The following is a 72,089-nucleotide window of genomic DNA, read 5'->3' on the forward strand; positions in this document are numbered from 1 at the left end:
TGTCGAACTGCGGATCTATTAAGTGAATTTTGCGTTTATAAAGGCTCAGATTTAGAATCCCCATTAGCCGAGATGAGTTCATAGCAGTTGACAGTTAGATTGCCTTCAATCGCAATCGTTGAGTCACTTGATAAGTGCAGAGCTAGGGAATTAACTATAAACTTGCTACATTAGAATGGGTCATTAGGCAAACTGGTAAGGAAATATTTCATAGGATAAGCACTGCCAAAAGGCAAGAATCAAAATTCCTGTAGAGTGAAAAATTAATACCTGTGATGCCATCTATTGAAAGAATCTGAACATATTCTTTGAAATTAAAAATTCAGAGTTGAGAGCTGACATTGTAGAAGATGGTTTTAGGTCTTATATTTTTAACCCAGTGTTGTAGCATAGTTGGCGAGGAAATTTGATTATCCGCACTCCCACTAAAAGTCACCAAGTTACTGGAGACTTTGTTTGGTGGTCTTTATGAATCACGAGTATTTTCTTTTCATAAGCAATAATTAAAGGAAGCATTAAAGGAAGCAAGAAACAGAAAATTTTGTGACGGGAAACAAAAACAAAGTTCTATATGGCCAACTTTTACAATTTACAGCCAGTTGAACAACAGTTAAATATAAATCCACGTGTACTTAAACAGGTGCCTGTTAACGCACGCATGATTTAACTATTGCGTGTATACTCGAAAATAAACCAAAAACGCAAATTTACCGAATTTTGAAAGTATGGATGCGGACTATCAGAAAGTAGCGTTTGTGAAAGAGCTAATTTTTTTTATAAAAAAAGGCAGCTAATCTTTTACAGAAGTCGTCCAAATTTTCAATTGTTTTAGAGCCAAGAGAAACAAATTTTGTATAATGGAGGATTTGTACTAAGTCATGTACAACGGAGCATTAAGAGTAGATCTGGAATATCTTTTAGAAACAATACTCATCTTCTTTCTGTATACAAAAGCTGCATGAGAATCGTGTAGAAGAAAACGGAGAATCATTATTTGATAATGTTTTTTATAATTCCAATTATTAAGTTAAATTTCTTTCTAAGTGTGGTATACCTGCTCGCAAAATGCACTTGCTGCGTTACGTATTCTATATGGCTTCAAGTATTCTTATAAAATAGAAGAGTTTTTAGTTTAGAAAAGTTTTTAGTTTTTAGTTTTTAGATTTTATCCATCCTTTCTACAGGCCTTCGTGATGTAATAGCACATTCGGCGCGTATAACGAGAGGTCCAGATTGAAGTCCCAGCAAGATCATTGCACATTTTTCATGTTTCCTGCTTCCAAAAAAACTTAATATCTCTAGAGGGGCGCCCAAACTAAAAAGTGATAGATGATGACTCTTCACCATCAGGATTTGGTGATTGGATCCCATAATCCCTAATCTCCCTTTAAAAGAAGGTTAATATAAAGTATTTTCTCTTTCCTTTCTGCATGCCTTCCTAGTGAAAGGTAGCACACTCGGCGCGTATTCCAAAAGTCCTGGTTCGAGTCCCAGCGAGGGCAGTGCTTATTTTTCCCGTTTCCTGTTATCGTAAATCTTAATGACTCTATATGGCTTTAAATGTTAATTTACTGTCGAGAATTTCCTCTTAAATGAATAAATTCCTTTCGTAGTGGAATGTCTTTATTGCTAATTTTAATTTGATTTTTGCTGTTTGAAATGTATTTGTCTCTTTTTTAAATGACTACATTGCATTTAGACATACTGATTTTTATTTTTACCTTGTACATAATTTATGTGCAATGTTAACAGAAAGTTTAAGTTTATTTATTGTGTATTATACTTTAAATGAATCAGAATCGTCGTATGATCTGCATATTTAGCAGTTTATTGTTTAGTGTAAAACATTGATGAAAGGTATCTAAGATCATTGATGAAAGTACTGATCTAAACTAGAGCCCTGAGGTGTTCCTACAAAGGCTATGCCATCTACGAATGCAGTCGCTGCTGTGTCGGTTGGTCATATGCGGGATGTAATAGAATTAAAAGTTAAATTCCAAAGGTATGAACTCATGCATGAGCCTTGAGGGCATCCACTTTGTTGCTGTCTTTTGACGAAGCAACTCTTATTGCAATGGATAAGTTCGCTTTAGTTTTCAAATAATCTTTAACTAGACGGAATACGTTAGATGGGCATTTGACTTTTCTGAGTGCGACTTCTAGAACACCCAACTACCATAGAGTCGGATGCATTCCACAGTTCTAAGCAGAGAACTTCGGAGTGGAGTTTATTATCTTTGTCCCTTTTAACAGAATCTTTAAGAAGACGAATTGCGGCTGAATAGGCTGGAGTACTTTGGAAAAAATCTAATGTAGGTCGAGCTAATAGTTTTAGCCTTGTGAATATGATATTTTTTTCTTGCTATGATAACTTTGTAGAATATCTCCCTTCTAGACAGCAAAGACTAATTCAGTCTCTAATATAATATCGCTGTGTCTAGATAAACAATAGAAACATAAGAAGGGTGTAAAAGGCCTTTAATTCAGAACTCAAATAATTGAATAGAAGGGGCACTTCTTGTGATTACAAAATCAACTAACATTTATGGCGCAATTCAAAAGATAGAATTTCAAATTAAAGCTAAGTCTTAATTTAGCCTTATTCTACGCAGAAATAATTAACGCGCACATTGGCTCAAGCCTACATCGGTGTGACAAGCACTATTTGGAAGAATAAAGTAAAACCAAAGATAGAATGCTAACTAGTAATGCGGCTTTCAGTAGGCTCTACACCCTTTATCTAAACAATCTAAAACATTTCTTTAAACTATTATCTCTTTCCACCTCATTTGAACACGCTCAAATTAAAATTAGCATTCTGTCAAAAAAACGGAAATGGAGAAGTGATAATAAAGATGCATAACATAAAATAAATATTTAGATAAAATAATTAAATACTTTATATTTTGTCCTGTCAGAATTTAAGTACTAATCGCAACGAAGGCTTTTAACAACCTTGTTAAGTTCTTAAATTTTAACTAACAATGAACCATCTTCTTACAATAAAATAGACTTACAACTATCTTAAAGCTAATCTTGCAGCATGAACTGTTGCACATATACTTCTTTAAATGACAATGCCTAATAGCAGCTGATCTCTTTCCAGTCATCTGAAAGGAAAAATGTTTTAGCAGAAAAATTCAGCACATATTACATTATTTCAATTCGATTCAACACTTCTGAACCTTTTCTTACGTACGATTTTAGCAAAGTGTTTTTCATACAATTTTATCAGAACTTTCATTCATTTTCATTTATTCTAATCACATTTCTCTTCCCAACTGCTCTCCAGTCACACTGAGATGTATGAGCAAATGACATTTGTGTAAGTGGAATAACGCTACCATCTAATCCATAACCTACATGTTAGAAACACTGGATTCAATAGACCTCAAAAACAAATTAATATCAAATCTGCAGCTAATGTGCTGATAACATACGTAATTAAACTTTTGTGTTGGCTGAAGAGCCTAACCTTTAATTTCATGCATACCTCTAGCTTTTGCTTTAACTTAATTTTCTCTTATTTTGCTGTCTTACATTTAAACATTTTATTCACACTGCAAGATATTAACGCTTACAACTATGCAAAAATTTACTTTTGCACATATTTGATGCACATATTTTAGCAGAACTTTTAAAGTTTGCTGTACGAAAATATACTACATGAAATATTTGCAATACGTTTATAATAAATTTCAGTTTAAACTTTACATCATATGCACATAAATTGCTTAAAGTTATGTAACAATTTCCCCAAGTTTTCCTCAGCAATTAAGACTAAAATAGAATTCCTATTTCTAGACTAACTTAAAATCAATGCGATAAATGCATATTTAAATTCGGAGCTTCTGAATTTCTGAAATTCAGAACTTCAGAAAAGCTGAAATGTACTCACTTGAGGCAAAATATAAAATAAATGGCAACTGAAGGAAAAGGAATTTCATTTATCCTTTGGTTCTTCGGAAGTCTTCCACTCTCTTGGAAACGAAATCCTCCCATGAAGGACAGAAATTTGCTTACCGCAAAACTTCTCAGGGACTGCGTTTTACCATGTGGTTGAACTTCCCGTTTTCTCTCTGGGCTCCTTCTCGGAATTTTCCAATTTTTTGCCGCTCTCTGTGAGTCTCTGACTCCGTTCACCGTTTCTTCGATTGAGGATATTGTCTCGGACTTCCGCTGGACATCTCAGCTGGAACTTAAGCAAACCGGATCGCTTAAACATTCGCGGCCTCCTCTGCGGTGCTGGAATTTCGTCCGCTCGGCGCTTCCTCCTTAGATCCATCAGTGCGGGTCTGTCGTTGCATTTGGGAAGATGCATTTAAATTTCTTTGAGCACTTTGAGCGTGTGTTGGTTGTCCGTAAGTCGTTCGCAGGAACTCCTGGATCCTTATACTTTTGTTTGCTTCCTTTGAGTAAAGATCAAGGGTCAAGGATGCTGATTAAGAATTTTGGCAATAAACATAGTGCATTTTATCATATTTCCCTCTTCAACTAATTTTATTCTTGATAACGCATCGGCCACCACATTTTCCTTCCCAAGCGTATGCTTAATGAATAAGTTCAATTATTGAAGTTTAAGGGCGCATGTAATCAGTCTTGGCGATAAATTCTTTCCTGAGCACCAACGATCCACAGTCCCATGACCGGAATAAATTGTAAGGGAAGCTCTTCTGAAATATACACTAATTTTTTTGCATTGCTAACAAAACTGCTAATGTTTCTCTTTCGGTAGCTGTATAAGTTTCCTGCGTAGAACTTAGGGTTTTATTAAAGTATGCAAAATGTTAATTCTTTGGAGTTAAAATGTCATCCACTACATAATCGTTGGCATCCGCAGCGATTTCCAAGTTTTCATGTCTTCAGGAAACTTGAATACTGGTGCTTTAATTAATGGTTGTTTGAGTTGTTCGAATGGATTATTTGTTTCTGTTGACCAAGTAAATTTGGCTTGGTCAATATTTAATTTTTAAAAGGGTCAGTTACTTTAGCAAAATCGTTAATAAAAGTTCTATAATATGAAAACATGCCTAAAAATGAAGATAACTTTTTTCCAGTATTAGGTGGAGGGTAATTTTTATAGCTATTATTTTTTAATCTTTTGTTTCAGTTCCTTTTTTCGATATTTTATATCCTAAATAACGAAATTCTGTAGCTGCGTACTCGCACTTTGAGGCATTTACTTTCAGTCCTGGTTCCTTTAGAAGCGAAAATACTCCGTGTAAGTCTTTAATGTGTTCGTCAATGGTTTCACTAATAATTATTATATCTACGTAAATAAACGTGTTTTTACCTCTGAAAATTATGTCCATTGTCCTTTTAAAAGTTGCTGGAGCTCCACATAAGAAGAACGGCATTCTTAGAAAGGCATAAATGCTTGACTTTGTGATAAATGCGGTTTTCGGAACTTCTTTTAGCTTTACGCCAATTTGAATGTATCCCTATGTCAGATCTAAAGTAGTAATTTACTGACTAGATTTAACTTTGCAAATAATGTATTCATTTATGAGAATGGTTAAACATGATACTTAGTTACACTGTTTTAAGTTTTCTACAGTCAACTACCAATTTCCACGTTTTAAAATATGTAGGTAGGAGATTATTTTCTTCCGCCATAGAGCCACTGGCATATTCACAAAGTCTACAGACCGTTTCTGCTACTATTTGCTCCGATTGGTTAAAACAGGAAACGTTGGGTTACAGAATTTTGTGCTTGGCTACTTTTGCTTCATCGCCTTTACTATTTGTATATGAGCGTGCCGTACCGAAAAGTATGCGAAAGTCACTGGAGAAACCACAGCTCAGCGGTAACGAACACGAAAAAAATTCTTTGACTTCTTGATCTCCGGTTCTATCCCCGTTCGTGACTTTTAGAAACTCTGCCCTGCACGGATTTATTTTTACCCTAGCTTTATTGAATGACTTTGTCATTATTTGTCGTTTCGTCTTCGGGTGCGCTGTTAAAATTTTAACACCTTTATTTTCTCTATTCTTGTTAATGCTAATTGTTCTTGTTTTTATTTACTGGTTTGTACTCTTTGTAGTAGATACCAGTAGCAAGATTACGAAAAGCGTTTCAATTGAAATAGCGCATGATGGAATAAAATATAATTTTAGTTATACTTAATTCATAATTTAAGTGAAACGAATAAATATTCGACGCCGTTAAATGTTTTCGTTTGGTTTATTTTTTAATATTCCTTTATTTATATAAATAAATGCGCTATGGAAATTTACACAGCAGACTCTTTCTAAAAATGACGAAAAAGTACATATGTCATTTCCATGCAAACACTTTTCCTTGCAAAACAATTATCGTACTTTTAATAGTTTAAATTCAAATACAAATAAATTATTAATAAGATCAGTAGGTTATTTAAAATATATTCCGTACAATTCCCCTTAGCTTTCTTTCAAAAAATAAAAGATTATCGAATGAAATAAACGCTGTTTCTCGCTTTACTGAAAGCCCAAAAGGTTTGTTTGTCGTTAATTAGCACGCCTACAGAGCGATAACTCGCCATGCCAAATATGACCGCCAAGCAGATGTTTCATCCAATGAGAGCAGACCTTAAAAGAATGGTCTGTAGGCTTTGTGAATATACTAGCCACTGTGCCAGAGTAAGGACTACTTATTGGAATTATAAATTTATTTCACATCTCTTGTGTGTCTCTTGCATGTCTTTGACTTTACTGTATGGATAGGGCTTTGCTCTTAATAGTGGTCGCGTTTCCGCTGTCAGTACAGCTTCCCATAATCTGCGTCTGACCTAGTTTGTCGTCCAAAAAGGTAGGAAATTAGTAATTTCACCAGTTTCTTTTTTTTTCCTTCCGCCAGTAAATATTTCACGTCGATCTGCGGTGACTGTACGTTTTCGTCCTAAATCTTCTTCATCACCAACTGCAGTGCGAATTCCTGAAAATTTAATTTCGCACCTGCCGCTGTTAAGAAATTCATATCAAGATTATGGACTGTTGGAGATTTTTTGAGAGAAAGAATACGACCTTTTGTTGGTCATTTTTGACTTGAACGTGCAATGCTGTTTTACTGATGCACGTGCACTACTTGCTTTGAGCGGTAATAACTTTTGCTTCCGCCACTTCAAATAATCTATACCTTCTAAAATGTTTACAGATAAAATTTTCTGCTAGAAAACTGAAGTCAATCTATGTGTCTAGCAATGTATCAGCATGGACATTATTTAGCAAAATACCTGCACTACTGGCAGTGACAAATTATAAATAATCGCAGTATTTAACTGAATTTCGTTTCCTCGAAGTAACTATACCTTCTTATCTTCACTAACTTTACCTAGTTTATATTTTGCTAATTATCTTTCCCCTGTTTTCTCTTCTACCCTTCATTTTCACGGCCGCGACTTGCGGTTAAATCTTTCTGCCTATTTCCAAAATGCTTTTTCTTGTCAAACTGTAGCCTTTGCCTATAAATTTCCCCATTTGGACCTGCGGCCATATCCTACGGTATGTGTCTTTTCCACACTTCGCTTGCTTTCGAGTTGTATAGCGAGTTCAAACAGATTCCCAAAAGTCGTTGGATTTCAAAATTTGAGGCAGCAACCCAAATAAAATGACTTGTGTTATTTTCCTTGCCTGGCGTTTCTGCCGTACAACAAATTAAAAATTTGGATTTTCGGCAAGATAAAATCAGTCAGTTCTTAGACATTAAACTGATATTTATTGAAAGTTCTTGTCTCAAACCTTGCCCTATCTTTTACAATGCGGAACGCTTTGATGAGCACATTTTTAAATATTTCGAACTTGTAGGTGTCATTCTCTGGATCATCCAACACAAATTTGCCCATGTATTTATACCAAACTAAAGCCTGTCTTCTTAAAGTGGCATCTGATTTTCCGTACATGTGTTACTGGATATAGTACAAAATGAGAATTTAACTGTTCAAGAAATTTAGTAACCTAGGTTTTTCCATAGAAAGTCACTGCGGGTTTCATGGCTGTCCACATAATGTCCACAATGAATTCAAATCCCTCCTTGTGTTATGACGCTACTACACCAATGTTCTGTTTCTATACTTTGCCGTAAAAATCATGGGCACCAATGCAGTGTTACTACTTCCTCTTAGGGAGGAAACTAATGCAGAAACAGACAGGTGAAACCGCAACTAACTAAAAAAAAACAATTGAGAAACTAAACTCTTAAGAGTTTGCTAATTACCAAACTTTTAGTGATCGTATAGGTAAAACGGTAATGTATTGCGTTGTGAAAATGCATCCGGGACCGCGCCGTGAGAGGATCGAATAAATAACATGTAAAATCAATACATACAAGTAAAACACATAACAGATATAAAGAAAACATAAGTATCAGTTTATTCAAATTCCTCACAATAAAAATAAAATCTTATCCTCATCAGAGAGTCTAAGGGGAATTCTTCAATTTGTCATTTACTTTTTGTTACATTTAAATTCATGATTTGCAAATCTATTAAATGACTCTTTTAATTTAACGGGTACCCGATCTATAATTTCTAAGAGGTTAAGGAAAACATATTATTTGCAATTCACATCTGTTCTAAGGAAGATTACACAAACAACTTAAATTATTACATCCTAATTCATATAAAAACCTTAAGGTTTGTCTCGGTAATTTAGAAGGGGAAAGGGAAACAATTGAAAGCCTGAGAATTAAATTAAGATTCGACGTTGTTATTTTACATTCCAAGGAAATCGTTGAAACCTTACCTAAAGTTCAAACACAAAAAATAGACTTATGTGGTAAGGACGTCTTGAAGTGGAGGACTCGTATCCTAATAAGCGTTGACGTCGGCGGGGCTCATTTTTACGGTTACAAATGGAAGTTTCAGAAGACATCGTCCTGTCCTGGCACTATTGGCGAAACACACACGCAGGTAACTGGTTTTCATAACTACGAAGCTATTTTAACTCTGGAAAACAGAAACAGGAGCACTGCTGCCCAGTACGGCTATCCGCCTGGTCTTGAAAGTCTTAAGTCACTCGCCCGGTTCAATTTCGCCTTTTAACCAGAACGCGGCAGGGGAGCATCTCTCTTCGTAAAGTACATCGTTTAGAACACTCAGTCCCAGAGCAAGTTTCAAGAGTAACGTCCAAAGTAAGTTCCGCAAGCAAGTCTTGCCAAGTCTCGCACGAAAAATGTGTCACACGAAAAAGTCTTTCCAAGAGTAAGTGAGTAAAGTCTTTAAATCTTTCAGCAAATATTCATACCTCTTCAATCTCGCCTCTTAACCAAAACGCGGCCGGGGAGCAGATTTGCCGCTTCCCGCCGGGAAACATCTCTCTTCGTAAGTTACATCTTTTCTATCGCTTTCAAACAAGTTTCAAGAGTAACGTCCAAAAGTAAGTTCAGCAAGCCAGTAAGTGATTCAAACTCGAATTTTCTTCGTCTCCTTCACAAACGCGGGCTCCCACTATGGCTTCAATTATCGCCCCCTTAATTTTGGCAAAATTTGCGTTTTCAACCCCAGAATGCGGAAATAAGGGTGAACGTGCATGCGCGCCCTTCTTCACTTAGCCAACAACCGGACCCTCAATCGTCAAAAACCTGAATGACTTACATCGAAAGTCAAGTAGCAACCTTTGACCCTTTTGTCACGTACTTCCTGTCTTAAGGTCAACTACACAATAAAATTCCTTCTAGAACATTCTAAAGGACAAAGTGCGCGAAATCATGACTTAGCAAAAATTGCCTCCCTTTCCCTGCTTCTTTTCACAGTGAATCAAAGCTTGTACAAAAATTGCAAATAAAAGAAAAATAAATAATATTCTTTTAAACTAAATAATATTCCCAGAAGCATCTGTTTTTCCCAAAAATTAAAGCCTTAAAATAAATAATTCAGAATCAAATAAAATTAAGATTTCCATAAATCAGAAAATCATTCACCTAGTTTTTATAACGCTATCAGACAAATTCACTAACCGGTGTCAGTAGAGATTGCGGCTTGAGTCTTGTGTTTCTTGAGTCATGATCCTTATTGTAGTTCGGGCACCAGTGTAGAGTCTCATTCATTTCGATGACATACACTAAGTCAAGACAGTAAGTATAACAAAGCGACTTATCACTATGACTATTGAATCAAACTGAAATGTAGGAAAGTTGTAAAAGATCCTTTTATTAAGAACTCAAATATGTTAAAGAGAAGACACACCCAGTGCTTATTAGACAGCTATCATTTATGGCTTGAATTCAAAAGGAATTTTAAACTAAAACTAGGTCTAAATAGAAAATTAGCCAAAGACTATGCAAATATAATTAACGCACAAATTGGCTCAAGCCTACACAGGGGAGAAAGCGATAACTTCAAAATTAAAGCAGCGCCGTAGACAGAATGTTAACGTAGAATATCTATTACTTATGTTGCCTCCAGCAGGCAGAACACGCTCTGGCTAGAGCAATCTCAAACTCTTACTTAAATGCGTGCGAGCTAAGATTTGCATTCTGGCAATTAAACGGAAAGGGAGAAGTGACAGTTAAAATGAGTAACATAAAATAATTCTATATTTAAATTAATAAATAACTTACAAGACGACTCGGAACTTGTCAATAAGCGATATGAACAGCCAAAGCAAAGCAACATGAAACCATGCTAACTTTAACCAATTACATGTAAGTTCTGTTGGTCATTCACCATTGCTCTTGAACTGATCTTCCAGGTGGTAATTTGTTTCCTTTATGTTTTGCACTTACTAATTGCAATAAGTTAGATTGCACAAGTGGTATTGCACAGCACTATGATACAACGCTACCTTTCTGCTATCATTGTTTACCGCTCAGCCGGCAAGTGTATAGCGTCTGTGTGGCAAGGAAGCCTTCAAAATGCATGGTACGTGGAAAATCATTTTGAAAGCTTGGGGATAGGGAAAGAGAGGCGAGAAATCCATAGAACGCCCTTGGGGTGTTTTTCCTCAAAACTGGTGAGCAAGTATAGCACTTAGCAAAATCCTGCTATACCTAACATATACCTACGAGAATGAATATATGCCGGCCGTGCTTCAAATTGTACATGCTCTGATTGTTCGCATCACAACTCAATAAGCACTCAGCAATAAGTATTGGCCATCCGTTCATCTTGTTGTTTGAAATCATGCACACGCCCTTGTTTGGCCACGTCAATACCACATATTCTCCATTAATATATTTCCGATGCAGCCCTTTCAGGAAGTCGCCAGGGTTGTGTTGTTCTAAATAGGTGCGGGTACCGGACGACACCCGATTTGTCATATTAAGCCGTCCGGGTGTCCGGGCCCTGCATTCACCTGTCACCTGTTGTTTGAAATCTGTGAAGTTGTCATATACATGTTGGCATTTCCGTCATATTTCTGTTATTGTTTCTCTTCTTTATAGCTTCTACTCTCATCCGTCGGACGAAATATGAGATCTGTTTTGAAATATATTGTTTCGGAAAATGAGTACTGCTTATAGATTCATGAGTCCTATACACGTGAAAGTACTCTATAAGGTATTTTCTCCCTCCTTTCTGCATGCCTTCGTGCTGTAATTGGAAGCACACTCGACACGTATTCAAAATGTCCAGGGGTCGAGTCCAGGCGAGGAAACTGTACATTTTTTACGTTTCCAGCATTAAAGAAAAACCTAACGATTCTACAAGTGACCCCCTAAACTAAAAGATGGTGGTCGATAATTTGTCGCTACCAAGATTTAGCGATTGTGTCCCCTAATTTCCAGTCGCTCTTTATAAAGGGGAGCATAAAAAGTATTTTCTCCCTCCTTTCCGTATGCCTTCGTGGTGTGTATTTGGAAGCATACTTGACGTGTATTCGAAAGGTCCAGGGTTTGAGTCCTGGGGAAGGGACTGCACATTTTTCACGTCTCCATCATAAAAAAAAAACTAATAACTACAATTTAATCCCCAAAAACAACATACAATCTATTCTATCTGCTGCTAAACATATTTCAAAAACAATATGCGGTCGACATCGATCGTTAAAAAACGCTGAGAGAAATGAGAATTTCTTAAATAATGAATGCTTGAAAACATTCACTTGTTGTAAGGAAAGATGTACATCTTGTACACACAAAAAAAGAATTCTATACCTCCCGTTTTACTGAGCGGATTGTCGAAACTGAACTTGCGTTTTCCATGTCTAGAAAGCGCGACTTAGGATTGGATTGGATTGGATTATTTAATTATGGCAAAGCACACGAGGGCTATCTGCCTAAAGGGAGGGATGCCTACGTGGAGGACTTTCTAGGGGAAACTGGCTCCTATACACGTTACACATGGGGAAAACCGCGAAAACGCCCATGCAGCCATGCCCGTTCGCGGGATTCGAACCTCGGACCGAACTACCAGTGTTCAGCATCTTTACCGCTCTGCCGCTGGTGGGCTGCGCGACTTAGGATATACATTAGATTTATATATAGCATTGTTCTAACGTAGGTATTTTGACACAAAATCGGACCCTTTCTGAAATACCATGCCAATTGTTTTCCATATTCCGATTCTAGGAATTATGCTTGGATATTAAATTTTGCAATTTTTGGTTAGATATTTATACAAAAATTTAAGGATTTATCTTGATGAATTTTCTTCGTTTGCGCCAAAAATAATTCACTTGGCAAACTTCTTAATCCATGGCAACCTATTTTCCTTTCCTTCTTTTCATTGTCCACGAGCGGAAAAAAAGTTCATCGTTCCTACTTTCAAATAATTTAAATTGTCTAAACCACATTTGACTTTATTATCGCTTATAATAAATACGGCAAATTTCAAACGCGCTAGTATGTAAATTCACGTATATCTTAGGAAATTTCGAATAAAAAACTGGAATAAAAATATTTTTGCAGGTATGCTTAGAAATACATCTACTTCAGGATAATGGTAAAGCTTTTATAGGTTATAATTCAAAATGTTCTTCGAAAAATTAAAAAAATATTAGTTAAAAATACAAATTTAAAAATAAATCATAAAAAAGGGTCGAATTGTTTTGGCATTAACCTAAATTTCGAAATGGGAAAGAAGGAATGAAATAAGTTTAATAAAAACGCTGTATTAATAGATATATACCAAATGCAATTAACGTCGAGGAGCTAAAATTTGTATAAAATGTTTTTTAAAAACTACTCCTGCGATTTTTATTAAACTTTGCACTTTGGCATAATTTGAGACGTAGAATCGAAATATGGAAAATAAACTGGTATGTTAGTTCAGAAAAGTTCCAATTTTGTGTCAAAATACCAATGTAGAGCAATGCAATATATATTTCTAATATATATAAGTCGCGCTTTCGAGACGAAAACACAAGTTAAATTTCGACAATCGGTCCAGTAGAACAAGAGATATAGAACTGTTCCATTTTTTTTGTGCAAGGATTACTTTAACACACTTGCTAATAAATACAATTTTAGCTACATTTAATTTAAATTTATTTTAGTTGTCAGTCAAATAACGGTAAAATTGAGGTGTTAATACTTTACGTGCGCTCACTTTATCAATCTTATTTCTATAGCCAGAATGGAAATGCATTTCTCTGTTTTAGGATACTATTTACGAAAACCTTCGTTCTAACTGATGAGGAAGATTAAAACTTGCTTTGGTTTCATTATTTTACATTTATGAAAGGTTTCCTAATTTCCAATGTCCGACTTTTGTGTGTGTGTGATTATGGCAAAGCCTCGAGGGCTATCTGCCTAAGATGAGGGATGCCTTCGTGGAGGACTTTCTAAGGGAAACTGGCCCGTATACACGTTACACATGGGGAAAACCACGAAAACGCCCATGCAGCCAGCCTGTTCGCGGGATTCGAACCTCGGACCGAACTACCAGTGTTTAGCGACTTTACCGCTCGGCCGCTGGTGGGCCCTAATGTCCGACTTTTAGTTTATGAACTGCAATTAACGTGAATTCACTGAACATATTATTTACGTAGATAGATCCAAATTTTAGCCCTGCTAATATATTTCTAGAGGAATTCGAAAATGTTTAATAGTTTATTTTTCAACATTATCCTTTTTCTTAACCTCAAAACATTTTTCACATCATTTCAAGATCAGCTCTGTGTTCTTGAAAAGTAATTTGAATCTTTGTTCCTCAAAATTTTCCATACCTGCTCTTTTTCACGCCATCATCATTAAATCTCTTTCACACAGAGGTCACGTTTCAGTTTAGAGAAAAGATCATCATCATTTGGAGCTAAATGTGGGCTGTAAGATCTAATGAAGCTCCTTAAACCTAACACATTTCTTCATAGCTTCTTTAGCAACAACAACTGAACACACACGAGCATAATCATGGAGAGGATGAATGCCTCTCCATGGCGCAGTTTATACAAAAGATTTGCATAATATTCCCCATTAATGCTCGTGATTTTTTCTTTAAAACCTATCAGACGTGTCCCTTGACAGTTCCAAAAAATAGTTCTCCTTGTCATTTTCGTTGGTTACAGCACTTCTGCTTCTCTAGTCGGTGCTTCTCCGGGTTTTTTCCCGGCCAATACGGCTTTTGATGCAGACTCTGTTGTTTATCACCGGTTACAGTCGACTGTTAAAAATTTCTTTATTCTTCACTGTAAAGCTGAAACAACTGCTCACAGCAAATGATATGCTGCCATTTTTGAATTCTTGAAAGTATTCTTTCAGATACTTTGTTCAGATGAATGTATTTAGGGAAAATGCGAAAAATCTACTGATTTACTGATTCATTCTAGCTGCTTTCTCTTTTGATTCTTAATCTGCTGTCACTGAATATTTTCTTCTGGTCGCAAGAAATATTTCTGATATTATTTTATTCAACCGTCAAATTCCACAAAAGGTATCAGGCCCCTTCTAGTTCTAATCAAGTGGGCTGTGTGGTTAAAATCGTTGAATGCTAATAGTTCGACCTATTTTGTGTTCGAACCCAGGAAGAAGGAATGGCTGCATGGTTGGTTTTTGAAGTTTCCACTATGTGTAATATAAATATCAACTATGAAGGCATTCCTTCTCTTAAGCACATAGCCTTCGTGGCTTTCCTAGGTTCAAATATCCTAACCTAACCCAAAGCAAATTATCATAGAGTTTCGCCTCATGCGAAATTGTTTTACCTATTCCTTCACTACAAAATAAAAAAGATACGATTCAGCATACACATTGTTCAAGCATTGAGTTATATCTTTGGTGCTAAGACCTTCTTTAATCGTCAAAATTTTATTTACAGAACATATAATTTTGAGCATTTCAGAACAACACAGCATATTACTTCCTTCGGTATACAGTCAAAAAAGAACCTAGGTGGGGTTTTTTAAGAAAATTTAAAGTTTATTCATTTATAACTGGCACTACATCTCTGCAACAGAAATTGATTGACATAGAATTTTATGTGTGTAAGGTCGGAAATTTTTGTACATCTTTTGAACATTTGAAATGTGCTTATGTACATCAGAGTAAAAAAAATCCCAAACTTCTATTACCTTTTATATGCGTTTACTTAAAGCGAGATAATTTATTCATTATTTTGGGTATTATTGAGCCATCGCATTCAAAGCTTTTGAATGAACCACACGTTTAGTCATCTGCATTCTGCTGACAGTTAACCCAAAAATCTTTCTGATTCATGAAAGGGCAATCTTAATTATTTTGTACTTAGCAATCAATTTTTCTCTATATTTATCATGAATTTAACACTTATTTAATCTTTACATCTTTATAAAATAGAGTCTTTTGTAAAACGATTCTATTTTTTAGTTTTTAAACAATAATTTTGATTATTGAAAACAAATCTTAAAAAATAATTACTAATAATTTTTAAACGTTGTCACATTTTTAGAAACTTATTACATTTTTACTCGAAGGAGGTTTGATGGAGAATTGGATGAGAGACTGACTATTTTCTTTCTCAACCTTCTCTTCAAGAAAGGAGTTTTATTGCTGAATTCGCACTATTATGTCTGCAGGTGCATTAGAACTCAAGCCACACTTTTGATGGTGGGCAATAAATCTAAAGACATCCAAAGAAAGTAGTAGGTAATGCTGGGTATAAACGTTATACGAGAAGTGAAACGTAATAAAAAATTTCCTGCGACGTGATAGATATAAGAATGCAGAAGACAGGGAATTTCATCATTACATCCGACAGACTGGTAGATAAAAGAATTCGAAGTTCTTACTGAGGAAATAAAAGTGAATATATCTCTAGTAAGAATAGAGAACTGCCTGCTTGGTGTAACTGAAAGGCATTTATTCACAGCAATGCGACTTTAAAAATACCTTTAGTTTTTTCTAATTCTTGGCTTACTCTACTAATCAGCTGCCTAAATTTAAGTTTCGATATAGGCTACAAATAAGGGTATCTTGACATTATTTTCTAATAAAACTTAATATTATTATTGATAGCATTTACTCTCTCAGAAATTTATATTAGATTTAGTTTTACAAAAATGCTTAAATAAACTTTGTACTAAACGAAATATATGTTTTCCTACAAAACTGCATTTATACATGCCTTTCTTTTCTTTTCCTATCTTTTAACTTCTAATAATTTTCAAACTCTATTTGAAAGCAATAAATGAGCAATCACTTAATACAAAATTTCGGAGGAAAACGTGTTTCACTCTTCTTTTCTTTTACAAAAATAGAGCTTCAAAAATTTAATGGCATAAAGTTGTTGCTAATGAAACTTTCATGCTAATTATACGCTAAAATAAAGCTAATGGTTTCCCTATTTGGAGCCAGTTTTGATTGTGAGAAACTTCTGAATACCTTTTCGGCTTTTTTTGCATCAAAATTAATTGCACGCAATTTTAGCTGATATCAATATAACTTATCAGAAGTTATTCAGTATGTGATATAAATCTGCTAGAATGAAAGTTTTTAAGTTAAAACAATAAAGAACTTTGTAAATTCTTCATTATTTTGAATCATGTAAAGCACACATTTCTTCTTGCTTTGAATTTTAGTATGCTTTTGATTTACGTCAGTATTCTAGATTTTTCTCTGCACACAGATCTAATTTAGTATGTGAATTTTTACACGGTTTTCCTTTTGAAAACATTCTCTTAGCCCTCAAAATAAATTGCTGGAAATCGTATGTTTATTTGTTTGATTAGCTGAATACCATAAATTCCGAAATGACTATCTATCTGAAAGAAAGGATGGCTTCGTGGAGAAATTATTAATCTATTAAATATCAAATTAATGCGTTTCTGACGAATGTCGTTTCTGTACTAAACATTTCTGTTTTACCCGATCTTTGGTTTCAATATGGTTTCTCTATTCAACATATTTCCGTAATTATGAACTGGATCTCATACTGTGTAGGCGAATGTCTAGTTTCAAATTAACAGTCTTTAATGTCTGAACTTCTAGTTAATTCGCCACCTGCCTTGCGATGAAACACTTTATAAATTTTAATTATGTATTTTCTTCTTCAAAACTCATGGATAATTCATTTCTTGTAATACTGTGCGTCAACTCTTAGATATACTAACACCACATGACTTCCTAGTACGGCCTATTAAATTATACACATTTTTTGCTGAACTTCTTAAACTTTAGAGATATATTTCTCTCATACTCTAAAGTATAAAATCAGTTCAGTTCTCATTTTGTGGGGATTTATTTAATTTACTTAACAGTTAATTTTATTTTGAAGCAAACTTTCCTATTGTTCTTGCTTTCAAACCACGTTTTCTTGCCAGAATGATATTTCAGTTTCGCTTGTTATGCAAAGTAGGACAGAAAGATACTATTTAAGCTGGTGTCTGAGTTACATTAAACAGAGCGTGTTCCGCCTTGTTTTGCTGATATGTGGTATTCTGTGGTAAGGGCAAGAGCGAGCTCATTCTAATTATCTGTGCACCGTCGGCTGACTATTTAACATAGGCTTAGTTTTAATTCTACATTTCCATTTTGAGTTACAGCCATAAGTGTATTGGCTTATTTTGTAAGCACTAGGAGTGCCGACCGTAAATTCTTTCTTGAATTGAAACAAAGGGTCTTTTCTCCCTTCGTACGTATTGTTATTGGTGCAGTTTGAACTTAGCGAATAGTCACTTCACAGTTCAAGTAAAGATGTAGATAACAAAGTAACTTTAATTTAGCTAGAATCTTACAACATAAAATCTCAAATTATCTCCATTAAAAACTGTAAAGTATAAAAAAAACTTTAAACACCAAATACAGTTAAAAACGGTTAATTTTTACAAATAAAATTAAAGTTTCTACGGAAAAACTTTTAATTAACTTTAAAAACCTTCGTTAAAACATAATTTATAGACGTACGTTCGAATTATTGGCTGCATATGATAAATGTTTTACGGAAATTCGAAACGGAGGAGCTAAGATTTATGCTCAGAAGTCGAGGCAATTTATTCTTCGTTACATGCTTTGTGCATGTAACGGAATTTATGTAAAGAGTCATTATTTCACAGCAGAATAATGAATGCGCCCTCTGTTATTTGGCTAAGGGCTTTTAATAGAGACAGATGTATTCAAATTCTATGCATTTTTGAAATGTCTTAAAACTGCGCAAGTCTTTTTAAGGAATAAATTAAAAATGCCTGCATGTGATGCAATTAGAAGCCGCTTGTTTATTTTTATTTTTCAGTGGCTGTATTTAAGTTTAATTGATGAGACTATTTCAAACTATTACGCTGATACTATACCACTCTTGAATAATTCCAGGCTTTTGCACGAAGGATGCTTATCGTTCATTATTAAAATTTCGTTTCCAATCAAGCGAGGTCCACTTGTCACCGAGACACTAAAGCCGCGGAACGCTGGTTATTTGTCTTGTCATCGATTTATACAGCTTGGTAGGGTTAGTTTCTTAGATATTTCTCCATTAACAAAATACGAAACACTTTCGTTTAAAATGCTCTCCATAACCCCGTATCTTGCATGTAAATTATTCGCGATTCTCTACCATCATTCATTAATCAATACTGCGTTCGAATCAAATCAGACGAGAAAATGTAATCCAGGAAACTCACTTGGAGTAAGAACAATTTACAAGATTAAAGGCTAACAATTATCAAAATATTTTATAACTAGTACTTGAAAAAATAGTAATTGGAAAGAAGCATAATATAAGCTCTGCAATATACAGCGAATGCGGGCATCTTAAGTTACTTAAGTCATAAAATATTTATTTAAAATAATTTTATTACCTCATGTTCTGTTCCCTTATAAAGTTACTTTCTAATATATAGGTGAGAGACAAAATGCACTCATATAAGAGAAATGTAAATATAAGCATTTAAATTATTAAAATAGTTTATGAGAAGGAAAAAAGGGATGGAGAGAACCATCTATTTTATCCAAATAATTCCTCAAAAGCAATGAGAATATTCTGTAACATGTTTTCTTTGTTATTTAAAAGGTGATGCATAAATATTGTTATACATCATTAATTCGAGTATATCATAGAATTCCTATTTGTTGACTGAAGATTTTCGTTCCTTTTATTATTATTACGGAACTACAATTATAATGCATAAGTTGCATCAGAACCAGTAGCTTATTAATAAACTTACTGTATGACCAAATAAGTGCTCATTATTTATTATAGGAAACAGCATCGCAGGCTTCTTAATTGAAGAATCGGGAATAAGGGATGGGTCGGGAAACCTATATGTTGCTTTTGCTTTGACTTATTTTAATGCAGGCTGAGGCTGAATTCATACGTTATACCGTAAGTTAGAAACTATTTTTATTTATTATTAAGCGAACAGCTATTTTTATTTATTATTTTCTAAGTCAAACAGCAAAAATAGGAATGCCACTTTTTATTCAATGTTTGAATTTTATCAAATGAGAACTCTATTGCCCCAAGCATTCTACCAAACGGCGGTGAGAGCTGTCTATTGCTTGTCGGGGATGACAGGATAACACCTCTGATGCAGTTTTCAATTCAAATTGAAAGGCTACAAAAGTTTCGGTATACTTCTTGTTTTTTTCTGCAACAAAAGTCCTTTGAATATTATATAGTATTTAATATATAGTATAAAGTATTCAAATCTAAATTCCATGTATAATGATCTTGTAAAAGCAAAACAGAATTGAATTATATAGGTTCTGTCCTATGATGCTACTGATCCAGTGAAGAATCCTACAGCGGCTCTATGTTTAATTTGTTTTCATATAGTTATTATTTTGAAGGGGGCGATAAGGTAAAGACCTATTTCGTGGACGTTATTGTCATAAACGAATCGTACTTAATACTACATGATGTTATATAATACTACATATACACTGAAGTGACAAAAGTCATGGGATACCTCGTAATATTTTGTCGGTCCTCCTTTTGCCCGGCTAAATGCAGCAACTCGACGTGGCATGGACTCAACAAGTCGTTGGAAGTCCACTGCAGAAATATTGAGCCATGCTGCCTCTATAGACGTCCATAATTGTGAAAGTGTTGACAGTGCAGGGTTTTGGGCACAAACTGACTTCTCGATGATGTCCCATAAATGTTCGATGGGATTCATGTCGGGCGATCTAGGTGGCCAGATCATTCGCTGGAATTATCCAGAATGTTCTTCTAACCAATCGCGAACAATTGTGGCCCGGTGACATGGCGCATTGTCATCCATAAAAACCCCATCGTTGTTTGAGTACGTGAAGTCCATGAATGGCTGTAAGTGATCTCCAAGTAGCTGAAGGTATCCATTTCTAGTCAATGATCGGTTCCGTTGCACCAGAGGACCGTGTCCATGCCATGTAAAAACAGCCCAGACCATTATGGAACCACCACCAGCTTGAACAGTGCCTTGTTGACAACTTGGGTCCATGGCTTCGTGGGGTCTGCGCCACACTCAAACGGTACCATCAGCTCTTACCAACTGAAATCGTGACTCATCTGACTAAGCCACGGTTTTCCATTCGTTTAGGGACCAACCGATATGCTCACGAGCCCACGAGAGTCGCTGCAGGCGATGTCGTGCTGTCAGTAAAGGCACTATAGTCGGTCTTCTGCTGGCATAGCCCAAGGAAGACAAATTTCGCCGCACTGTCCTATCGGACACGTCCCTCGTACGTCCCACATTGATTTCTGCGGTTATTTGACGCAGTGTTGCTTGTCTGTGAACATTGACAACTCTACGCAGACGTCTCTCGGTCGTTGAGTGCAGGTGGTCGGCCATTGCGCTATCCATGGTGGGATGTTATGTCTGAAATTAGATACTCTCGGCACACTCTTGACACTGTAGATCTCGGAATGTTGAATTCCCTAACGATATCCGAAATGGAATGACCCATGCGTCTAGCTCCAACTACCATTCCGCGTTCAAAGTCTGTTAATTCTCGTCGTGCGGCCATAATCACGTCAAAGTCTCTTCACATGAATAACTTGAACACAAATGAAAGCTCTGCCAAAGCACTTCGCATTTATACATTTTCTACGCGATACTACTGCCATCTGTATATTTGCATATTGCTATCCCATGACTTTTGTCACTTCAGTGTAAACTTGGATATTGCAAAAATCTAGCTTTTTAAAAGCTTCATTAGCTTTCCAAGAGAAAAGAATACGGCGGAAAACAAATGAATTATATAAAAGACTGAGAGCGATATACCTAAAGAACATAAAATTATTTTCTGGAAATTGAGCTTTTCTTCGAGGAAAACTCAAAAGTCAGTGTCTTCAAAAGCAAAGTCAGTGGAAAAAAACTTTATTTGTTCGAACTGCGATTAGCAGAAATCCAGTCTGTGACTTTTGCACTTCTTCTTAGATCAAGGAAAACTGCACATATTTTAAATTTATTTTCGTATTTTTCTTTTTTTCTGCTGATTTAAATAACACCTAAAAGATAATATCATACAGATCTTTTTTCTTTAGTAACTATAAAAATAAATTTAAATAAATAAGTATCACATGTAGACTGACCTAAAATAATTGATAACTGTGTATCCTACATACCAATGTTCCTCAAAAGTGTTTCCGTCGTTACCCATTTCTACATCAGTGTTCTGCTGTCATCTGTATATTTGCATATTGCTATCCCATGACTGTATGTGTATGTTTACAGTGATACAACATTATTTTTCCCTTTGTTCTTTGGTTTCTGTTTTTTTTTTTTTTTTTTTTTTTTTCTCTCTCTCTTGTAGCCATATTTCTTTAGGAAAATTGTGGTTGTATAATATTTTAAGAAGGATTTACAAAGAAATTCTGAAAGAAAAAATTAAACTGCTTGTTCAAATAAACTTAAAATTATTCAAAAAATTTTATTTTTTAAATTTTCCAATAAATATTTAAACACTGGTAATTTGCTGACTTTTTGTTTACTTTACTTGAGCTATACTACATAAAAATGTGCATGAAGCTTTGGATACTTCCCTCATTAGATTTAATAAATTTTTGCCCTCATTCCTAAAGAAGGAAACAAGGAAATCTAATTAACTCCTCATTTCAATATTTTTAAAACGTAACTATAGATGCCAAATATAATCCTTTTTACACTTTTCTTGAATATATAATAATAAACCTACCCAAAAAATCTGAATTTGTAATGAATGTGATTATTTGATATTATGAAAGTTGTGCCTTGTTCTTACGGCGATGGCTGTTTCTAGAACTTTATCAGTTGTCGGCAGGAGGCTGATGGGTCTGTAAAATAGTTTATATTGATTCTTTTAGTTGAATTGGATGAAAAGAAATTCAGAAATTGACCACAAGCTTAGAAGCTCAAGGAAGGACGAAAGGAACTCATTTCTAAGTTAAACTCTGTGAATATTTCATTTCCTCCCCCTCTTCATGTTTTTGTTCAACATAAAATGGCTTTCTCTTTTTTCTGTAAATTTATCTCTTACGTATCATCTGTGAATTTGTAAGTTTATTTTATTTTGTGTTGTGTTGTTGTATTTGTTTGTTTGTTTTTTTTACGTACCTCTGTAAGCCTTGTGTAATACTATGTGGTGCACAAGGACTTAAAATTTTCAATAAAAAAAAAAAAAAAAAAAGCTTAGAAATTCTAGAACGAATATATCTTGCTAATTATTGGAGTATACTAATTACTGAGATGGAACTGAAAAGCTGAAAAAATTGGGATCAGCTGAAAAATTGGGAAATTCTTGAATTTTTATTCCAATAGCTTTTTATAGTTAATCCGATAAATAAAAAATTGACTAAAAAATCTTGAGAAAATTCTGTGATTAAGTACTTTAGTAAAAAAAACCGATAAAATCCTCACATTCAATTCTTTAATTTTGCAGGTAAATTTCTCAGACATGATCAATGAAAACAACTACGAAATAATTTTTCAGAGTTGCTTTATTTTTCATAAATACAGGGCGCCAGTAGCTTGACTTCTTTTCGCTCATTCCTGTTGCTTTATCTTATCACTGGCTTCTCTTTCGTCATTCGCACTTCTGCAGCTGAAGTAGAGGGTTCTATATTTAAACAAGGTATTTCTCCCACTTTCCTAGCATGCCTTCGTGGTGTAGTGGTTCTGCACGCTGGGCCGGTATTTCAGAGGTCCGTGGTTCGATTCCCGGCGAAGGCGCTTGCGCATTTTTCATCTCTCCGGCTTTTCCAATTAACCTAATGTCTCTACAGTGGCGCCCGAACTGAAAGGGTGTTGGATGAAGATTCTCCACAATCAGGATTTGGCGATTGGGTCCTCTAAAACCCCAGTCGCCCTTTAAAAAAGGAGGTAGATATGGTATTTCTCCCACTTTCCTAGCTTGCTTTTGTGGTATAGTGGTTCTGCTCGCTGGGCCGGTATTCCAGAGGTCCGTGGTTCGATTCCCGTCGAAGGCGGTTGCTAATTTTTCAATCTCTCTTCCAAAAAATCCTAATGACTCTACAAACTTTTGAAATAAGTTTTGCAAATTTATGAATATTATACTTGTTTTTGTTTCTTTAACTCCTCCAATAGTTCATGAGAACATAAATAAACATCTCTATTGAACATGACTCTTTTAAACGACCACCTCCATAGAAGACCGAAATCATCAAGAGGAATTCATTGTATTTGCCATTCCTTTATGCCCAAGAAAAGGAAATATCTCTTTTATTATTGTTTATATACTCAATTTTCGTTTCATTTTATTTAACTCACATTATTTCTTTTAGTTTTCGAAAGTTCGAATTTTTTATTTATCTGCTTAATTAAGTAGTTTATTAATATTTTTAATCATCTTTGCACATTTTACTTTTTTAATTATTATCGTTTTATTTATTGATAGTTTATTTATCTATTTCTGTTCACTGTTTTTGACAGCTATCTATAAGGACCGGTATTTTTAATTTTAAGAATCAAGTCTTGCTGCAAGCAATTATTTGCATTACATTTACATGAATCTGTACCATGTTCTCTGTAAAACAAGAAGAGTGTTAGAAACTGATATTCTATTTAGAACTAATGTAACTATGTGGTATTTCCAATAAATAACAATATTTTCTAATATTGCTTTAAATTGGTAAATATTTTTTATTTATTTTCACCATTGTCTTACCATCACTTACATTACAGAAGATATCAAACATTTTATTAAAATTGCAGTATTTAAACTTATATATTGCTATTGAATATTGTATGAATAGAAATGCAATCAGTTCTCAATTTTCCTGTATAATATCGGAGACGATATCCAGGATTAATTGGAAATCTTATTTAATCTGAGAACAAATAATAATATGAAAAAAGAAGTATAATATGGCATATTATATTTAAAATTAAAATACTTTTTTTAAGAACTGACCAACATAAACAGCAAGCAATTTAATCTTGAGGAAAATTTCATTTTGTTATGTAAATTAAACCAGTATTCAAAACCTAAAAACGCACTGAAAATAGCAGAAGAAAAAACGTCATTAGAAATGAAGAAATTAAGTTATAAATGTCCAATATTTCCAATTTATAAAATACAGCGTTTAGAGGAAAACCTGAAAATGTATTAAGTTCAAACTTGCGTAAAGCAGATTAGAACTTTTTGTTCTTTGTTGTATAATGTTTATAAATTCCAGATTAAGTACAATTAAATTTAATTTTTAGTGTAAAATCAGCTTTCATATGCTGTGATATCTTCAATCATTATCTTATGCATTATCTTTATTTTTCGCAGACAGTTTGTTTTATGCTGATTGGTTTATGACGCTAAGTTTTCCATCGTTCCGCAATAAACTAACGTCTTTTAGATAGCATCTGGTTCATAACGAATTGACTATATAAGTCAATATTGTACTTCCTTATAGTAATTAAATACAATCGACAATTACAATGTATAAAAGCTCAGGTAGAAATTTAATTGTTTTACATGCTCTTAAGTATTTAAATTTGGAAATAGAATGCGAAACGTTGCCCGTATGCCATTTCACCCATATGTCTGAAAGTATGATATGAGGAGTATAATTTTAAATTGTTACAAATAGGTATCAGACAGCAGCTTTCATAGAAGTATATTGTGATTTCAACGTCTTCTTGCTCCTGCTCTTTTTTTCCGCTGGATTGCTTTTTCTGGTTAATATTATTGTCAACGAGGAGACGCGACACATCTTGCACTATGACGTAACACATCTAAGCTCGGAATTTAGGACAAATTTAATTATAAATGCAACGTCACCAATTTTATCAGTGACGTGTCAAGTTTTACTACTTCGAATCTTCATATCAATTGTTTTAGATCGAGAGCTTTGCAGAAAGACAGATGCTGCTGAGTCATCGAAATATACTGAGGGTTATGGAAATTTGATGGACATTAATTATAAAACTTAAAGGCTAGAACTGGCTTTCCATAGATAACGTATAGCGAAAGACTCCCAGCTTTAACATTTTCTGAACTCTTTTTCCTACATGAAATCTATTACGATATTTCGACATACAATTATTTGAAATGAATAACGCGAATTACTTTTTTTTCTCTAACGATTATTGCTACTGAAAATTTTCTGAGATGAAAAATTCAGTCCCGTAGCTTATAATAGGAAATAAATTTTCTTATCCACAATCGAATCCTGATATAATACTATATATTCAGATATAGTATATCCTGATATATACTGTATACTATATATTAATAAGCCTCGTACGTAAATAGGTTTTCGGTCGTATTATTAGTAAAAAGATTTTGATGACTTAGGAAGATTTTAAAGACCAGTAAAAAACTTCTTAGGCATAGATAAATCTACATAAAATGCAAGTTTTTATGTCACATGCTTACGAAAAGTGACAATGGAACACTTTAACAAAGTACATTCCTTCTATCCCCCATATGTGGAAAACAATACTTTTGTCTAAGTTTTTTTTTTTTTTTTTCATTCTAAAATGTATCTATTTCATTCTAAATGTTTTCTAAATGTGGTATGTCTTATTTTTGATATGCAGGCTTTATCATCACTAAGATTAAGATTTCTAAACTTAACTCCGCTCTTTTAAAACTGCTGTATTAGTAGTACTTAAACAGAAAATGCACATGTCATTAGGAGTAGTTACTAAACTAAACTATTTTTATAAAGTTTTAAATGTGCTGAACTTTATAATCAGCAGTATAAAAAAATAATTAAAAGCAACAAGAGTGACAACATTAACAATGAAACATTACGTCAATGAATGCATACAGAGATTTAACTTCAATGGCATTAAGTGAATTGAATTCATACCGTTAAAAAAATGAGCCTTTCCGAAAGTAATTTATTTTACCAATCGGTTATTTTTTATAGTTCAGATCTTTGGGATCTCTTATTAATGCGTTTGCGTATTATGCACAAATATAATGTCTAAATTGTTATTATTATAATGTTTCAATTATACATGTGCATAAAATATGTCAGTAATCTTAAATTATATTTGTCTTGCATTTTTAATTGTCGACCTGCAAATGCATTGTTTTTTTTTTTTTTTTTTTTTTTTTTTTCGGACTCAGCTGTATTTTAGACAGTTTCATTTTTTAAGTCAGCGCTTCGGGGCAATTCTATTTTTGGTTAATTAAGGTTTACAAAATTATGACTTATTTATTTGAAAAAAAAATATTTATTTGTTTATTTTAATTCATCCAGAAATTGAACCGAAAAATGGAGGATAATGACATTCTCTGGCTGTTCCCTGATAACGACGATCAGCATATCATAATCATTCGTTATTTTTCTTCTTTCGTTCTCCAATATATTTGAATTTGGAGAAATTTCTTTTAATGTTTATTGTTTTTCATTTGCATTTTACTTATATTCCATGAGATACACAGATATTTACTTTGTTAAATTGAAATGTTAAAGAATTTAAATGTATTGTTAAAACGATTTTAAGGTTGTCAGAAAGTGGAAAAGAAAGAAACGGTTGACAGATTTAACGCGAAATAGCCCATTTGGCGACAAAATTGGCGATATGCCATAGACGGAGCGAGAACATTCTAGAACGAACACTTACTGATTTTCCCGAGAATATTCTCGAAAGCAGGTCAAAAGCTATTAGGGGAGTATCTTGAGTATGTTGAATTCAGCAGTAGTGCTTTGAGTTCAGAGATTAGCTTGAGAGTGACCGAACCGAGTCGGGAGCTGTACATTAATGCTTTGCCGTGAAGCTGTCTTCACCATTATAACCTGATAGCTTGAAGAAGGCTGTGTTGCTGATTGTTTCAGCGAGTTTATCGTAGTTTTCCGACGAAGGTAAACTTGTCTTTGGAGCTCTCTTATATTGGCGAATAAATTGTGTTTTGATTCTTTATCAACTCTTGCCTTCAATCACTCTAAATTCACGAACCCGTAGAACGAAACAGTATTACATATGAAAGTACGAATATATAAATGAAACTTCATGAGCATACTAGACATTTAGTTTAATTATGTGAAATGAACTTCAAATGAAAATCTAGTATTTTCTAGCTGAAAAAATTGCGGTCTTAAAATAAAGTATATTTAATGTAATGTAAGTAAGAAAATGCAACTATATTGATCGTGTAGCTAAGAATATATATAAATTCATTTGATTTCACTTTCAAAAATATCCTATGCAAAATATAGTCTATAAATTAGTTATCCTTCTTGTTCTAGTCACGGACCAAAATTTGCCATTAAATTTGAAGTTTTAGTTAGACGTTCCCAGGGAAAAGACAAGGAATGTTCGCCGTCAACTTCCCCCAGCAAACATGAGAGAAGGTGTATCTAGGTAGTGTTGAAAGTGGCATTAATGGGATAATAAAGCTGGCTTCCTTGTATTTAATTTGCACATCATTTTCTACATTTACTCCGTTGTTGGGCATAAAAATGCAAATTCACTCTCCTCTGAGAAAGCTCTCTTTGGGGAAGTCACATTCTAAATAAATAATAAAACGTGACAAGAATATTCTCGTAGTTAATGTTAAGCATTAAATAATTACTGTATTTTAAGTAGCGAATAATTTTGCTTAACCAGCATTAGTTAATATGTAGAAGCATTGTAAATTAAGCAAATATTGTGTATCACTCCCCTGAGGAAAATACAATATATCTAACTAAAGTACTTATTTGAAAGATATGCAAATAGTTTAATTTATCCAAAACATTGCGTTGACTTTTATCTTATATTTTTGCCAATAAATTTATTTAAAGAACATCGAAACAACATTTTGTATAAGCCAATCTGCGTATATAATTTTTTTTCCAATTCCAAATTTATATATGATTACATTATTAAAGTAGTTAACAGTTAGCTATATCATTTTTAATTTTATGTTGAAACTACAAGTGCTATACTTTGAATGAACTGTTTGGGAAATGTTCCCATTTTATCATATTACTGCAATGTTCTGTATTATTGTTATTATTGTGACACTTAATACCAAAGAAAGAATAGATAACTGTGAATTTATACTCGTAAGTTATCCATCTGCACACGCTGAAAAGGCAAATTTAGGTAGAAAATCCCATTTTAATTTTATTACTTTATTTGATACAGCATAATTTTAAGCAATTTTGTTTTCAGGTCTGAGCTAATTAAAAGATAATGTATTGAAAATTTTGTGAAAGAAGGAGACCTGGAAATGAATATCTAAATCTCAAAAATGGGTAACATGAAGACAAATCAGTTCCCTTAGAAAGTTTTCATCACTTCCCTTATGCAATTGGCCTTTGTGTGCCTTAGTATATTCAAATAGCAAACTAATTCTCAGAAAGTGCTTGAAATCTGTTAGACATTAATTTAAAGAGAAAAAAATGTTTCGCATTTTTTTTCAGTAATAATAATGATTTAGAAAGAAGATGCAATCAAGTAGGACTATATGGGCAATTCAAAAGCAAGTCAGCTCCTGGTGTCGATCATATTCACGGAAAATTAACTAATGCCTTTATTTGTCAACTTAAAAATTCCCTTGGGATTGCAATTTAATGCCAACTAGTTCGTAAAGTACCTACGAGTAATATGAAAGAACTCCAAAAATGTTCCATTGCCGTTTAAATGTAAGGCAACCAATGTACGGTTAGTGTCTGTTGGTCCCGACAGCTAGTATACTATGTTACTGAGCAGGCTTAGAATATAATTTCAACAAGCCGCAGTAACTGCATCAAAATTTAGTGAGTCGAAATGGGGTTAAAAACAAAGTGATCGTAATTAAACAAGTATACCACAATGTGTTTCTAAAATTTGTTGCTAAAATGATTGCTCGAGGGAAAGACAAGAATGCAAGTAAGAAATTTAGAGGCATTCTTTGAAAGTTCAACCTCAAACTATTATTTTTGAGCAGAAACTCTAAATTTATGGCCAAAGTCATACAACTCAGCAGAGATTATAAAGGGTTACTAGACTTCTTTTTCTTTTCAGTTGTTCATATTCATCCTGGAGCTGACACAAAGAATGGATTTCTCAGAGCTGAAAGAAGAACGAATTTAGAAATCCGACGTAATGCACGAAGTATTGGTTGTCCATAGTGAATTGATTGTAAGAACAAAAATAGTTACAAGTGATCATAAGGAGGGATAAAATATAAATATTGTGAGCATAAGCTCACATAGATCATGGGACAAACTTGGAAGGGTGGTGGAGCGTACTAAAACATGCATTTTTTATAGGAATGTAGGGTCTAAAGTGGCAGGTTAAGGCAGGAACGCAAAAAAAACGACATGAGAGGAAAATGTGTTTATGTAAAAATTAACGCAATGTGCTTCTTTGTAGCAATACAGTATTCACAATAAATGCTCAAAATTGCGACCACCAGCAGTAATACATGCTTGGTAACGTCGCAGAAGGGACTAACGAACATTTTGTAAGACGACAGGCATTTCGCGCATGCTTGCAGCCGCAATGGATAGTCGTGCAACGAGGTCCTCCAGTGAGTCAACGGGAGTATCGTAAATGATGCTCATCAGATGGCCCCATAAAAACGAAAATCCAAGCTGGATAAATCTGACGAACGGGTTGGCCACCGAACGGATCCACAGCGGACAATCCATCGGCCCGGAAATGTCACATCCGAGTAATTGCGGACCCGCACGGGGTTATGGGCTAGTGCACCATCATGCTGGAACCACATGCGATCACGAACGACAGCCGGAACATCCTGCAGCAATTCCAGTAGCACCTCTTGCAGAAAATGTGATAACATAAGCCATTTGTACGTGCAGGTAAGAGGCATGGGCCTATGGAGGTAGTCGTTAACAATAACAGCCCACACATTCACGGAGAAGCGGGTTTGGAATGCATGTGGGCGTGTGCCGTGTGGATTATGAGTTACCCAAACGTGCATGTTGTGGCTATTGAAGATGCCGTCCTGTGAGAAATTTGCCTCGTCCGTGAATAGAACATCCGATGGGAAATCCACCTGCGCCGCACACTGCTGCAAGAATCAATGACAGAAATGTCTCTGCAAATGGTATGGGTGCAAACCATTTTCATGCAATACTCTCCAAACGGTGGAATGACTCAGCTACAGACGACGTGCAATAGCTCTTGTACTTGTCTGAGGTGATTCATGCACAATGTTCAAGATGGATTCTTCAATGCAAGGTTTTCGGGCACTTCTTCCACTCCTAATGTCAGAGGTGGCTTCAAATGACCCGTTTTCACACAGAGACCGATGCAACCTCTCGAACATTGTATGCTTCGGCATACGCCTGTTCGGAAATCGTTCCTGGTACAACCGCAGCGCTGCTCTGCCATTCCCAGCAGCACCATACATGAGATGCATGTCAGTTTTTTCCCTGTGCGTAAATTCACCCATCACGCTCGATTTTAGAGTTGCGAATGATCCTCTGATGCATCGGTTTGTGGTTTGTCCGGCTCACTACCGTTCTCTACCCCTGCACTGCCAGCCAATCACAGCTGTAGTTGCTATTACTGTTAACGTTAACTTTTTTTAACATTTATTGTGAATACTTTGCACTTTCCGTTGATTTTGTACATAAACACATTTTCCTCTCGTGTCGTTTTTATACGTTCCTGTCTTAACCCGTCACTTTAGAACCTACATTCCTATACAAAAAATGCATGTTTTAGTACGCTCCACCCACCCTCCAAGTTTGTCCCATGATCTATGAAACACCCTGTATATATACACTCTGTTACTCCGCTCAGCAAGCTAAGTTTCTTTATTCTTATATGTTTGTAAATTCCGCATTTTTTGCTTTAAAAAATGATTGAATTATGTTGTTCATATCTTTCGGTTAAGGTTTTTATGCCTTTAGTAAATCTGCAAGCAATATTTGGGAAGTTATCAACAATTTAAAACTTGTTTAAGTGCGGCTAAGCCTAATGAATTTTGCGTTGGCGGACATAATTGTTTATATTTCAAACTTGGCAAAATAGCGGATTTGTTGCCAATCTAGAGAAACTAAGCTTCGCAACAACAAAGATAACGCCTTTTTTATTATTGCGACTTAAATCATGATTAATCCATTCTGGAATTTATTCGAGGAAATAAGTGTTTCAGATTCACTTTGTAATTTTTAATATAGATATTTTGAGTTTTTATGCATTTTTGCTTTGTCGGGAAGTGAGAACTGAATTAATTGAATGAGAAATACTGAATCGTCTGTGAAAAACTGTTTCTTTTTTGTTTTGTTTGCTTAATTTCTTTATACATCATTTTAGATTTATTATAGTATTTGAAAAGAACATGTGGCAACGATTAGATAATTCTTCAAATGATATAAATTTATATGCATTCTGAGTTATAATATTGACGAAATGTAACGCTGTTAAGTGAACCTAGCACCAGAGTGGTAAACAAATATAGTGAATTTCAAAGAGTGCATTTATTCTATTGTGGTTTATGCACTATCGACGATGTAGATTTAATTCATTGCAATAAGTTTAAATGAAATGCAAGAAAAAATGCTTATGATTTAATATTCCGTGCAAGGAAGTCATGTGGTGTACACAGCAGATTTTTTAGTATAAATATAATAATTTGAACCTAATATATGCTATGCTTAAAACTGATTTTTGTACAAAAATACCTCACTTAAAACTGATAGTTCAAAATATTGTTATGCTTTTCTTATGTACGGGTTCGTGTATTTCAAATGATTAATGACGACACTTGATGAAGTACCAAAGCACAAGTTATTTAGCCAGTGTTTCTCATGACAGCTCCAAAAGCACGTTTACAGTCGGCAAACAGTCTGAGCAGTACCGCTATCAAGCTATAACGGCGAGGACAGCTTCACGGCAGAGCACCAGAGTACAGCTCCCAACTCGGTTCAGTCGTTCTCGGAACCCTACGTACTCTCGTACTCTCGAGACTCTCCATGCTACAGTTCGCAAAGCACTATACGATACACTCGATAGACTCAATGATGCACACTCGCGATGCACCAACTCGCGATACAACTGACGACTAACTCTAGACTAGACTGACAATCAACTCGCTAGACTACGAAACATTCTCACTAGACTCGCGATCGACTCACTAAACTAGGCACTGACTGACTGGCTGCGTACCAGCAAGGTTTGTATAGCTTTTGGCTTGCGTTCAAGAACATTCTGGGCCAAATAGGCAAGAATTCGTTCCAGAGAGTTCTCCATCCGTCTATGCCATTTCGCTAATTTTGCCGTCAAATGGGTAATTTCGTGTCAAATATGGCAACCCTGCTTTCCCTTAACATTTTCTGGCAACCCTAAGCCCGCTTTGCGGGAAACCTATCTTACCACGGCTGGGCACTTCGTAACACTGCCCCTTCCCAAGAACTGCACGTCTCGGGCAGGAAATCACTGGAAAGAACCTGGTTTTTCTCTAGATTGCATTGAAAAGCAAAGCAGATTCATCTGCGAGAAATCTTAGCACGCTTCTTCTTTGTGAGTGAGAGTACGTATCCGAAACCTTCGTGGTCCAGTTTTCCAATGAGCATTGAGCGCCACTGCGAGCCATCTGGCACATATTAGCCAATGAGCGCAAAGCAAAATCCAGGATGTTATTTCGTTCATCTTGTTGCTAAGCCGTGTGAGTGCAAGTGCTTTCGAGAAGTAGTTTAGGAAATTGCGATATTTTATTTTAGTTATATCTGTGAAAAAGGTAAAATACTCATGTAGTTTTCAAAAATCGTACGCAGATGACTTTCCTTCTATTATTTCCTCATGGAAATGTAACACATTTGCAATGTGTACCGCCTGTCATTGCGATTTTTCGATTTTGCAAGGTAGAAGGGCCATGTTTTCAAACATGTGCGCAAACAAAACAGAAGGACAACATGAGTTCCATCGAAAAAAAAGCAAAAATTAATTTTTTTCTGCGGAAACAAAGGGCTGAAAAGTTATTAATTCAGAATGTACTGTTTGCGTTTAAGAATTAGCACCTGTACTTTTAGATATTTATTAGTAACTATTTAAAGTTAATTCATTCTTGAAAAATGCATTTTGTCAATTAAAAAACTTTTTGCCGTTGAGAAAAATTTCCTGGATTTTTTTAAGTGTCGTAGGTTTACAAGCATGGATGCCATTTGCTAATTGATTCGTTTGCATCTGATATATTTTCTTCTATTTCTTTGTTTAATTCTAATAAATCCCGCTCTCTCTCTCGGTTAATATTGAAAATAATTCGTCGATAAGTTCAGTATTCGGAGTAGTTAGCATTTAGTTCTGCTTCTAATTTTTTTAGTAATTTTCATTGTAGCTGTTCTTTGCGACGTTCGCTTCTTTATATTCTTCTCAAGTTTATTCAATCTGAAAATGAGAAATTTCACTTACCTCTTTTTTTTTCCCAAAATAACTTTTTTTCGTATCCTCTCTTGTCCTAGTATCCCGGGTTTCTGCACCATTTTGCATGGACATACATTATCATTCGTTAGATTTCTTTTCGAGTATGAAATCCAGAGGAAAGTTGTCATGCCATTTATTGTGAACACACATACAAGTTTTATTTACATGACATGCAGTGCTTCGCAACCATAATTATTAGGTAGGCGTCTTCGGTATTATAAGTTTAATCTCTTCGTTTTTGTAATTCTAATGTTAAGTTATCGAATAATTCCAAAGACAGGACGCACGGAGCGCCACCCAACCACCACCATAATACTCATCGGACGTGCTATCCAGTTACCCACGAAGGCCCTCGGAGAAGAATGAGAAATTACCTTATAACTTTTATAGTATTTAAAGCTTTAAGGGTAAACTCTTCGAAGTTAATGTGGAAAGAAAGTAAGTTTAATGTTTTTTTGTTCAAAAAAGCCACCAAAGACAGTTTTTCGGAAGCAACCAAATCATGAACCTCGTTTTATTAAGCAATCAAATCGTTGTATACAGATTGTTCAATTTTAGATCCAAATGACTTTTTTATGTTTGTTGCAAGAGGAATACTTAATTTCCGAAATCAAGGATTGAATTTAATTTGACAAGAAAATGTTTTTTTTTTTATCTGCTCTCATTATTTTCCTGACTTCTCTCTTTCTTTTTAATCTCTTTTTGCATTTCATACAATTATTTTTCTTGGAGAGTTTGTTGTCAAATACTTATTTCAATTCCGAGTTTTAAAAACAGTACAAATGTTTGCGTTTTATGACTCGAGCCTCCGGTCATGTTAACTAGGGCACGCTAATTATTCACTAATTAGTGTCCAACTCAGACTTTGAAATGCCATTTTATTTGCTCAAGTTTTTTTTTAAACTTCACAAATTTTAAACAGCGTTTATCTGAATTGCGTTTAATGTAATATTTTGATCTCTATTACATTTTCTTTTGCCATTTTCTTTAAAACAAATGCCATATATTTTTTTTTATTATGTCGGCATTTAAATAGGAGCTTAGAACTGCATTAAGTTTATTTAAAGCAGTACTTAAAGCTCATTAGCTACTTGAATTTTAAGAAAAATAGTGACATTATTGAGTGACTTAGAAAGGAAGAAAATTAATTTACTCCCTTCGTCGTACTTTTTACCCTAATTATCACTTCATGGATGAAAATATCTTTTGAAAGTATTGCTTTTTTCTTTGATCTAAGCAAGCAAAAAACGCGGTGAAGAAATTATGGCTGACCGTTAGGAATTTTTGCTTTGTTTTCATTGAGATTATTTTGAAATGCAAACTTTTGCTTGTAATATTTAACAAAATTTTTTTGCAATATTTAATAAATAAAGTATTTTCCTTTTTCGTGTTTATATCTCCCTGTTTAGTTCAAAATAAAATATATTATTTTGTGCTAGTTCTCTCGGCAATGGAAACTTATATTCTGATCGGTATTCATATTGGCTTTTTAAGGTATTTTTGTCCTTTTTCAGTGTGCAATCGTGGTGTAACTGAAAAGCACATCCGGCTAGCAATCGGAAAGTACGAAGTTTGAGTTCCCGCGAGAGCAATATGGATTTTTTTATGTTTCTTGCTTCGAAACGCTTAGGCTTTACAAATAGCACAGGAACTAAAAGGTGGTGGGCAATAACTCGTCACAGTCTTTAGCTCCCTACATTTCTAGTAAGTTTGTAAGACAAAAGTTCCAGAATCAGACTAAACCTTATAACTTGTATGTCTAACAAATAGCATTAATGAAAAGATGCTGGGATTTTGAAAGCTCTAGGAAGAGTTCGATTGTAGTTAATGTCGTTCCCTAAACAAGATATATATTTGTAGATGTTAAAGATTTCAAGGAAACCTAGTTCATCAACTGAATAAATTTTGTGAATAATTTTCTAAAGTCAAAAATGAAAGCAACCAGCTATAATTAACTATGGATTAACAAAACTTTATCAAACTGGAAACAAAACACGCCAGTATAAAATTTAAAATTATGAAGAAACGCAGCCTTAGTTTGGCACAAATTTTGAACAAAATTCTATCTATTCTATCTATTCTCCGAAACCAAAAGTGTTTTACTTTTAAAAAAGAATTTCACTCGCGAAATATATAAAATTTTACTCAAAATCTGCGCCAAACTAAGTTTGATTTTTGACCTAATTTTGAACAGAAATATGTATTGATTACTCATTTTTCCTAAACTAAATTAAATACAAAATATTATCAGGGTCCATATTTTTGTCTTCAAATCATAATATTTTAGCTTTCATAAGTAAAACGAAATGAAAAATATATTTTTTATCTACTGTTGTGACGTTATACACGTAAAGAATTAGATTTGAGTATCCTAAAATCTCATTTTCTTTGAATTTCTGCTGAAGTTCGGATCACTTTATTCTGTAAACTTATACTCAAGTTCATGAATACATTTATGCGACAGATGAAATGCTTTCAGGCAAATGCACAGAACTTCTTCATATGGAAAATGCACTTTAAGAATTCTAGAGATATCAGCAGAAAAATTTCCCTGAAGCGTGAACTGAATTCTTTTTGCGAACAAAGTACAACCATTCCATGAAAGATTTATTTCAGTTGTGCAAAATTTACATGTTTTAGGCAAGTAATCATATTTTGTTCTTCGAAAGTATATATAGTTCGTAAAGTAAATAGTACCGTTCAAGCTTTCAGATAATGTGAAACAGGTTGAAGATGTTGAGATAATACACTAACCTGAAATTTCAAAATTCTAATCACTAAAAATTATTAAACTCTAATATACTAAAAAAGAGCAAAACATTTTCTAAGCACATGCATTTTCGAATACGCGTTTTTTCAGATTGAAATTTTTAAAATATACTTTTGCGAAACTCGACGACCCTCTTAAAACTAAACAATGGCAAAAGCACTAGATTTAAGCACTGATGGAACAAACGTTCGTATTTATACAGTACATTGCATTCATCATCATAGGCCGAAATTTAATCACTTTAAATGGGTTCGAACAGGACAAATTGCAGCTATATAGCAAATGAATTGCAATGTCCCTAAAGTGACTCTTAGACTCAATGCAGTATGTCTGAAATGCGTACCTCCACACACTGCAGTGATCTAGATTTGCCAAATCACTTAGTTTCAACTGACTTCTCATATAGAGAAAAAATAAAAGCGGTCTTCGACGAGAGCGTACAAATAGCCAATACAGTTCGAGGTAATAAAAATATATTACCACGCCTCATAGCCACTCTAGAGATCTTTCGGGACATCGCATTACGTGGAACAGAGGTAGTCAACAAAGACGTGGACACTTCTGTAATCCCGCGCTGTACCACTAGCACTAACACCCCTTACCCTGAGGTGGTTACTTCAAGTACAAACATGGACTCCCTGCCAGTAACAGCAACTACGCAGGCTCCCAGGAACACCGGGGAAAGGCATAGCCACTTGAAGTCAGCGCCAACACCCACAGCGATTGTGCCCCAGAAACCAACCTTTGCGGCAGTGCTTAAACAGTTCAGTAAACTCAGTCTGATCATCAACCCTTTAAGGAGTATCCATCCACGTGATCTAAGAACACAGTTACAGGAAAAGGTTCCACTTAGTGAGATCCCAGTTGTCGTCAACGCTATCAAACCGGCTCCAAAAGGCGGACTAGAAGTTTTTTGTAATACAAACGAGGAGGTACTCAATTTACAGGAGCACATCAACAAAGCTGAGGTCCAGGCAGAGGTTCGTCTCAGGCAAAAGAGGCAGCCGAGAATAGCTATCCATAATGTTCCAGAACATGTTAAACCAGAACAGCTCATCGCAACAGCAGGTCTATCAGCAAGAGTATACAAACCCCTGTTCCGACTTAAAGAGCGCCGAGCAAACAGAGTCAAATGGGTTCTCGAGTGTACCACGGAGAGCTTTGGAATCGCCATCAACATCAGACGTCTGTTAACAGCATGGCAGGCTCATACTATCACGGAGTTCTTGGGAATCCGTAGATGTTATAGATGCCAGCAATTCGGGCACTCCCAGGATCTCTGCCGCAGCAAGAAACAGTTCTGTGCCTTCTGCGCTGGGTCGCACAACACCAAAGTCTGTCAAGCAGAGTCACCAGCCTGTATCAATTGCGGGGACTGTAACTACCGCAACGGCACCTCCTACTACTTTGAACATCCGGCATACCACCCGGAATGCCCGATGTACCAGAGAGCCGTCTACAACACACGCTGCAACACACAATACTGAAGCTATAACATCTCAGCAGCCTACCAATGCTATGTTACTACCTAATGCGTCTGAAGATAGCAACACTATCTCACAAGAGATCCTACCGACAAATATCGACAACCCAGTCAACCTGATTCTAATTCATTCCTCAGCAGGCTCCATAAAATGCACGCAAATTAACCTCCAACGGGCAGAATCAGCTAATACGCAACTAGTGCAGCAGATAGATATCATCCTTCTCCAAATGCCTTACTGCAGAAACGGCGCAATAGCCTGCCTACCACTCTCATGGAAGATCTTCCAGCGGAAAGCGCAACTTAACGAACTACCCCCGAGAGCGGCGATCATTTGTTGTAATCCACAATGGTCCCCACTCATTATCAAGCAGGCACGAGATCATGTTGCAATTCTTCTGAATTATAATAACTCCCAGATTATCCTATCATCCGTCTACAGGTCTCCACCAGAAGACATCAGCAATGCAGTAGATAGTATAGCAGAAATACACAGAAAACATACTACCATTCCTCACGTAATAAGTGGAGACCTAAATGCGCACAACGTCATTTGGGGATACCCAGATACCTCACCGAAAGGAACAGCGTTAGAAGAATTTATAATGACAGCCAATCTACAGTTAATAAATACTCAGAATGCCCCACCGACGTTCGACAACTCATACAAAAAAGGATGGCCTGATTTAACAATAGCTACAAGTAACATAGCCAACAATATAACAGATTGGAGGGTCAAAGACGACGAGAGTTGCTCTGATCATAAATATATCCACTTTGCAATTAATACCGACACAAGCATCACTATCCTTAAGCGCTACAAGATCCCAGGCAATAAACTGCGTGCATTAACAAAGGCTTTCTCGGATACCCTACAGAGTGAAGAAGAAATAATAGACCAAATAAATAGCCCAGAGGAATTAGACACTTATACAGATCATCTCCTCAATACATTGTGATGTATTTGCGACAAGCTCCTGAAGACTCGCACTGCTAAACGCATACAAGGCATATGCTGGTGGACTAAGGAATTACGCCAATTACGGCAAAAGTGCAGAGCCCTAAGACGGCGTCTCCGAGGTGTAATGGACGAAGCCACCGAAATGGCATTGCTGACCACATTCCGCAGGGAAAGGGCGCATTATAAAAAATGCATACGACGAGCCAAAGTCAATAGCTGGCGGAAATTTTGCACAGCTAATACCAACGTCTATGGAATCCTGCATAAACTAGCTACAAATAAAGTTTACAAGCCTGGCCAGCTTTATGCCCAAACAGCCAATAACTCAGACACCACCAATCTTGCAGAAACCACAGCATCTGCTATCCTTAATGCAATCTTCCCAGCAGATAACCCGGATGATGACTCAACAGAACAACAGAAGATACGGGACAACCATTCCATTCCTAACACACCAGACGATATTCCCTTCGACTCAGCTGAAATACAGCAAATCTTCCGTTTCCTTCCCATAAAAAAGGCTCCGGGACCAGACGGTCTAGACTATGCTATAATAAAGGTAGCTTACACATCCCGCCCTACCTTCTTCGAGAAATATTTCAGCAAGCTCTTAAAATACCAGATCTTCCCAACTGCTTTCAAAAAAGGAGAAGTGGTCCTGTTCCTGAAGAAGCAGAGATCCCCAGATGACCCAAGCTCGTTTCGGCCAATTTGCCTACTTTCGTCTCTTGGAAAAATTTATGAAAAATTACTGGTAAACAGACTTAAATTCCATCTCCAGCAGACCAACTTCCTCAGCCCACGGAAATACGGGTTCCGAACTGGCTTGTCAACCACGCATGCCCTGAGTCATCTTAAAGATAGCATAGAACAAAATAGAGACAGAAATCTTCACACGGCATTCATATCCTTGGACCTGAAAAGCGCCTTTGACACCCTCTGGTGGCCTGCTATAAAGCAAGCACTTAGAGAGGCACAATGTCCCAAAAACATCTTTAACATCATCACGGACTATCTACATGCACGTAGCCTCATAGTAGCCAACAACAATGGCCTCACTATCAAGCGGCAGGAAAGAGGGTGTCCACAAGGCTCTTGCGCCGGTCCGTTGCTCTGGAAATCACCTTTAACTCCATACTACAACATGAATGGCCTTTGCACACAGATATCATAGCATACGCCGACGATGTAGCCCTTCTGGTGTCTGGCCGCACAAGAGATGAACTGGAACGGAATGCCACAAAAACCTGCTCGATATTCACGGACCTATGCAATAAACTTAAGTTAACCATCTCTCGGCAAAATTCCGCAGCCATCGTAATTCCACGTCCTGTCACAAATCCCACAAGACGTCCATGTATAAAGCTACTGGGCAAGAACTTAAAAATAACGAAGACGATTAAATATCTAGGAGTCACTTGGGATCAAAGACTCACCTGGTTACCGCACCTCCAAGAAATACGTACAAAAACATCGACCATCGCAAGGAAAGCCAGGCAATTTCAAGGGAGAAATTGGGGACAAAACCCCCATATCAGGAAACTATTATATCTGACAGTGGCAGAGAGAATAATTCTCTACGCAGCAGTCATATGGGCACAACCAATGAGCAGCCGAAAGACCAAGCTACTGACCACAATTCAACGGCCATTTGCATTAAACATCTGCGGAGGTTATCGCACAACAGCGTCCAGCGCCGCCACGATACTTGCAGGCCTGCTTCCATTACACATAAAGGCAGAGGCTACCTATGTACGAATCACACATCACAGACAAGAAGCCACATATGCAGGAATTACGTTCAGAACAACAGACTATGAACTCCCTGGCAGTGTGCAACACATCCACCCTGCCATCAAAGGTAGAGGGATCCATGTCAAAATCCAACATCAGCAATCGCACTCCAGACAACACACTTCCTCTGCGATTACACACTGTTCACTGATGGATCAAAACATGATCAGGGAGTGGGCTGCGCGTTTGCTCACTACGAACATGGCACACTAGTAAAGGAATGGAAAGGACATCTTACTAACAGCAATAGTATTTTCCAAGCAGAGGCACTAGCAATATTGAATGCGCTACGACATGCCCTCAACCTTTCCCTTACCAATGCGACTTTTCACACAGATAGCATGTCAGTGCTACACGCACTCAGGGATCATCACCACACTTCACCCATAATCATAGATATACAGCAACTTTTACGCAATAATCATCAAGCCCGCTTTAACATGGTATGGGTGAAAGGACACTCCGACAACGAAGGGAATGACGTCGCAGACCGACTGGCTAATGAGGTTGCCAATAACATCCACGTTCAAACTATAAGAGCCCCTACCCCCGTCTCACACCTCAAGAAAACTCTGCGTAATATCTGTAAAGAAAAGTGGCAAGAAGAATGGAATAGTGGCGACACAGGGAGAAGGATGTATAACTTCCTACCAAAGGTAGACACGGAACTTCTTATAACAATAGCCCCACTGACACAGTACATAACGGGTCATGGCCCATTTCCATCTTATTTTATGCGTCATGGCATCTCAGCATCTGACAATTGTGTCTGTGGCATGCTAGGTTCTCCCGAGCAATACCTATTTGACTGCGGTCTAACAACAAACCACCACTTACCACACCCAACGAATGATAGAACACTTTACTATCGTTTCATAATCAAACACCCGCCAGCTATAAGGAGTATCTGCGCAGTTGTACAGCAAATCAACGCCCTAGGGCAAGACATTTGCGAGCCACAGTAGCATGGTACTGCAGACAATGTACTCAACGATTAGATATTCGCAGTATGTACACATTCTGTAATACACATTCCACATTCAATTTCGAGCCTCGTGTTAACATCTGCTTTCAATAGCCACCAACTTGCAGAAATAATGTTACTGACATGTTTATCAGTGTAAAGCACTGGGTACCCAATGGAATGATGTGTTATCGTAAATTGAAATAGATAATATCCGTACAATGCACGAATATAGTGTATGCAACGAAATATGTAATTCATGCAACAGAAGCCCCTAATGAAAGTATGTACATTATGTATTATGGGAACTGAGCATATTTCCGCACAGCGCTACTGCTTTACGCACACCTTACTATGTCTCATATGTTTCTTCTGTGTGTAATAGTATTTGCATTTATGTGCTCTACGTGTTTCCATATGTATTCTATGTGTCATGATATGTATTCTCGTGTGTATTTTTATGTCTTTATGTTACGTAGAGTGTGTTTTTATGCTTTTACGTTTAATTTTGTATATCTATGTGTTTCAGCTTATATGAGTGTTTTAGTGTTTTAATGATATCCTTTATATTCTTTTTAAGTTACTTTGTGTTATTAACAACGTCCTATGTAAAAACTACCCGACATCTAGCCCCTGTATGGCCATGTAAACTACTGGTGCAGCCTCACGGGGCTCCAGCGAGTTGCTTCGAGATAGTGGAGGACGTGGGACATATGCCTGTTTACCTATGTTATACGCCAGGCGTCCCCGTCCTCCGTCACCTGTCACCTGTCTGATCATCTTCGAAAAAATTATATCAGTACTAAACGTTTTTGAATTGTTACCGAATGAGTCATTTTTGGCATTTGGGTCAGATGTAAAAGCATTACCCTTTTGGCTATATTAATACTACTTTTTATATGTGAGCTATTCAAACCAACACGCGAATCAAAAATCCGAGTAACAATACAATTCATTTAACAATCCAGAATGAGAGTTTTTTTAATGTACTCCGTATGCGTTTTTTAAATAAATAGTTTTACAAAAGGCACATCGTAAAATTACACTGTTAATATTGGATTCGGTTTGGAAAATTTTTAGATTATACCAAAGCATCTGCCATCTAAAGCCATCTGCCTAAGGAAGAGATTGGATGGTGTGGTGTATTTAATTACGGCAAAGCACACTAGGGCTATCTGCCTAAGGGAAGGGATGCCTTCGTGGAGGACTTTCTATGGGAAACTGGCTCGTATACACGTTACACATGGGAAAAACCACGAAAACACCCATGCAGCCAGCCCATTCGCGGGATTCGAACCTCGGACCGAACTACCAGTGTTCAGCGACTTTACCGCTCGGCCGTTGGTGGGCCCTAAGGAAGAGATCCTTCAGGGAAGCACCTGGTTAGAAAACTGGTTCGTATTCCTGTTATACATAGGATAATGCGCGAAAAACGCTTCTTCGGTAAAGCCCATTCATTGGAACATGCTTTTAGATCCAACTACCAGTGTTCAGCAATCGTGTTTACGCGCCCGCTGGAGATCTATAGACTTTAGATATGACCACTTATCGTCTTTAGTTTTGAGGTGGAATCCTTTTTGAGGAGCTGCCTTTGTGTTTAAAAATTTCTGCTCTTTTTGGATGACACTGGTAGTCTATGCTTTGACTGAAACTCGAATCTAGGACTTCAGGAGATGGGAATGTTATATTGCTGCGTTTGCTAAGACTACGATCAGTCCTTCTAATCTCTTTACAAATGTCCGCCATTGCGTTTGTCCTCACAGTGCATATTTTTTATCTACTGTTGTGACGATATACCAGATTCAGTTCATTTTTGCCATTAAATATACACCACTCTCACGCATACAGTCTTTAAAATTATTTACTGATTAATTAAATAGAAACAAATAATATATTGAAAGAAAACGAAAGGATGAAAAAGTTTGTCAAAATATTAAGTCATACGTTTTTAAAATAAATGTCTGTAGTAGAATGTTAAGAAAGGGTTGATGAACACTGAAATTCAAAGAAAGGTCCTCAGTGTAAAGAAGTGTATTAATACATTTGAGAAATGGTTCAAACGAAGTAAATGCTTGACGCAATTTTAGTTGGTATGTGCTGTTGTTTGCGACAGATATTGTAGTGAATTAGTCATGCATTATGAAGATTTAAAACAAAACAAAAATTTATGCTTTATAACATGCTCAGTTTTAGTTTAGAGACGTTGTTTCTGTTTTCTTAAAACATTCAGCAGTATCTTATGAAATCTCGTCAAATATTTTTTGTAAAATTGCTGCAACTTAGCTGTACAAAAAATCGGGACCGTATTTTCTAATTGCATATGAATTTTATTATTTAAAGAAATATCTATATTTTATCACACAACAAAAATTCGGAGAAATTGCTCGAATGTTTGGAACTGCAAATGTTACCTTACTCTGAACTCAGCGCCTTAGAAATAGGACCGATAATACCAAGTTACATATGACCTTTCAGAAAACCAATAAAGGAAATGCTTGAATCTTTAAAGTGATGCAAAAGATATCTTGATCTGAGAACTATACTCGTATGGAAAAACTGCATTGCAAAAATGGATTGCACAATGCTAAATTCATCGACCATAATCGGGATTGGAAGAAGAGAAATTCCACTAGGTAAAATTATTCCTTAAAATAAAACCCAGCTTGTAAGGGAGAGTTTACAGATATCTTAAAACACTTTTCTCTCCCTGAAGGGAAAAGGACCGCATATCTTCTGCTCTTCCTTTTGAGTTCCAGAGTCAGTCTCTTATTTAACTCCCACGCTGTCTCTCAGTTGTCCTCAAACAGCAACTTAGGGAGAAACAAGTACTTAACACTTTCTGCTATTTTTCGATAGCAGACGTAGATTTTTCAGCAGCTAGATTTTATGACTTAGTCCAGTGAATATAATATCGTCTATGGTCCAAAGCACTGGACATTTTCCAAAGGATTGGACATTTGTCAACAGATATTTTAAGGAGGAAGTTTTAATACCGGCAAACTTTTCTGTAAATTTTAGCTGAAAAATAAATTCTAGAATTTTCCGTAGGGTTTTAATCAATCAAGAAAAGACCTCACTGAATAAAGGACAGCTGTGCGGTGTTTCGAATTCTTACTTTGAAAGAAAGGAATTATAATGCTAAATATGTATTTGCTATTCAACGAGCACTGAGTGGATTCTTGACAAGGGATCGCAAAGCAGAGCTGAATAATTTTCTAATTTATTTTCGACTATCTACTTTAGTTTTGTAGAGTCATTAGCAGGAGACATGGAAAATGAGCAATGCCCTCTCCGGCACTTCTCTAATACGCGCCGAGTGTGCTACCGTTACACCACCAAGGCATGCAGAAAGCAGAGATAAAATACCTTATACACTCCCTCTTTTAAAGAGCGATTGGGGATTAGAGGACCTAGTCGCTAAATCCTGGTGGCGGAGAATCATCATCCACCACACGTTTTAGTTCGGGCACCACTGTAGAGTCTATTCAGAATTTTTCAGAGTCGGGAAACTGAATAAATCCGCAATGCCCTCGCTGGAAGTCAAGTATGGACCTCTCAAATACGCGCTGAGTGTGCTACCGTTACACCACGAAGGCATGGAGAAAATACCGCATAGTTTATCCAATAATTTATTTATACTTATTTCCGTTTGGTGATTTTTACATTAAAATACATATATGGAAGATGTTAGAAGAATTATGTTAAGATTCATGCAAATTCAATACTACTCACGGTTTTCTAATGCGTAATTTACTTCTTTAATATGTTAATGTTACGAAAGTCTTTCATTTAATACTTATTTAAAAATATTTCAAATATTATTGCATTTTTTATCTATACTATTATGCGTGTTAGTTATATTTTCATTAGATTGCCATAGAATTTTGCATAGCTCTTAAAACTCATTCTTTAATTTCGCCTTTTTTCGTTACTATATATTTTTTTAACCTGTCAGGTGAAAATTTAATATTTCACGACTGTTATTTTATCATAACTCTTTCTTTCGGATAATTTAATCATTTCTTTCGGCAAAGGCATTAAATATAAATATGTTTTCTCGGATCTGAAATACTATCTGGCTGAATGATTTATTTGTTCAAGTTTATTCATTAAAATATCAATTTAATGGCAATCAGCAGAAAAGAAGCTGAGATGAAAACAAATGGAAGAATTTCATTACCATGTAACTTGAATGTATTTATACTAGTTTGTGATCATTTAAATTATGCCATTTAAATCCCAATAGCTGTATTTTACTTTTGTATCTTTCAGTTACGGTACTTTTAAAATATCGCATTTAGAAAAATGGATAGATTTCATGTACAGTTTGAGAACAACCTCGTTTTAACTTATTTCAACATGCACGTTTTAAAGCGAAATTTCTCTACGTTTCCCACTCATTTCAAACACTTGATTTCCTGTCGAATTGCTGGCGCTAGGAAAAATAACTGGCCATGGTGGTGATTGTTGATTTGCTTAATAGCGTACGTAGTCCTACTGAAATCTTTTAACGTTAATTTGAAGCTTTTCACCTATTGTAAATTCAAACTGATGTCAATATGTAGCTGTTGACCTTGCTGTGGGATAGCGTTTCCTGGCAGGATCAAATTTTGTCATTTATATTTTAATCCGTGAATGCATATTCCTATGGCTTTCTTCCATTTTAATTATTACTAAGAAATTTTCTCTTAAAACACGTATTTACTCTGTTTTCATTCATGATGCAGTAGCTTTCTTCCTTCACGCATCTACATATTCTTAATTTTTTTATCCAATCAATTGTGTTTATTGTTAAATTTCAGAGTTCTATCGCAATAGTCAGTATAGCGAAATAGAAACTTGAATGATTTTATCATATCGAGATTCAAACTTTGTAATTTACCGGTTCCATTTAGAAGTAAAAAACAATAAATCACCTTTATTTATTGGCATCTTTGCCATACTGTATTGTTACAAAATTACCATCATCTTACTGAAATATCTTTAGAACTTTAAACTAAAGTTTTCAACTCATTTTCAGGGAATATGGACAGAAATTTCAAATTCTTGACATTTTACTTCAAGTCTATAAGTATTTTTAAACTATCATTGGATAAAAAGAATTGTTTGTTATAAATGATGATTTCTTTTCCCTTAATCAGCAATGACTGATAATGAAGACTCTCTTTCGACGTTATTAATGTTCTTATATTAATATCTTAAAGTAATCACTTGGAAAATTTGCAACTTGTTTGATAGAGCATTCTTTGTAGCCAATTCAATTTCATCAGATTGATTTTTAATAACCATACTGCTTCAACGACAATTATTTTTCTAATGAACCGCTATTTCCATTGAATTTTTCAGAGCAAGAAATTGTTTCCCATAACTTGTAATCTCTTCTTGAAGAACTTTTCTTCTGATTGACAGTTTTGGTGAAATCAAAAGAAAATTGTTTTATTTCTTTGCATGGTACCAACATTGTCTTTTTTTATACTTGCTTGGAATTTCTAAAGCCGTTTCGTTGCTCAGCTTTCTGTTAATATTTTCAATCTGCATTTCACTAGTCAGTTTGTTTACGGCAAGATCACCAGAAGCATCTTCAGTATCTTGTAAATGTGTTTTGATATTCCAACATGCTTTATGACTGTCAAACAAATTTTCCAATTTTTTCTTTCACACGAATTGAAAACAGAACAGCTATGTCGTAGAGTAGTTGAATTCCTTAAAGTCAAGATACTACGCAGCACTAGCTTTAGTTGAAGAAACGGGGTAGATAGCCTCTCAATTACAGTATGAGTGACTCTGAATCTTGTAGAAGTAAATGCGAAATGATAAAGTGACGAAAAATGCATCTTGTGTGTGCAATTTTATTTAAGTCGAATATGGAAAAGCCTGCGAAGGCTATCTGCCTGATTAAGGAATGCTTTCTAAGAAGGCTTTCAATAGAAATAACTGCATAAGTTGTTTTGGAAACAAACACTTTTTTAATTCTGATTTTGCAATCACTGATGCTAAAAAAGGCAAAGCGTTTGACTACTGAAGATTTAATTCATTACAAGTGCTTCGTTTAAGAAGAAAATACTTTCGTGTGTACCTGGCTAAAGCATAATCTTTCAAAAAATGTATAAAAGAAATGTGTTAAATTTTCATGTAAATAATTCTACATACATCAAAACATCAAAACACAAGTTAAGTTGAGACGCAAGCCCCTGCCCCCTCCCAAAAAAAGAGACATTGTATTTCTCCTGAAAAAGCCATTTTGGCAAATTCTTGATGTCATTAAAAAAATCTGATGTGTACACCACATGACTTCCTTGTACGGAATATTAAATTATACGCATTTGTTTTTGCATTTCATTTAAACTTATTGGATTGAATTAAATCTACTTCGCCGACAGCGCATAAACCACAATAGAATAAATGCATTCTTTAAATTTCACTCTAGTATTTGTTTACCATAGCCACACTCTGGCGCTATATTCACTTAACAGTATTAATAATTATATAACAGTTAACTTATATAATAATTATATAACGGAAGTTAACGGTTATATAATCCAATAATTATATAACAGTTAATTTATATATGTCGTTCATATTATAACTCATAATGCACAAAATTTATATCATTTAAAGAATAGAATTATGTAATCTTTGCCACATGATCTATTCAAATGCTATAATTAAGCTAGAATGATGTATAAAAGAAATTAAGCATACAAAACAAAAAAGAAACAGTTTTTCACAGACGATTGAGTATTTCTCATTTAATTAATTCAGTTCTCACTTCGTGAGAAGGCAAAAATACATAAAAACTTAAAATATCTATGAACTGTACTCAGGAGCTGGTTGACTTTGTATTTAATAACAAAGATTATCATCACAAAGATATTTACTTTATTATACATTTATTAGTCATTTTGTTGCTGTAGAGGAACGATCTGGCTCCAAAACATTTCAAATTCTCAATCACAAAGCTGTAAGATGTGTTACAGCAAGTACACACACACACACACACACACACACACAAAAAAAAAAAAAGAATACTCAATTCAAATTACGTAGGTCGAGAGTATAACGCGCTAGCAGCGCCTCCTGTCGGCAACTCTTAATCACTACTGAACATACTCCCGACCTTGAAACCTTATGGGTTTCAAAACATTACAATTAGTATACACTGTTTTAAACCACAATAACAAACAATTGTAAGCAATTGCAATACAATGGTTAAATTTTTAAAAGACACATTAAATCATAGATGCAATATAAACACTGGAAAGAAACACATTACAATATACAATACATAAGTTTAATTACAATTCACAGGAAGAACACAAATATCTCTCACATTTCTTTTTAACATTTTACCACCTGGTAATACTATGTTAATCACTCGAACTTTTTTATCTTTTCCAAAAATTATTTCTGCAATTCTACCTGTTAACCATTTTGTACTGGGCATATGCTCATCCTTGACTAACACAAGTGAACCCAACTTAACATTATCTTTAGCAAACATCCATTTACTACGTTGTTGAAGGTTATTTAAATAGTCTCTCTTCCATAACTTCCAAATTTGTTGACTATATTTCGTTATTTTTTGCCACTTTGAGAGCCTATTTTCTGGTATCTCAACAAGTTGGGGTTCAGCTATTGAAGTTAAAGGCCTCCCTATGAGAAAATGTCCGGGGGACAAGGTTTCAAAATTATCAAACTCGGATGATAAGGGAGTAAGAGGTCTGGAATTTAATACGCTTTCAATTTCTAGAATTACAGTGAGAAATTCTTCAAGAAACAGATGAGCATTGCAATAATTCGTTTCAAATGAAACTTAAAGATTTCACTCCGGCTTCCCAAAGGCCGCCGAAGTTTGGTGATTTAGGAGGGATAAACCTCCACTCAATGTTTTCACTTAGCAGGTATTTAGTCAGTATTTCATCTGGGTGTTTAACCAATTTATGCAATTTTCTGAGCTCAATGCTTGCACCCACATAATTCTTTGCATTGTCACTGAATAATTTTGCACATTTACCCCTGCGACTAAAAAATCGTTTCAAACAAGCTATAAAGGCATCCGAAGTAAGATCAGAGACAAAATCTAAATGGATGGCTTTGGTACTTAAGCATACAAATATGCACACATAAACTTTGTTTAGCTGATTTTTAAATTTAATGTGGAATGGTCCACAAAAATCAGTTCCAACATTACTAAATGGGTAAGAAGGTGTTACTCGTTCTTTGGGCAGATCACCCATTATCTGAGTCTCAAAAACAGGTTTGTTTTTAAAACAAGTTATACATTGAAAAACAACTTTACGACAAACATTTCTGCCATTTAAGACCCAAAATTTACGTCGAACATGATACAATAATGCATTTGAACCAACATGCAAATATTTTAAATGATAATATCTCACAATTATTAATAATATACTATGTTAACGGATGCTAAGTTAACGGATGCTCATCTGGCAGAACAATTGGATTTTTCTCATATGTACTGAGGTCAGAATGTTTCAGTCTGCCTCCAACCCTTAAAACATTGTCTTTATCTAAAAAAACAGTTTAAAGATTTTACCTTGCTGCTGCTGGGCACTGAGGCACCTCTCTCAGGATGTTTTATTTCATCTACAAACTCACCTTGTTGGATTGACCTAAATAAATAGATTTCCGCTCTTCTCAACTCGCTAAATGTAATGTGACCTGTAAGCTTTTCATTTCTAACATTATTGATAAATCTAAATACATAGCACATAACATGAACAATAGTTAAATAATTATTACTCAAGGAAAGAATATCATCAACTATAGAACTATGATTTAAAACTGGAAAGGCAATAGGAGAATGATCATTAGAGTCATCAGTTTTCTTTAGTTCATCAGAAAAGTCATCTAATGAAATTAGAATGTCATTATTGTCTACCGGAACATCAGTCTTTTCTCTCAAAAACTGGGGTCCATGCCACCAAATGTCACTGTTCAATAAAATATCAGCACTGACTCCCCTGCTGAGGAGATCAGCTGGATTTTGCTTCCCAGGGCAGTGTGCCCAGGGAATGGTATCACTTAAACTCTGTATTTCGTTAACTCTATTGGCAACAAATGATTTCCATCGTTTCGTAGATCCTTTAATCCAATAGAGAGTTATTTTTGAATCCGTCCAAAAGAACACTAAGGAGGTCTTTTTCAAATCCACTGTTTTCTTGACTTTACTCGCTAGTCGGGCGGCAAGCAAAGCACCGAGTAATTCTAGTCTCGGAAGAGTGCTTTTCTTTAGTGGTGTCACTCGACTCTTGCTAACCAATAAATTCACTTCGATGTTATTATCTTTCACAACTCTTGCATAAATAGCAGCACCGTAAGCTTTTCGGCTAGCATCGCATAAGCAGTGTAGTTCTAAGATATCGGTTGACTCTTGTAAATTAAGCACATTTCTAGGAACTCGTAACTCTGAAAGATCAGGAACTTTGGAGCACCACTGAAGCCATATTTTTTGTAGATATACAGGTATTGCTTCATCCCAAGAAATTTTCTTTATCCATAAGATTTGTAAAATGAACTTTGCATGAATAGTAAACGGCGAAAGCAACCCAAGCGGATCAAAATTCCTTCCAATTGTACGTAGTAGGAATCGTTTAGTACTTTCGTTTTTAGACAGACTGTCCACTAGGCTCTGCTTTCCCAATATTAGACAATCTTCAGCAGGATTCCATGACAGTCCCAAAAATTTAATAGTGTTGACTTGTGGCTGTGTATCGAAACTTTCACGTGTCCAAAACTGCATCAATGTATTGTCATTCGTAGTCCATTTTCGTAGCACCATGCTAGCTTGGCTCATAATTGATGTAGCTTGAGTAGAGATCTCAAAAGCATCCGACACATTATCAGCTCCAGAAATAAAATCATCCACATACAAACAGCGGTCTAAGCATTCTGTTGTAGTCGGGAATTCTTCAGAGTGCTTTCTCAGGTGAGTTTTCAAAGTAGCAGTCAAAAGGAATGGACTGCTCGTAACACCAAAAAGAACACGATTAAATCTGTAAACTTGAATTTTACCATTTTCTTCCCACAGAAAACGACCTGCATCTCTGTCCTTTTCGGCTAATAAAATTTGTAGGAAAGCTTTCTCTATGTCTGAAGTAAAGGCAACTTTGCTTAATCTGAAATTAACAAGAATGTCGAATATGTTCGAATTCAGGTTTGGCCCTGACCACAGGCAATCATTTAGACTTAAATGCTTAAAGTTATGACTAGAACTTGCATCAAATACTATTCTCATTTTTGTAGTTGCACTTTCCTCTCTAAAAACTGGTTGATGTGGCAAATAGAACACAGGTTTATCAACAGGTTCCTTAGGACATCTAATTTTCTCTATAATATTCTTATTTTCATAGTCTTTTAAAGTTTCAATATACTGCAAATGAATATTTGGATCTTTTTGAAGTCTACGCATAAGTAAATTAAGTCTGTTTTTAGCAACGATGAAGTTATTATTGAGCTCTCCCCAATCTCTTTTCCATGGTAATTGAACCACATACCGGTTATCTTTAAAACGAATAGTTTTTTCAAATGTTTCTAAAGATTAATCTATCTCATTTTCACTGGGATCATCTTTAATTCCTATAGCCAAAATTTTTTAATTTTATTTTCTATATCACTATAATTATTAATTAATCCACAGTGAACTGATCGCGTATTTTCAGTCTCTGAACCTAAAATGCTGTCAGTGGCTATAAAGCCAAAAACAGAATTTTGAAATCTTAGCTCTGAATTGGGCACTTCAACTTGACCGAATTTTAAGATCTGATAAAACACCTCTGCGCCTAATAATGCATCAATTTTTCCTCTTTTATAAAAGTTTGGATCAGCAAACTTAATGTTTGAGGAAAATGTTCAGTCGGAACTTCTATATTATTGATTGGTATGGAATCCGAGATTTTAGGCACGCACAAAAATTCTAAACTCATTTCAAAGTCAATACCGTTTGAAATAGAAGCACATACTTTAGAATTAATACTTATTCTCGTGTTATTTAATCCAGAAACCGCAACAGATATTTTTTCTCTTTTAATCCCTAACGAATTAGCACATTCAATCGTTAAGAATGACGTCATCGAACCTACATCACACAAAGCGCGAACTGATTTTAATTCACCGTAACAATCTCTGATTAAAATATTCGCAGTAGAAAGTAAAACATTTTTGGTCTGAGGCATTCCGTTTACAGCTGTGCCGGCGAAAATACTTTCTTTATTGGTAGAAGAAGATTCATAAACAAATTTTTCAGCATTCGGATTGAGACTGACTGTCGTCTTCTCCCCCCCCCTACTCCCGGCTTTGAAATATGAGCACTTTCGGATTTATTTTGTTTTTCATTTTCGAAATGTAACAGCGTTGAATGCTTTTGTGAGCATTTTTGACATCGATAATTAGACGAACACGTTCGAACGGAATGGTTTTTCAAACATTTAAAACAAAGCTTATTTCTTTTCACGAATTCACACCTGTCATTGACAGAAAGATGTATAAATTCAGGACACTTATATAATGAATGGAATTCTTCACCACGGCACTTTATGCATTTCAAATTTATGTTTTTTGTATTAGAAGTGGATATCATACTCGTAAGTTTTTTATGTGGAGAATTATTACTCTTTTTTACCTCCTTTATTTTACTATTTTGAAGCGTTCTCGCTTGGCTTTGTAAAAACGAAAGTAATTGTTCAATCGTACCAAATTCTTCCGAGTTTTTAATTCCTTTTCCCACCAGTATCGAGTCGATTTATCAAACTTATCCACTATTAAATATAGTATCATTATTTCCGATACGTTTTCTACCTTGTAGTTTAAAATATTTAAAGTTCGAATACATTCGTTCGTTACATCAATTAAATTTAGAATAGAACTAGATGTTTCGCTAATACTCGGCTGATTCAAAAGCTTTTTTATTATAGCATTTAAAAGCTCACGTTTATTCGAATACCTATCTTCTAAAAGTTTCCAAGCTATATCGAAATTTGTATCCGAAATAGAAATAGATTGTATTACTCTCAGAGCTTCGTCCTTACAACTACCTTTTAAATATTGCAATCTCATTGCATTACTCGAAATAGATTTGTTTTCTATTACACTAGCTTTAAACATATCTTTAAACATTATCCAATTCTCTATTTTACCATTGAATGTCGGTACTTAACATCCGATAGCGTCGGTAACTTAACATCCGAAAACACATTTGAATTATTATTACTCGGCACAGGAGAAACAGAATGTTCAGAATTCATCTTATTTTTTATTACTGCTAATTTACGTTTAATCATCAATAGCAACTCATCAGCAATATCATCTGTATCTTCTTTATCCTTAATAACGTTATCCAATTCTTCGGGTTTACATGTTTCGAAAATTGAATAAAATACAGATTTAAGTTCGTTAGAAATTTCATTAGTTTTGGTTTCAAATAGCTGCAACGCAACTGAATCTGAAACATCTAATGATGAAACAACTTTATGCCTCGTCAGTGAACTTTTTAACACTCTTTTTCTAGTTTTTAGAACTTCCATATTTATAACAGTTCTACTCTTCAAATTTAATAGAGATTAAAATGGGAGAGCTCACCTTCGATTCTCGACGGACCACTTGAACTGTAGTCAGGAGCTGGTTGACTTTGTATTTAATAAGAAAGATTATCATCACAAAGATATTTACTTTATTATACATTTATTAATCATTTTGTTGCTATAGAGGAACGATCTGGCTCCAAAACATTTTAAGTTCTCAATCACAAAGCTGTAAGATCTGTTACAGCAAGTACACAAAAAAAAAAAAAAAAAAAAAGAATACTCAATTCAAATTACGTAGGTCGAGAGTATAACGCTCTAGCAGCGCCTCCTGTCGGCAACTCTTAATCACTACTGAACAATCTATATTAAAAATTACGAAGTAAATCTTAAACACTTATTTCCTCGAAAAAATTCCAGAAAGATTTAAGCATGATTTAATTGGCAATAATAAATGAACGCGTTATCTTTGTTGTTGCGAAACTAAGTTTCTTTAGATTGACAACAAGCCCACTAGTCTCCTGCTTCAAATGTAAACATCAATGGCCGCCATATAAAAAAGGCTCAGCGGCACTTAGACAACTTTAACATTGTTGATAATTCTAAAACTATTTCGTACAGATTTACTAAAGGCATAAAAACCTTAACCGGAAGATAAAAACAACATAATACAATCATTTTTAAAGCAAAAAATGTACAATTTAGAAACATATAAGAGTAAAGAAACTGAGATCACTGAGCCGGGTAACAGAGTTGATATATATATAAATATATTTATATACGTTTGGTGCGGCCGATTGCAACCAAAATACGAGGTGCACATCTACATGTTATAGCAGTCCTATATACAAAATTTCAACGTTCTGAGGCTACTCGTTTTTGAGTTATGCGAGATACGTACGCACGTACGTACATACGTTCGTACAGACGCCACGAAAAATTCTCTTCAGAATTAATTTTAAAGCAGTTTTATAATTTTTTTGAAGGAAAAGAGTATTTTATTCTGTCCTTACGTACAGATATCACGCAAAAACATCGTTAAATTATATTCGATAGCGGTCAAAATGGATATTTTCGTTGAAATATGCTGCCTGAAACTTTTCGCGATTACAATTCTTCCTTTTTACTTCGTACAAGGAAGTAAAAAGAACTGCATATTAAGGTTTTTACAGTTTTCTTGTGAATTAGTTTCCCTAAGAACGTTTTCCATAAAGGTGTCTGTCCTCATAGCCAACAATCCTCAAGTGCTTTGCAATAAACAAAATAAAACAAAAAACGCAACTCTAGGTATATTTTAACATGGTTCTTACGCTCAACTTTTATTATAGTTTCCGCAAGAAATTGTGTGAAAACTGAATTATGTCACTGTTTTATGCTTTTATTCAAATTCAGAAATCCAGAATGCAATGCCTAAACTGTAGATGCTATTTAATATTCTGATCAAAACTATTCCATTTTTAAACATGTTTATTGTTATCTACAATATTTTTAGTATGAATAGACGAATCATAACAATTTATTTAGGATTATTTATGAATCTGGTATTACTTGCTATAGTTATCCCCACACATCCTGATATTTCCTTAAAAGTCTCGTGTTCGTTTCTATAAATCGGTATCGATAAATCTTTTCAGAGGATTCTCGAAGTTCTTGAGAAAGTGTATTCAGTTACACTAAGCCCCGAAATTGAACGCCTCTGGCATACATACACAGCGACGTGATGCACTGAATTCAATTTGAGCTATAACAAGTCTTCGCCATGTTCTGAAATCTAATACTTTCTTTGAGAAAATCGATCACTTGAGGATCCGTTTTTTGGCACTATGATAACAGCGTATTTTATTAATTCTTTTTGTTTTTTTTTTTTTTTAGAATTTCACACAACGCGCGAGTTAAGCTTTACCTATTTCCGTTATTTATAAGTATTCTGCAAAATTTTCTCTCAGAGGAAAACAGTGGAAGTCATTAAATTTTACTCAAGAATAGATTGTAATAGTTAATGCATACAATTTTTAAAGATACCATAGTTAGTATAAACTTCCTACTGCTCAGAAATTTCTTAATCTTTAGAAATCAACTGTTAATTAAAATATTCCTTTTTAATTTTGAGATTTAATCCTGTAGCTATGCAATAAGCTGTGTAAAAATATTTGATAATAAATGATACTACTTATCTGGAAACATTGCTGAATTATTAAAACAAAAACACTTATTACCGACTATCTTACATACAAGCAAGGTATGGCAATTAGTTTGAATATTCTAATAAAAATACTGCTTTAAAGTTTTTGCTACTAATATGATTAATGAAACATAATTTCTATTACCATATACACTGCTGGCCATTAAAATTCACCACCATGAAGGAAAACAAATACAAAAAAGATATTTATTGCACGTAAACAGTATGGCATGAAGACAAAATGAAGAAATTTGTAAGCACTTTGGAGGTTTACAGGTGTGAGAAATTAATAGAAACAGCTGCCATCCCTGGGAACTAAAACGGCCCTTACCCCATTAGGCAAGTAGTCAAACTGGACTTGAATGACAGAAATGTGCAACTCATTCCATGCTGCTTCAAGTCTATGCCACACTTCATCAACCATATTAGCTGGAGAGGTATTAACTGTATTGTATTATATCATCAACCGTATTAGCTGAGAGACTGGCGGATCAGTCTTTTAGCAACCCATGAATAGATGTTTTCAATGGGGGACAGATCTGGAGACCGTGCAGGCCAGGGCAGAATCGAATACCCTGTGTATCGAGGAAGGTCAGAACACGACGTGCAACATGCGGTCTTTCATTATCTTGTTGGAACATGGCATTTGGGGGCCTCGAAGATAGGGTACAACCACACGACGTAAGATACCAGAAATATACTCGTCTGCGTTCAAATTACCGTTGATCCGAACTAGAGATGTGCGTGTCATGTACCCAATCGCTTCCCAAACCATCACACCTAGTGCAGGACTCCTATGCCGATATCGAATACATGCACGCAATGTGCGGTCTCCTCGTACACTCCAGACACGTATACAGCCATCAAAATACTGCACGTAGAACCGGGACTCGTTTGAAAAGACGACATTGGGCCTCTCCTATATCCAGCTTTGTCGTTTGACGCACCAGAGTCGCCGTCTGTCTCTGTGCTGCATTTCCAAGGGAAGCCGAAGTAATGGTCACCCTGCTGATAGTCCACGCTGTTGAAAACGTCGACGCACCTTACGGGCTGATACTAGGTGTGCTGCAAACATGCGCACTTTCTGACTAATGGTCCGTGATGTGGTCGTACGGTTTTTCAGGGCTGACCTCACAATATGTCTGTCCTTTTTGGCAATAGTCATGGGAGGACGTTGAGATCCTGCATGGGCATGGTGATCAACATATTTTTAAGTTCAATTATATTAAGTTTGGAGTTTTGGTAAACGTAAATATATATCTTTTAGAATGCAAGTTCTATCAGATTCTCTAAATAGCATCTAATTTTCGAACAAATTTGAATGGAAACTTTTATTGGTACTTTGCATAGTAATGCTTATCTCTTAATTTATCAGTATAAGAAATATTTTTTAATATAAATTGAAATTTCGTTTTTAATTACGAACAAATTTAAAAATGTCTTTCTCGTACTCAAGTATGACCCTAAATTTTCAGAAAACATGATCTAGATTTTAAATTAAATACCTTAGTCAATTTTTACCGTATGGGAATCAAAGATTTGTGCTTTGTACCTTTAGAATGAGTATAAAAGTTTACAAAATCTAACTGTAGATAACGGATATTATAGATCCGTTAGATTTCATTATTTTTACGAAATTGGTTTTTTGATTTTTAAATTACTAAATCATAAATATTTGTGGTATTCAAAGTAATTTTATAATTAAAAATATGTGTCTAATTTAATGCTAATGTTTTGACAGTTAAGGCATTTTATTAATATAATAGGCATAATGAATTTTATTAATACATTGTGTATAAGTTCCAAAACAATTATAAATATCTCTCGCAAAAACGACCTCTATCTTTAAAATCATGTTTATTAATAATGGTTAAATTATTAAATTTGTTAATAGTTTAAATAGTTAAATTACTTCAATTAATTAATCAAATAAATGGCAATTGTTTATTTAATTTCTAAATTAAATCCTTTTACAGTGCATTATGCTGAAATTTATTTTAGCTTATTATCTTTTATACAAACTTTTATGCTGTCTATTGTTTTCTTCTAAATGGAAATATAATTCATGTAAAAGAAATAAAATAAAGTTTGTTTTGAACTTGTCTGTTCTCAGAAAGTTGAACTACTTCTTTGCTATAAAAAGACCAGGATGCCCGACGAGCTTCCTGTTAGATACCGGAAGAGATTCTACTTAGATAAAAATTTTTCATTTATAACTCAGTGGTTCAAGAACATGAAAGCAGGGCTAGTCTTTACACAGCACTGAAAACCTTTACTCCCTAAGAACTGTAATTTGTATATATTGCCACTACATTTAAATTTAATAAATAAATATTAAAGTATTGTAAAAATTGTATATTACAGAAAAACGCACATTTGATATATTAATCAAAATATAATTTTTGGTAACAAATTTAAATACTAAAGATAAACAAATAAAGAAAAAGAAATTTTATACATTCCTAAAGTTCTAAACTACTATAAGGTATTCTAAACTGCACTTATTAAACTTGGTATATTATTCAGCATAGCATAATTAGTTTATTAAAATCTAGAATAATATTCATATGAATTCACATAATTGGAGCATTTTTTATTTATTTTTTTAATTTATTTTAGTAACTGAAAGCAGTTTAAAGAAGATCTGAAGCTTTGATTGCCACAAATAGGCACTGGAAACAGTTTATCTCAAAACAACAGAAAAAAAAAAAAAAAAACTGAAGGCTTTTAGATTTTATATTACGCCCAAAGGTTTTTTTTTACGTTCTTTATGTTACCTATATTTATTAAATATCACGTTCTTCGCATTTAAATCATAAAATTCAGTCCAACAGCAATATCGCAAAATATTTAAAAGAGCATATCTTTAGAACTTCCGATACGCAGTCTCGCACGCTGGAGATAAAAATGTTTTTTTTTGTTTTGTTTTTTTTTTTTGTTTGTTTGTTTGTTTGTTTGTTTGTTTTCGTATAGTGTTGCCTTTGCTCACTTTGAAATTGTTGAGTTTCTTAATCAAAAACTCATAAATTCTTTACAAAATATGAAACAGATAATAAAACAAATTCCAAACTTGATCTTCCAGATGGCCATTTTTGGGTGGAGATGTACATTATTCAAAATTTGATGGCTCTAGGTACCGTTACTTTATAACAGTGCGAGAAACTGTATACATTTATGCATATTTTTCATTATTTAATTTCTTTAAATATAATGCAGGGAGATAATGAGCAACAATTTCAAAAGTGAATCGCCGTTTATAATGAATCGACGCAAAGTGCGAAAACGAAATTAATAACCCTTCTGAGCTAAACGCTCCTTTGCGCTAAAACTCCAAATGATGCTGAATCTTAGCGGGGGTTTTATATGAAAACGTAAGCTTTAATATGAAAGACAACTCATATGTAGGCATTTTACACATACAATAAAATTTAACTAAGTTGTCTGACCACCATATCTCTTGTTCTCTTTTAAAGTAAAAGTTAGAATATAGCCGATAAGCAATATTAACTTATTTATAAATATTGGGTTACATGTACAAGATAATCATAGCATCAGAAGATTCCTGCTTAAATAAAAATGCAACGTACTATATTTGGGATAAGGCGATTGTTATATCTTTAGAATGTAACTTTCATACCTGTATGATTTTTATTTGTTATGCAACATTACTACTTGTAAAATGGATCTAATGATCTATGTAGCAAATCAAATTGTTTACACTTAAACAATGAATGTTTAAAAAACTGGCTATTACAGCTATAAATATAAATGTTTAATAGAGGAAAAATAAGCTATACCTCTTTACGTAATTTGATTCAAAAATATTTTGCTTTTCTCTTTTCTTATATCCGCAGTTAAACACTGATGGATGGTACCATATTTGTTAGATTTTTATTTCCTGCATTATTGACTAAATAATAATTGAGATTAAACGGTAATAACCTAAATTTCATCACTTACACGGACTTTTCAAATCTGATAAAAATCCTCCGAGTCCAATTATTTTTCATCAGCAATTTCAGAGAATGCTTTCATTAAACGAAACATGCAGGAAAGACAGTACTCCGAGAAAAAAAAAGCATAAGTTTCTTATCATATAAAGTTACGTTTTTATGACCAAAAAGCTATTTTGTTCATATAATGCATTAGCTACAAGTGCAAAACAGTCTGTTTTTTCAGTCACAAAATTAAAAAAAAGACAGATAGAGAATTATGATTTTGAAATTAACTTGGAAATAAAAGGAAATAGGGTTAAACTTTTATTTAAAAAAAACTCTAATTTTATTAAATAATTTTATTAAGTTTTATTAAGTAAATAAAACTTCAACATCACAGACATTTAATGAATAATAATAGAAAAGCTACAGATTTGAATAATATATTATTCAATTAACCGTTGAGCGTTCTCGCGCTTGTTAAATACAAATACAGTTCTGCAATGACTATAAGTATTTAAATAGTTACTTAGCGTCCACTCGCGCTCGCTGTCTTAACAGAGTTCTTTTGTTACCATCTTCGCGTGAAATCAACATTTAATCGTCATTGTATTTCGCCTCGCTCACGCTACATGCGCATAGGTGAAGCCCTCTGGTAGCTGTGTAGAACTAAAGGATACCACATATATTATGGTGGCATAATATACTAAGGTTTTTGGAGGGAAAAACGCCGAAAACAAATTCAAAACAGTTTTTGCCAGAATTCCACCTTTAACTTTATCTTATCGACCGATAATCTTTACTTGCTAACGAGATTTCCTAACCTTTGAGCCCAAGGGAAAAATATCGTAAATCTTTGCTATCTTAAGAAATTCATTTGAATTTCTCAAAATGTTTTCCTACATACTTTTAAACAATTAACAAAAGTCACCTCTGGTATTGATTTTAATAGACTAGTGCTCAATACATTTACCACCTTCTTAAGTCGACTCAAATTGAACAAAAATTATAACTAACGAGTTATTATTATGTTTTGCAAGAACATGATACTAACCTGTTTCAAAAATCAAATGATTCTCTATCAAGTTTCATCATGTCTGGCGTTTGTAGCATACTTAATTAATTGCAATAATACTTCAAGTATAGATAAAAATTATCAATTCGATATATTAGAAAATAAAAGTATTCTATATTGTATCAAAAATACAGTTCAAAATAAATAACGATACAAATTATCAAAAATTTCGTTTGTTTATCGGTAGAATCATTCAATTTGTTAAAGAATTGCAAAGTGAGAGAGATTCTCAAAGATAGTTTTCTACTTTATGCTCTATTAAGTGGTGATAGTTTAATAACTTGCTATCTGCCAGGCCACTTAGATGTTAAATACCTTATGGCAAGACTCACCAAGTCACAAGAATAATGTTTGGAACGAAATATAACGTAGTGTCTCATAGATTTTGCAAAGATTCCTCTGAAGACATTCTAAACCTCAATAAATGCAATTTTGCATTTATAACGGAACGAGGAGGACAAAACCAGTTTGATATTTTATTATTCATAATCTGTTTGTTCATCACTTCTAAAATAGTAAGTTGCAAGAGGAACCAAAGTTTCAGATTCTTCTCTGGATTTTCAAATTATCTTCGTATGTTGGGTCACGTCTGTAGGTTCATTGAGGAGAAAAGCTTGGAGAATTGAAAATTGCACGCAGTATGAAACTCATTATACGTGCTGCTGAGGAAGCAAGTAACTGCGCATATGCTAAGGATAACAAAATTGTATCTCTGCATGCATGAGAACAGATTAAAGGCTAACTCGTTCGGTGCATTGAGACTGCCTTTTCTTTATCGTGTTTAATTAATATTTTAATTTTGAAGGAAGAAAATTATAAGATGCATGAAGCTGTGGTGTTTGTTTACCCAGGTATGCAAGAACTAAGTGAAAATATTCACTTTTTCTATACGAGGGAATGGAAATATAAGCAAATTTTAATTAGACTTTATTTTAGCAGTCTCTTTAGTCTAACACTACTAAAGAGTAGTCAAGTATTTTAAGTATATTGAAAATGTAATAGGTAATTAATTAAATTTAGTTCTTTTTTGTAGCATCTAACATAACTAATACACAAAACAAGTTATACAGCAAATTTAATAAAATTCCGATGTCTTGAGAAAGGCTCTTTTTGTACCTATCAAATTTAAACCATAACAAAAAGATGATAAGTGCTTATATTATTTTATGTGATTGTAAAATAGGGCACACGCATAGGCATTTTAGTCATTGTACGGATACTATCGATATCAGAAAGCTTGAAAAGAATATTCTCTAAATATCCTTCTGCTTTAATTTACTGTTCGAGGTGATGCTAGAAGGTTTCATGACGCGTCTTAACAACCTCTAGAATAGTATTGTAGTACAATCATTCTTGTTCTTGCGTTGCGCCATTCTGTTGGAACCCATGAGTATTCTCCACCTGTCTTGTTCACAATTCTGTGGACCTTCACTCTTCCACTACAATATTCACTGAGCATCAGATTCGGAGCCTATTCTAGTAAAGGCTTATACTGCCGCAATGTGCAACTGCACTTCCCAATGAGTTCATGGTGCACTAATTTCCTTATTCCTTATTTCCTTATTTTTTACGCCATGGATGTACCTATGCCACACAGGAGCGCATACATTCTGACAAGGTTGTCAAATCAAATTCATAGATGTAATATACTCCATTCTCATAGGTCCATCCTATGGTAGGTGCGGGCTTGGCAGGGACCGTACTGGTACTGTCGTGTCCGTTGCCTTGGCTGTGGGGACGTTCTCATGTAGATTAAGCGCTGTGCCGGGGGGACGGCTCCCCGCGCAGCCCTCAGTGTGATGGATTGTGGCGATGAACATGAGAAGTCCCTGCGGGCTGTTCGGTGGGTTGGCGCCCCGCCGGCACAGTCAACTAAAGAAGGCCTCTGTACCATGTAAGGTCGCTCTAGAAGCAGCCAGGTAATGTTGCCTGAATTAGTGCCACCATACACATGTTTAACGGCCAAAGGCTTAGTCTAGTCGTTTTGATAAACAGCCGGCCACTTCCATCTTTAGCTAGTCAGATTTAACCGATTCACGAAATGCCTATTCATTTCCGGTTTTGGTTCGCTAAAACCCGAAATAATTCGAAATAATGTGCATACGAAGAAGATATTTATAAATTATTTTTATATCCTTCCACTACATTGAATAAGGTATTTAGACTTAAGTTATTAAACATGAATATTTTAAAACATTGATTAAATATTAGTCTGATTTGAGAAGTACTCTTAAATTATTGAATATTTCGGCCAAGAGACAGCTCATGTGGTCAAAGCTCAAGTTAGCAGGCCGTTTGGCTAGGTAAGAACCAGACTTCGGATTTTGATCGCAACATATTAAATAAATTTCATTTTTTTTTAAAGAATGAAGTCTGTTTGCATATTCTTAAAACGATTCTGCAGGAAAACAATAAAAAAACCGAAAAATTCCAAACGAATTATATGGTAGAAATTTATCATTTGGATACTAAAGCGTCATCTGATGTAATTATCTAAATACATAACACATAGCTTTAGGTACATGTAAACAGGTTCTCAGCTTTCTATCTTTTCCCGTTTTACGAAGTGAAATGCTCTTATTCCGTAATTAATATTCATATGAGGTTCATGAATTATAATTTCCAAGTTCTGATTTCTAAAAGCACAATATACTATATTGTAATGCATAATAAAAGGAAAATCGCAAAGCATAGCTTTTAAACGGGAAGAAAAAGACAGAAACAACATCCGAAAAAAATATTTATATGTATACTTTAAGAAGAAATATACGTAAGAATGATAAATGTAAATTTTCTCTAGAAGCGAATAAAAAAGCACCATTGACAAAATAATCAAAACATTTCTAAATACTTCTATTTAAATAGGAAGCAAAGATTTAAATTCAGGGAAGACAAATTCTTGATGCCCATTATTTCTGAACGCATGGAATTTGTTTTCAAAATCCTTTAAATTGAAAATAAATTTAAAAATGTTTAAACATTTAATATAGTATGAATTTATCTAAATGATTCCAAATAAAGTATCAATTTATTATAATAAAAGCGGAAAAATATGACCTGAAACTTGATTTCAAGTCAAAGAAAGTAAAACATTAGAGATCATTGTTGGTTTTTAGTACAGCTAGAAACTAACATTATGAAAATTATATTATGGAAGTAATTTAGCTTCTGTATTTAAGCCTCAATTCCATCCTATTCTTTTTAGACATTCTTTGACGTTCCTGTTATAATAAACGCTCGGTAAGTACAACTTCAAGATGAAGTTAAAATTCATGCAGCCAGATATGTAACTATATTTCTTTAAAAAAAAGGATAGAAGATATAAATATTAAAACTGCAACATTTGTTCATATATCTTCAACATTCCATGATGTTGCACCGAAAATAACGTGTGCCTTTTAATGATCAAAGAGCGCTTTCTAAATGAGATCTAGATCATTAAGTAGACTGTTCAGAGCAGCGAGGGGGGGAGAGTGGTAAATACCACTATAAGAAATATATTATATTTTAGAATTATTAATATTATGTAAATTGTTATTTCAAAGAAGGAATTATCAAATAAAACACTTAAGAAGTTATTTTTTATTTCATTCACACAAATTTGTGCAGAGCATATTTTAGCCTTGACCATTTCGGCTTCGTGCGTTTCTATATTGTCTCTAAATATTTATAAGCTTTGTTTTTAGCATACATCCGAAATATACATCAGGGAGGGAAAAAGAACTTACCAAATGAAACTGAGTACTTTGTAAGCATCAGTTATATAAAACTGATTCCAGACAACCCTTTTCATTCGCTTCATTGCTTATATATCTCATCCACTTACCCATCCTCGCATCACCTTCCCATTTCATTGTTTCTTTCATCCTCAAATATCACTATCTCTTTGGTAATAATCATATTATGTCGAAACATATACAGATATCTTCCTGCTTATCATAAATGAAACGAGTATATTAATGAATTGACCAGTAAATGACAATTAAGTAACAGTCCTGAACGTTAAAACTATGCACTTAAAAAGCTGAATTTGAATCACGAGAAACAATCATGATACTATTTGATGCGTCCTCCGTCTTTTAGCATATCACTTTATATAGCAGGGCTTTTCAAACCTTTCTTGCCTAGTGCACCTCTTTCAGTATTGCTAGAAGATCATTCCCTCACCCAAAACCCGAAAAATACATATACATTCATTTAACTTTAGATTATTTTTAATGAGGCAACAGAAAGCAGGTGGAGTCAGGCTGACTTGAACCCCCCTAAAACTGATGACACAGGATTGAATGATTTAAGCACTAGAAACCTCTGCTTGCCAGGATTTCTAGTGCTTATATCATTCAATAACTTGACAGAGTAAAATTACCTGCGCAATAACTTATATCTTCCAAGACGATATTTCCGAATGAAGAAACGTTGATTCATTAACCCATAGACCATAATATTTCCACCGCCCCAATGCTTAAATCATTCCATGCTGTGTTTTCCCTTTCTGCAGATACTAATGGGATTCTGAATCTCTGCTGGACCATTAAAATCCATGTCAATTAGTTTTCAGAGAGCAATATCAGCATGTCTTTTAAGCAGCAGATATTGCAATGGACCAATCTTCATGTGGAGTTCTCGTTATAGGTTCATTAATTCAAAGAAATCTCCACATTGTTCTCTGTTTTTTCCGGAGATCATTACAGTCAACAACAGGCTTCTTTAAAATGAGATGAAAGGACAAGAGTTAAGATCCACAGACTGTTTTTTATTATTATTATTTTACAATTTTTTTCTCTTAGTCCAGTATTTTTTACACATTATTTTAGGTTAAATAACGTGCACAACATACTCCATATTTAATGTCAGGGCGGCAAATGATTCTAGTTTGTATAAATCATATCAACTGCTACAATAGAGTTTTAGATAGGTATAAAATTATGTAGAAATTTTTATTAAAAATTTTTATTTAGAATTTTTATTAATATACAGTATACGCATACAATCCAGTATATATGTACGTCGTTTTCAAACTTACAGAAACGTCTTGAAAGGTAAAGAAGTTGACTCATCTATTTTTTACTACAGGTTACAAATCTAAATCTAATTTTTCCTCTCTCTTATGTATTGAAGTTCTTAAATTTATTGAAGTACTGATAATTCTCTAAATCCTTATAAAATTACTTTCTGAGGAATTACATTCTATAGATTCTTACAATCGTTGCATTTTCTGACTGCTAAATTTTAAGCAGTTATAGATTCTAATAACAATACAACAACGTATATAAGTTTAATAAATAACTCTTAGTATCTAACACAAGGATGTCACATTATAGTTCAAACTTTCATCTTGCTACTTGAATATGTAATACAAATACATATGATACAGAAAAATAATAATACTAGATGCATCATTAGTTCTAAATGTTTTTAATTAAATGAGAATCTCCAAGCTCCCTACGCATTTAATTTTCTCAAAGGTGCCATTTTGAAGGCATCATTCAGTCTAGAAATATCAACAAATTGACATGATTATTTAAATATCATCATATTTGTAAATACTTACTGCTTTTTTTTTTTTTTTTTTTTTTTTGTTTCAAATTAAAATAATAATAGTATATGTTACTGAGCAGGCTTAGAATATAATATCTGGCATACCAAATCTGGATATTCGGGTTTCAGAAACTCGTGTTATTTCGACAACATCTACTCATTCATTATGGCAATACCTTTAAGAGATACTTCAAAATGTTTCATTACAAATACAATAGATACAATATACTTTCATTTAAGCCTGCGGTCTTGAAACTTTGTAGACTTGCAAACTCAGAAAACTATTTTGTCGGCTTCTAGAACCCCTAAAATGTTTTATCCTCTACGATCTTCTGACCAGTATACTATTTGTATGTAAAATAAAAGAAAATCACTATTTCATGGTAATCTTACTTATGAAAATCAATTTGTTTCATATTAGTTTACATAACAATAAGAATAGAAATAAAAAACAAAGAAAGGCTGAAAGGATTCAGATTTTAAGGTCGCGTTAGAAGATACTTTAAGGTTTTTCGTGCTCTCCTTGAGCTTCGCAGATTACCAATCTGCTCTTGGACTCATTCCTGCTAACACAATTTTTTAAGCTTTATTATTAATTATTACTTTTCTCGAATTAACACCACATAAAATTTAAGAAGAAAACTAGAAAATATTCAAAAACAGCACATCTTTAGAATTCTCAATAGAGTGTTAGCTTTGCAATTTATTAGATCAAAGGAGCAGTTTACCCAGAAGGCTTATTAACTTCGTTTTGGCATTTTGCGTTGATTCACTATAAGCCAAGAATCACTTTTTAAATTGTTGCCACCAAATATTAGAGCCCCGTATTGTAGTTAAAGAAATTAAATAATGAAGAACATGCATACATGTATGTATGTTTCTGCCAATGTGATAGCACAAAGTTACACAAGGCCATCAAATTTTGAATAACGTACGTATCCACCAGAATATGGGCATCTGGAAGACCAAATTTGGAATTTGGAAATTTTTTATTACCTATTTCATGTCTTGTAAAGCATTTATGAGTTTTTGACTAAGAACCTCAACGATTTCAAAGCCAGCAATGGCGACATTGTACGGAAAAAAAAAAGAGCATTTTTGTCTCCAGCGTTAGAGACTGTGTATCGGAAATTCTAAAGATATACTCTTTTAAATTTTCTGTGATATTGCTATTGAATTGAATTGAATTTTATGGTTTAAGTGCGAAGAACATTACATTTAATAAATAAAGATAATACACAAAACGCTAAAAAAAAAACACCCCTTTGGGGAGTAATATAAAATCTGAAAGCTTTCAGATTTTTTTTAATTTTATTTTACTGTTGCTAATAATATCTCCCGTCTCATATTATTACAAGTCCTTTCACTATTATGAATATGCATCTTGAATTTCTAGCATTTTTTTTTTCGGTATATTTCTTTGAAAATTAGCCACTGCTCCAGCGGCCAGCTACTTAAAAGGGTTATCATAAAAAAAAACTATATAATGATTTTAATAAGCCCAGTAGCCTCATTTCATAAAAACATTATATTCATAAAAATAATATATAGTTCAAATTAGATAGCTCATGATTTAAATGCATTTTCATTCATTCAGATTTCTTCCCATTATCAACTACCTTCTTCCATATCGTAGCAAATAAAATTATCATTGCTCTAACTCACCATACTCGCTAGAATAGATGTCTGAGGGACTACCGTTTTACCGTTTATTTCCTGAAACAAATCATATTTTAAAAGGCATCTTTCTTTTCAGATCATTTCAGAAATTAAGAAGGGCAACGATAGAATGAAAGAATTTTCCAGTAGTTGATTTTTGAGAATTCAGTCAAAAGCTCTAGAAGCTTAGTATAATGGTGTAATACTGGAAGAAGTATGTGGAAAGTAAATAGTGATGGTTTTTTTTTCAAACCTTCTATTAATTATAAATTTAGTTCTAAATCTTTGTAAATGCATTGTGTAAAACGTAATTTTGGGTATAATATGACAGTTATATTTCTTATCTAAACAAGCCCATTTTTTTAAAACCTTTTACAATTTAAACTACTTCAGATCCAAAGCTACATATAGCGACTGAAGGCAAAATGGCTGAATACGCGTAGTTTCGATCTGCGTTCGATTCCAGGCAAAGGGAAGACTGCATGGTTATTTTTGTGGTTTTCTCCGTGTGTAAGAGCTAGGTTTTCCTAAAGAATCCTCCACGAAGGCATTCCTTCCCTTAAGTAGATAGCTCTGTTGTTCTTTGTCGTCATGAACTAAACCGAAAACGAAACTGAAGTTGCAATTATTATTTCTCGAATAACTGACTTTTCAATCTGTCAAACTCTCCTTTCTAAAAACTGGAAAACCTACTAATTAAATTACTTCAGTTATAACCAAATTCAATAATAGCTAATACCTTTTCAGCAAATCAACCGCCAATCTGGTAGCCCATCCACATTTTTTACTCTCGTGTTCAAGTACACTATATCATAGTTAACTCAACCACTCAACCATTCTCTGAATGTATACTCAAAGCTGCTGTACTCAGGAAGGATGAGGTTCAATTATAAACTCCCTTAAGCAACTGAAGCGCAAATCTGGCAACCTACTCAGTTTTTATTCCTGTTTCAAGTAAGTTGTATCACCGTTAAGGATCTGTACTCAGCCACGCTCTTGCATGTATAATAGCTAAGCTACAATACTCAGGAGGATAAGTAAAATGACTTTTATCGGATCCTGAAAGAGAAAATCGATAACATACTCCAGCTTTTATATTCTCCGAAAAGCAAAAGAACAAAAGCCGTTTCTTTTTAACGGTATCTTTACTATCGCAAGTTTCTTACCGGATAGAATATTTTGGAAAATAATGCCATCAAAAACTTCAGTTGCAGTGTTTTTACGTTTTGATACGTTTCATAGTTTTGCTGCAAAATTCTTTTGTGTTTTATTATTCTCTTTCTTTGTGCATGCTAAAAATAGTTTTTCGTCTGCAGTTTTTTATTTCAAAACATTCTTCTAAATCTTAGATTCAACTAAATAAATTCTGCTTGTGTGATTTAGAAAGAGGATTACATTTAACGATGTACTTTCATGACGAAAAGCGTTTTTTAAATGTTATTACTGATATGTTTCCTGTCAGAATGTTTACAGAAAGAACTGTGAGTAATTTTTTTACACTTTAAAAACGTTTTAGACAGATATTTAGATTTTGTAAGACCAGTTATTAATTATTGTGAATTAAGATAGTAAATGTATCTCTAGAAGCATTACTTTTGTGTAACATATATGAGCAGTCAGTAATGATAATTAATTATAGTTGTAAATCTGAGATATATAATTATAGTTATAATTTACTTTTAATCTTATCTTGCTAAAAGCATTGTATGGTTTACACTTACAATGCAAAAATAAGCATTTAACATAAGTAGATCTTTCTGTGTTAAAATACAAAACTAGAATAATAATAACAGATTATACGAATAATAGATAAAACAATAATTTAAAATGCATGATCATTACGATAAAATAAACGAAGATAATTAGTATATAATAATAATATTCTTTAGATAATACATAAATCTTCATAATAAAGTTAACTAAAATGCATATCTCACTGTTGCAGTGCAATGAATAAGGTTACATGAAATTAAATAGAACAATTGTTTATAACAAACAGTACGTAAACGTTATACATAATAAATCAAAATTCAAAAGTAAATCTTTAAAATGCGATATATTTAAGTTATATTTAAAGCACAAACATGCATATGTTATTGTTTACAACACAAGTAGCCATAAAGTATTGTGTAAATACCATATAAGTAGAAAACAGTTGATTAGTAAACAGTAAAATGTATTTCTAAGAATAATATTTAAGTTAATGTAGTGCAATACATGTAAGCTTTACGAACATTTTTCTTGGAATCCTAATACAAAAAGCGTTTACATATGAAAAGCATATTACCATGAAATTACACTGACATTAAGATGAATATGTAATTGATCCCCATAAATCTTAGGGAAAGATATTAATGAAAATTATTTTCTGTGTAGTATAAATAATAACTTCTGTTAAAAGCAGTCAAGTATTCCAAGATTCTTACAAAGTAGAAATGAGGCTAAATGCCAATAATTTTGAACAATAAAAATCTTAAGAAATTTTTAAATCTCAATTTTGATTTTCCTGTTTTCATACCAATTAAAAACAAACTTAAAATCTGAAGTTACATATGCAAAATTTTTAAATGAATAAGTCCTCAGCAATTAACAAATACTTTTATCAAATTGCTTTGAGATTACTTACGTACATTATTTCAAATGTTTTCTCGGGCCAGGATTTTATTCAAAATATTAACAAAATCTTTTAATTTCAACTTGGACATACACTCGGTTACACCGAATGTAAAATTTAAATCTGCTTTGCTACTGGACTAGGAGAGGAACTGTTAAATTTACGACTGCATTCAAGGCACCTATTTAGGATTTGCATTAAACAAGGGAAAATTAAGTTTGAAGAGGGCTAGAGTTAATTTTGGCATCCGAGGTGTTAGCAATTGCAGCCCAGTTTGCATTTATCGTCAAGAGGAGATGTAATGTTTACATTTGCTAAACCTGAAATCGACTTCAAGAGAAGACTGCTAGTGATATAATTTGTTTCGCGTAATGACTGTTTGTTCATTATTTAATTCTTATGCCTGAATGCCTAGAGATTGGAACTTTTTGCTCTAAAATTTTATTTTTGATAAACATAAGTTAAAATAAAATAATTTAGGCGACACTTGTTGATAAAATATAATACTTTGTAAAATAATTA

This window comes from Stegodyphus dumicola, chromosome 3 (assembly GCF_044657685.1).
Source record: "Stegodyphus dumicola isolate Sdum_Otavi_A_Nest chromosome 3, ASM4465768v1".
In the NCBI taxonomy this organism is placed as follows: Eukaryota; Metazoa; Arthropoda; class Arachnida; order Araneae; family Eresidae; genus Stegodyphus; species Stegodyphus dumicola.